Genomic DNA, 72089 nt, shown 5'->3' on the forward strand with positions numbered 1-72089 from the left:
CCTGCCAGCTAGACATGACACCTTACAATAATTCCATACATACACCAAATATAGCAGACCTTTTACATACAGTATAAGAAAAACAGACCAAAACACAAAAAGTACAACTATAACCACTGAACCATGAAAGGTCAAGGTCGGATGACACCTGCTAGTTGGAAATGTACACTTCACAGTCCTTCCATACACTGATTATACTAGACCTTTATTTCCTTATAGTATCTGAGATATGGACTTGACCACGAAAGTTTAACCTTGTTCACTGATCCATGAAATGAGGTCAAGGTCAAGTGAAAACTGTCAGAGGGGCATGAGAACCTTGCAAGGTATGCATATACCAAATATAGGAATATAGTAATCTCATTACTTGTAATAAGGATGAATTTAAAATTACAAAAAAAGTAGTCACTGAACCATGAAAATGAGGTTAAGGACATTGGACATGTGACTGACGGAAACCTCGTAACATGAGGCCTCTATATACAAAGTATGAAGCACCCAGGTTCTTCCTCTTCTAAAATATAAAACTTTAAGAAGTTATCTTAATTGCCACCTCCTCAGCAGCCACCTGATTGCTATCCCTATGTCACAGGCTGACTTGTATAAACCCTAAAACCAATTTTCAGAAATGAAAAATTCTTGTATTGTAGTTCCAGAGAAAAAAGTGGCGAAAATTTTCAACTTGGCTATCAGGTGTAAAATGATACATTTGTTTGAACGGTATAGCTGTCTATATAAACCCCGAAAACAAATTTCAGAAATCATTGTATTGTTATTAAGTTCCTGAAAAATGGGACGAAAAATATTCATGGGACGGACAGACTGATGAACTGATGGCTGGATTGACAGACAGAGGTAAAACAGTATTACCTAACACCCCCCCCCCCCCTTTTCAAAGTGGGGGTTTAATGAGTAGAAATTATCTTAATTTTTAATGAACTTTGAGAATTCAAGTTATAAAAACATGTATTATAGACATTAAGTAACTATAATTTATAAAGAATTGTATAACTGTATATATATGTTTGACTCAGATCGACGTCCAGCCTCTAATCGGCGTCCATACCTCAAATGGACGTCCAAATCTGACATCACATTCTCAAATTTACGTCCAATATTTTTAAAATACCCTAATTGACATCCAATCTGAATCCATGTATGGCCAAAAGGACGTCAAATTGATTGTAGTCTTCTCTAATCGAAAAAAAAAACTTGTGTCAGGCATATGTTGCATATGTTGCATTAGATTACAAGTGAATATATATTTTATAGAAAGCTCACAGAAATTAAAAAAACATACTTTTATATATGCCAGTGTAGAAAGTAGTAAACATTTCCTACTTTGCTGTCATATTAGTGTTCATATAAACTGTGTACATGTTGTTACATTAAAGTAGCAAATCGCTTTTTGTCTATTTTGGCGTCATCTTTATCTTGAATTTGTGGGATTACAGTCTGATACAAAAATTCTGCTGATTTTTTTACCATTTGAGTATCAGTCTTTTCCTTAACTTTTTTCTGTTGAGATTGAAAATAATTTTTATATACTTTTTGTAATAAAACTTAACCCGCAATCGAAAATATCAGCTAGTTTTATATTTAAATTCTTTCTAATCATTGAAATTAGAGTCCAACAAATGAACTTATACTTTTTTTTTATAGATAATTTCTATACGTCCTTTCAGTTTGTGTTTACCAAGGGTTTTGAAGTTGGATAAGTGATTGTACAGTAAACTTGCAAGCGCTTGTACAGTTAATATATACTAGTATTGAACATGCATTGAAATAAATGTATTTGAAGTTTTACAAGGACACTGGCTTTATAACTTTCAGACAGATACTACTGTATATAGAAAAGGAACATGTGAATTGTTTCTGGTAGCAATGATTGGGTTTTTAATGTCTTTTGACATCATTTTTTTATATCGCTGTTGTGTGACAGTTTTGATCCATTTACTCGGAGCTTAACCATTCCAAGGGAAACGTTTGGATGCATATATTGTTTTTTTATTATCTGATTGGTTAGTATCCACATATGGAATGTTTAGATACCAAACATGTAAGTAGAAACGTTAAAACATAGAAGCAATGGAGTTCATGAAACATCCATTAAGCAACTTGCATATTTTTCGAATGTCGGAGCCCCACTCCATAGTCTTCCCAATGATCAAATCATATTAAAAGAAAACACTATATTTTTTTAGAAAGATTTTATTTGTCACACATTTGAAAGACTTTATAAGATTTCAGCTGATATCAGTTTCAGTCATATTTTGTGTCCAAAAGAGACAATTTGTGAAGCAAAAAGTGGGACGTCGATTAGAGGAGCCAAAATTTGACGTGGTGGATTAGATACTAGGCATACAAAGTACCTTTGATTTGATGGTATTTTATTATACCGTTAGATTTGGCAATTTGAGACTGGACATCGATCTGAGCCTTACATGTATATTTCATATAAATTATGAGGGGGGATAGGACCATCGGGACTCCGGGATCGGGTATTTCTAAGCTCGGGATTTCGGGATTGACCCTTTCGGGATCTGGGAATCTTTTTTTCGGATTTCGGGACGTCGGGATTTAATTTATTTAAATTCGGGACCTCGGGATTTCATTTTTTTAAGTCCGGGATTTCGGGATCAGGACCCCTCCTATCCCCCCTCAATTATAAAATATATTTTATTCGAGTATAAATTTAAAACTGAAATGTTTGACTAATTTGTAATGATTTTTCAAGCTGTTTCTCTAACTAATTTGAAAACTATTTTTTATTATTTCACAAATTTTAACATAGTTACAAATACAATTGTAATGAGCAAGTACTTACCAGTACGTCATCATTATCTGGCAACTAAAATAAAACCGTCTTCCTTCGTCTAGGACTGAACTTTCATCTGGGCTCATCCATCTGTAATACAAAATAAAATTATTCTTATTCTTATATTTATATGAGACTACAGTTAGAAGATTTAAATAAAAATATACTTTAATCAAAGTAATATAAAGATATCCAAATTGACAATGGTTAGATAATTAAGAGATTTTTTAAAGAATAAACTTCCATAAGTCCTCAATGTTATAAATTTATAAAAAAAAAAGAAGAATTAAAGGAGGTTTAATTTAATAGGTAGAAACCAGTCACCAAATTTTCATGAAAACTGCTCAAAGCACTTGAGTTATTGTCTGAAAAACGGGAAAATCCCCAATTTTTTATGAATAACATCTCAAGACTTATAAAACACAAAATTTAAAATTTATAAAAATTGAAAGGGAGCTTGATTATGTCAATAGATTTTAAAAATAATTCATCAAATTTTAATGGAAATTGGTTAAAGCATTTTGGAGTTATTGTTGGACAAGGTATACCTTAATGCTTAATAATACTTAAACTGGCGTATAAAATAAAAAGATGGGGTATGATGAGACATCTCTCCACAAGAGACCAAGTGACACAGAAATTAACAACTATAAGACAGCCTGTGTAATGAAAATATGTATGAAAGATGTGGTATTTCAAATAAACCTTCTGGTCATCACAAGCCAATGAAATGAGTTCAGACCCTGCATGCAGCTAAGACATTAATAAATATGAGTAAACAATCCAATGAGAATTCAAATGATCTAAAATAAAAGTTTTGACATTCATGGCCCATAATTCACAATTTTCAGGGAGTATTATTACAATGAAAAATGACCTTGATATCACTCAGGTAATGATATGATGAGCTTAAGCCACAACAAATTAATTTCTAGTTCTTCTGACACTTATCAAAAAAAAAGGGTTACAAGAAAGCGAGAAAAAAAAAATTCTTCAAAATTACATTTCTTGGCAGGCAAAAGTATTTTTTACTAGTGACCCATATTATTTTTTAAATATGAAAAAAAATAATCTTTGAAAAAATTTTATGCCACCTACTAATCTCTTAAAGCAAGGGTTTTTAATCAGAGTTCTTAACTATTTACACAATGCATCATACTTAACATTCACATGTTTGAACCGCACAGTGATATGAATGTCACTCTCTGGCGAGGGTTTTACTTTCAGTTTGAGAAAGCCCTATGGTGATCGACCTGATAATTCTAGTCACCTGATGATGATAGCAGTCACCCAAAGGGGGGAGGGGAGAGAAAATAATTAGGGATCAGATCTTTATGTATATGGGATATATTGCTGTGTGTTGAAGGCCATACTGTGTGTGAACTGTATTGGATACAAACAACAACAAATTTGGTCTCTGGTGAAAGTTTGTCTCATGGCAATCATACAAATTATTTTAAAAGATATAGTAAATAATTGTTCAGTTGGATTGATGTGCTATTTCAATAACCATAAACACTTTCTCAAATTCTATGCTTTATATCTTTGTAATGATACTAAAAAATATAAATTAAAAGTTAAATTCAGTGGTTTTCGTTTGTTTATGTGTTTCATATTTGTTTTTCCTTCATTTTTTTACATAAATAAGGCCGTTAATGTTCTTGTTTGAATTGTCTTATCGGGACCTTTTATAATTGAATATGCGGTATGGGCTTTGCTCATTGTTGAAGGCTGTACGGTGAACTGTAGTTGTTAATGTTTGTGTCATTTTGGTCTTTTGTGGATAGTTGTCTCATTGGCAATCATACCACATCTTCTTTTTTATATGGAGGGAAAAAAACTTTTAAAAGATTAACAAGAGTGCACATGCTGAAATGTCTGGCCTTCTTAACTAATCATTGATAGTATGTTGATAGTCCTAAATATAAAAAGTAAAATCACAAAAATACTGAACTCAGAGGAAAATCAATTAGGAAAGTCCATAATACATGGCAAAATCAAATAACAAAACGCATCAAAAACGAATGGACAAGAACTGTCATATTCCTGACTTGGTACAGGCATTTTCAAATGTAGAAAATGGTGGATTAAACCTGGTTCTAACGCTTTATTAAAACTGTTTCATAAATTTAACATTAACCAAGAAAACTAAACATTGACCAATGAACCATGAAAATGAGGTCAAGGTCAGATGAACAATGCCAGACAGACATGTACATCTAACAATACAACAAATATAGCTGACTTATTGCTTATAGTTATAGACCAAAACACAAAAACTTAATGAGCAATGAACTGTGAACATGAGGTCAAGGTCAAATAAAACCTGCACAACTGACATATAGATCAGAAAATATTTCCATACACCAAATATAGAGGACCAATTGCATATACATGTCCATGTAGTATTAAGAAAAAAAAGACCAAAACTCTCAAACACTTAACCTTGACCACTGAACCACGAAAATAAGGTCAAGTTCAGTTGACACCTGCCAGCTAGACATGTACGCCTTACAATTATTTCATACACCAAATGTAGTAGACCTATTGGATACAGTATAAGAAAAAACAGACCAAAACACAAAATTTAACTATTACCACTGAACCATGAAAATGAGGTCAAGGTCAGATGACACCTGCCAGTTGGACATGTACACCTTACAGTCCTTTTATACACAGAATACATGTATGCAACACCTATTGCTTATAGTACCTGAGATATGGACTTTACCATCAAACTTCACCTTGTTCACTGATCCATGAAATGAGGTCAAGGTGAAGTGAAAACTGTCTGATGGGCATCAGAACCTTGCAAGGTACTCACATACCAAATATAGTAATCCTATTACTTTTAATAAGAGAGCAATTAACATTACAAAAATCTTAACTTATTATTCAAGAAGTCACTTAACCATAAACATTAGGTCAAGGACATTGAACATGTGAACAACATGAACTTCATAATATGAGGCATCCATATAAAAAGTATGAAGCAACCAAGTCTTTCACCTTCTAATATAATATGATTTTGTTGTGTTATTCATGTTTTTGCAGGACCTACACAAATGCATATACAGGTTTTTCTGAAATTTGAATTGATTGTCTTTTAAAAAACTCGTTTTTGACAGCCACCAAAATAAACTTGACATTCATTTTGTGCAACACTTCTATTTACTTTTCCATTAATTTGTTAACATGTTATCATTAAAGAAAGAATAAAATCTACCTTCTGCAAGAGACTTTCCAACCAAAGTGAATATTTATCCTATTAGTGGGCAGCCTGTTCCGTGTAACTAGTAATTCAAAATGAATTCCATGATAAAGTGTTCACAAATTAGAACAAAAGAACTAACCCGCCAAATCATAGTGCCCAATAAATAGCCGTGAGATATTTGTCTAATGAACCATGAAGCTAAATACAGTATTATGAAATCTGTTCAAGTTCAAAACACCGCTTTAACCTTTTCTAACGCCGTATCAAAAAGATACACCCATTTGCGGGTCCAAGGGGGGGGGGGGTCTGGCCCCCGGAATCCCCCTGTTTTTAGCCGATCAATGCATTTGAATGGGGACATATAGTTGGAACGTTAACTCACCCCACCCCCACCCCACCCCCTTTGTCCTGGGTTAGGACCTCCCTTTTTTAAATGGCTGGATCCGCCCCCTGACACCATCTTTTTTTTGGTACTTTAAGGTGCAAAGACACTAGAAAATAAGGATATATTTTTTTCATCAGTATCAATTAGTTTTCTGGGGATCATCATTCAGCTATGTTATTTTTTGTTAAAATAGGCTGGGGCGTTTGGGGTTACACAAGTCATGTTTTCGTCACAGGGAATCGGTTAGCAGATAAAAAAAAATTTAATCAATTTTTTTTATATATTTTTTAGTATTTCCCGTCTATTTGTACTACTTTATTAACGTTTTTGACGATGCCATCGATATTTCTTTGTTTTCTAGCAATATCCACTTTACTATCCAACATAAAAGTAATACTTTAAAAAAAAAATATAAAAAAACATTGATTAACAAAATTTTAATCTGCTAACCGAGTCCCTGTGGTTTTCGTAGGTAAATAATATTGCTGTGAAACTTTTTTTCATGAAAGTGTAATAAAGTACAACTTTCTGTCTCATGAAATTGTGAAACAGAAGTCTTTATACGTTCTTGCTGAATCCTGTGTCGCTTTGAAGATGCCGTGATTGTCATCCTCAAAGTATCGCGTTGTCTGACTGTAATTTAAATTCCAAAATGACTGAGTGACGTTTTTACGGCGAACTGGTCAAATATACCATAGCGAATCACATGAGTTTGACATAATCAGTAAATACCAGCAAAAAATGTCATATAAGTAAAGAAAATACACGGTAAATGACAAGTTCTCGAAGTATTGTCTGATTAATCATTTTAACTTGAAAAAATTCCAAGCAAAAAAAGGGGGGGGCATACGCCCTCTTCACCCCTCCGGATCCGCCACTGCTATTATACTATTAGTATAAAAGTCTTAGGTCCAAGTCACAATTTGTAAAAGTAAGGGAGCGACCATTTGATTTTTATGGGGGGGGGGGGGGGGGGGGCGTAATGAAAAACTTTGTCCTGCCTTTTTTTTAGTTGTAATCTCTGTCCTGCCTTTTTTTTTTTAGTTGTAATCTCTGTCCTGCCTTTTTATTTTTCACTCTATCCGGTCCTGCTTTTTTTTTAGTTTATCCTGACTTCTTTTACATAAATTGTCATCCTGACTTTTTTTTTGCAAGTGTCTCATCCTGCCTTTTTTTACTTAAAACTCACAGGCACTTGTCTCAGAAAAAAATTTCCTATATATGTTATTATAAGGTATATAGGATTTTTTTTTCTGAGACAAGTGCCTGTGTCAAAACTCCTGTCCTGCCTATTTTTTTCAAATTTCATCCTAGCCCCCCCCCCCCCCCCCCCCCCCATAAAAATCAAATGGTAGCTCCCTAAACCATTATAGGTCAAAGTACAGACTTCAACACGGAGCCTTGGCTCACACCGGAAATTACTAGTGTGAAACCATTCAAACGACAGGAAAACCAACGGTCTAAGGGACAAAAAAAAAACTTAATTCACATAGTTTGGAGGTGGGAGGGTCAACATTGCTGCAAGTTTTGTTAATCCAAAATCGATTTTACATATATATATTTAGGAAAATCAACTATTCCTAAATTAAGTTAAGAAAAAGGGGGGGGGGGTCAGTGAAAAAACTATGTGAATTAAGTTTTTTTTATCCTACATCGATCTTTTGATGTCCTCCCTAATCTATATTTTAAAAAAAAACCCGAGAAACACGTAGGAACCACATCAACAAACGACAACCGCTGAACATTCCTGACTTAAGACAGGTGCAAACAATATATCGGGTATAAACGGTTAATAGATACCAACGGCTTCACCCTAAAAAAAATACCTGAAACAATAGTGTAACATCACACTATAAAAAGACAAACTATGTAATATCAATTGAAAAGCTTCGAAATGGCTTTACGGGCCCGATCAAGAGACATATCAACAACAAGTGAATATACACGAATGAACGAATAAATTTGATTTATGACACATACAATGCCGGTAAATACAAAAATCAACAAAATAAGGGGTGAGACGATAACGATATCAGAAAGACAACTATCACCTTGGACAACATGCCATCAAATAAAATATAATATTGTTAACATAGAGTTTATAAGTTACTTCTTGTTGGTTGTTCTTGGCTTCAGGTATGAAGTAACTATAACCTTGGACAACATGCCACCAAGTAAAATATTGTTAATATAGAGTTTATGAGTTAGTTATTGTTGGTTGTTCTTGACTTCAGGTACAAAGTCACCTATAACCTTGGACAACATGCCAACGAATGAAATATTGTTTATATATATAGAGTTTATAAGTTACTTCTTGTTGGTTGTTCTTGGCTTCAGGTATGAAGTAACTATAACCTTGGACAACTTGCCACCGAATGAAATATTGTTTATATAGAGTTTATAAGTTACTTCTTGTTGGTTGTTCTTGACTTCAGGTATGAAGTAACTATAACCTTGGACAACATTCCACCAAATAAAATATTGTTAATATAGAGTTTATAAGTTACTTCTTGTTGGTTGTTCTTGACTTCAGGTATAAAGTCACCTATAACCTTGGACAACATGCCACCGAATGAAATATTGTTTATATAGAGTTTATAAGTTACTTCTTGTTGGTTGTTCTTGTCTTCAGGTATGAAGTAACTATAACCTTGGACAACATGCCACCAAATAAAATATTGTTAATATAGAGTTTATGAGTTACTTCTTGTTGGTTGTTCTTGGCTTCAGGTATGAAGTAACTATAACCTTGGACAACATGCCACCAAGTTAAATATTGTTAATATAGAGTTTATGAGTTACTTCTTGTTGGTTGTTCTTGACTTCAGGTAAAAAGAAACTATAACCTTGAAAACATGCCACCAAGCAAAATATTGTTTATATAGAGTTTATGAGTTACTTCTTGTTGGTTGTTCTTGACTTCAGGTAAAAAGAAACTATAACCTTGAAAACATGCCACCAAGCAAAATATTGTTTATATAGAGTTTATGAGTTACTTCTTGTTGGTTGTTCTTGACTTCAGGTAAAAAGAAACTATAACCTTGAAAACATGCCACCAAGCAAAATATTGCTTATATAGAGTTTATGAGTTACTTCTTGTTGGTTGTTCTTGGCTTCAAGTAAAAAGTATCTTTAACCTTAGACAACATGCCACCAAGTAAAATATTGTTCATATAGAGTTTATGAGTTACTTCTTGTTGGTTGTTCTTGACTTCAGGTATGAAGTATCTTTAACCTAAGACAACATGCCACCAAGTAAAATATTGTTTATGTAGAGTTTATGAGTTACTTCTTGTCAATTGTTATTGGCTTCAGGTATGAAGTAACTATAACCTTGGACAACATGCCACCAAATAAAATATTGTTTATATAGAGTTTATGAGTTACTTCTTGTTGGTTGTTCTTGACTTCAGGTATGAAGTATCTTTAACCTAAGACAACATGCCACCAAGTAAAATATTGTTTATGTAGAGTTTATGAGTTACTTCTTGTCAATTGTTATTGGCTTCAGGTAAAAAGTAATTATAACCGTAGACAACATGCCACCAAATAAAATATTGTTTATTTAGAGTTTAGAGCTAACTCAAACCACCAATACTATACACTGAATGTGAGCAGCATACGGTAACCATCAAACATGGCGTCACATTTTTTTTTAAATAAAAAAAACCCCGTTTAGGTCGATTTCATCTACCAAACTTTCATGACCCTCTTTCAAAACTTGATAACCCTCAACCATGCACCAATCAGCAATGCCGCTACGAATAATCATTTTTAAAATGAATATATAACAGTTAATATGATAAACCCCAACACAGGAATTAAAGAATGCGCAACATGTACTCCATCAAAAACAGTGCTTATGAAAGGAAAGCAGGTCTTTTTCCGCTAGTGGCACTCATCGAGATAATAATTAAAAAAAAATAAAGAGGGACGAAAGATACCAGAGGTACAATCAAACTCATAAATCGAAAAATAAACTGACAACGCCGTGGCTAAAAATAAAAAAGACGAACAGACAAACAATAGTACAAATGACACAACACAGAAAACTAAAGAATAAACAAAACGAACCCCACCAAAAACTAGGGGTGATCTCAGGTGCTCCGGAAGGGTAAGCAGATCCTGCTTCACATGTGGCATCCGTCGTGTTAACATGATTGTCTGAAACATGCATGAAACATGTGACACTGTACGTTAACATGATTGTCTGAAACATGCATGAAGCATTTGCCACTGTACGTTAATATAATTGTCTGTAAAATGCATGAAACATTTGCCACGGTACGTTAAGAACCAATAATAAATCAATAAATAACTGGACTGAAGCTTGTACAAACGGAAATGGCTGCATTTGACCACTGTGACGATGACATTTATAAACGTCATAAATATATCCGATGGTAACGTTATCGTCGACTTGTCGCCGATACAACAAAGCCGGATAAATTTTAGCGCATTCTAATCATCGTTTTATTTCGAGTTCATCGGTAAATCGAAGTAAAAAGAAGAAAGTGTGGTGAGTATATATGTTTTTGGTACCTATTTCCTCGCGTTCTCAGGATTTCTGTCCTTGAATAAGTACAATAGCCGGATATTTTTGGCTGCCGGGTTCCTTTTTATAATAATTTTAAATCTGTTTTCCAATACATTTTTTTTTCATTTTGTGTTGACCATTTTTTTTTAACTAGAACGTATTTATTGAAAAAACATTTCTAAAGATATATTATTTTTCATACAGATATGGACATGTCAGCAAACTTAAAGGACGACGAGCCGAAACAGCAGGCTGTTGTCAGGTTTTGTAGAGGCATAATAAGAGTAGCTCAGTTCGAGTTGGCACTTAAAAACAGGGAGCAGTTAGAGGAAGCTATACTGGTTGCAGAAGCCAGAGAAGCAGAACTGGCAAAGGAATTAGGTAATGATTTTATTTGAAAGTCACTTATTTGCGCATGACATTCAGTCCTGCATCTTGCTCTGTTGGTAGTGAAAACTTTAGCTTTTCTCTGACGTTTCAGTTTAATCATGTTAAACACATTATATACCATTTAACACAGCTTTTTTAGTGTATGTCCCTGGTACACTGCTTGTCTTTCATATCAATAACCAAAAATGTAAATTTAACTTTATGCCTCATGTGGGGAAAATTTTCAAATTCAATGATTCTTTTTCCTTTGCAAGCTAATTTTTTAAAGGCAATGAAAATAGTGGATAGATGTTTTAAACCAGACAATTTTGCGTTGTCATTTTGTATTTTTCGCATTCCGCTTACAGAATTGTTTGTTTGCTGTATGTACGCATTGTTTTTACAAAAGTTACTTTCTATTATACTTAAAGGAAGGTACAGATATGGGGACAGGTTTGATGAAAAAGAAATGTCAATTTTTAGCAGCGAGTTTTCTCCAGGGAAGCAAAGCGTTGCCGAATTCCAATTTACTCACAATGAGTTTGAATGCATTGAAAGGGAAATAAAGGAATCCGAAGAAAAAGATAGAAGAGAAATACTTGAAGAGTTAAAGACAGAAACCGAGAGACATTCCTCTGACACAACTGAAACATACAGTGATATTACAGGGACAAACTCAGATAAAATTGACACAGAGGCAGCCGAAATGATAGATTTAAGAGCATCAGTAGACCAGGATACATGCACTATATCACCAGGTATATTGACAACTACACGAAGCCAAACATTTTTTTCTCAAATGAATTCTTAAATCGGATTCTGTTAACTGTTAATTTCTATAATTTGCACTTCGTATTACTATTTCATTTTGCAAGTGTCGATCGTAAAGAAATTAGTGACAAAATCAACTAAGTCGGAAAAACTGGTATTCAATTTAAAAATTGACAGTATAACCTTATCAGTACCCGGTCACGTCCACTTGTATTTTTTGTCTATCTGATGAGTTAAGCCTTTTTCAACTGATTTTTATAGTTCGTTCTTATGTTCTACTGTTATACCACTGTCCCAGGTTAGGGGGAGGGTTGGTATCCCGCAAACATGCTTAACCCCTCCACATTATTTATGTATGTGTCTGTCCCAAGTCAGGAGCCTGTAATTCAGTGTTTGTCGTTTGTTTATGTGTTACATATTTGTTTTTACATAAATAAGGCCGTTAGTTTTCTCGTTTGAATTGTTTTACATTGTCTTATCGGGGCCTTTTATAGCTGACTATATGCGGTATGGGCTTTGCTCATTGTTGAAGGCCGTACGGTGACCTATAGTTGTTAATGTTTGTGTCATTTTGGTCTTTTGTGGATAGTTGTCTCATTGGCAAACATAACACATCTTCTTTTTTTTTTTATATATTAGACTGGTTCCTGTATCTTTTTGCGGATTCACGATCTGTTGTATATTTTCTATAAGTAAAGTATTACAGCCGATTTATTGAGCTATAGAGGTAATATCTTTGGTTAGCTTGCTTACTAGATAACCTAGTCCAACATACAGATACATTGGTTATATATCGGACTAGTCTATTCTAAACGAAAGTAGTTTACTTAACCCTGATAATGACTTCACGATTCAGCAAGCATTATAGATACACACTCAATGAAATCGGCTGTAATCGATATTCAAATATGACAGTTGTGTTGTAGCTTCAGTAGTAGTAGCAGTATTATTATAGTAGTAATAGAATTTTCGGGGTCTTTTTCCGAACATATATTTTAATTTACCCTTTAGACTACATTTAATAAACATTTATAATGAGTATTTATTTTTAAGGTTCGGTGATTCCAAAAAGGAGTGGTAAAATAGTTGCAGTAAACCCCTTCATTACGAGGAATTTCATCAATTTCAAATATCGGGTACGTAACACTAAACCTTAGTACACTCTAATAACAAATAACACTGAACAAGAATTTCGGCAAACTGACTAATTGAGTGTGTAGGTAAAGGTTTTATCGTTGGTTAGCTTGCTTGCTAGATGAACTGGGATTAGGTATACTGCCCTCCGTTTTTTAAGAGTAGACTAGTTCAACAAATAACAAATAATTATATCTGTCTGACGACAACTATCGGATACCTACCGCTGATCGAGAGCTAGGATTCTAGAAAGCACTTTTTGTATATCTCTCATATTGTACACCTATACTGACACAGACAAATAAATAGCAGGTTAAGATGTTAGAGATAGTATTCATGAATAAGGTTGGTGACAACACCGGCGATACTTTAAATCGCATTTGTTCGAATAATACACAAGAAACATTGGTCAATTTTCCCCATATAATCTAACTTTTTGAACATTCTAGTCAATGAAATCCATAAAAGTTAAGATAACAAAAGATTGATATTTCAGACGTAAGAATTTAGATTAATAAAGGTTCGCTGTACAATACAACGTGTTACTATAAAGGTTCGCTGTACAATACAACGTGTAACTTTTAACATTCTTTCATTTCAGGAAACAATTCAGCAGAGTATTTCACAAAAACAAAATGAGCAGATTGGAAAAGGAGAGAGACTTAACACCAGAACGGTAACTAAATTGGAGAAGAAAAGGATGAAGGAAGAAGAAATTATCTTTAAGAAGTATCTTAAGGGAGCCAATAGGAGGATGGAAAAATACAAAAAGGAAAGCAGGAAACAGCTGGAGAAAGAAGAGGAGGAAAACAAAAAGAAACTGAAAAGGGAACAAAAGGAACGAGCAAGACTTGAAAAGAAAGAAATGAAAGACAGAAAGAAATTACAGAAAGGTATTTACTGCAACCTTCTGATTATAATACTTGGGTTGTTTCCTGATATGATTATCCAAAATGTTAAATAGTTTCTTAGATAGATTTTTCTAGCTAGTTTTATCAAATTCTATACAGACATTTCATTCTTAGATTAGTACTATATAAGTACTAATTTAAGAATAAAATATCTATTTTTTATTACTTTATAGGTATACAAATTTTACACACTCCCTTAAATTGAGGTCTTCTTTAAATCTGTTTTCAACTTATTTAGAAATTATAAAGAAAGAAGAAACAGGAGAGAAAAACGATAATATTAACATGCCAGTAGTTATTGAAAATATGGACATTGCCATGAAGAACAGTGATGAAGATTTCAAAGATGATGGAAAAGGAAATCTTAACAACGAAGAAAAGAAAAACACTATAGGCAAAAGACTACAGGATTTTTTCAGATCTTTGATTTTTGCAAAGAAGTGATGTAGACATTTAAGAATTTGTTATTTTAAATTTTAGTTATCTGTTAGTTTCATCTCAATATAATATTCAATTATTTTTCTCTCTCCATATATAAACCTGGTTTATGTTGCATTAATTTTTTTTTCTAGATTTGTTCTTTTATTTTACTTTAGTAGTACATAACAAATATCTGCCTTTGATCTCAATATGATTTTTTTTTATTTATGAAGTTATTAAAAAAATATTTGTTTATTGCATTTGTTGTTACTTAATAAGTAACAAGTCGTGTACATTACACAAATTCAACAACACAATACAGCGCTGGTAAATTTAATCATGTGAAAACAATATCAAATCACTCCGTAAGAGAAACGATCAACATGGAGGTAGAGGTTTTTTTATGCAAGATATCAACACTTTCCTGAAATTTTCTCTGTAAAATGCATACCAACACTATATTTCCTAATTTGAAAAATGATGGTCTCTTCCAATAATTAAAGTTGAAAATGAAACTTTATTTTTGTTGTTGTAGTTTTCTTTCATGCTATAGTCGCCGTCAGCTGAAATTCGTAGCGGTTATCAATTAAAATAATCTAAACTATCAACCACGTTCACTGGAGATAGTTTTTCACATTCCATTCATAAATCGCAAAAAGAAAAACCACTACTGACCTACCTTTTAAATGATTGCACTGTGATAATCCTGACCTTCACATTTTCCAAAGACTATTTGAATGGTGGAATCCGCCATTGTTTTTTCCGGAAGTGTTCCCCTGGAGTTCAATTTCATAACATTTGCATAAAGCGCGGGAAACCGTATCACATCAATGAAAAGAACATTTCAGGAAACTGCGTAAATGACGAATTTCACATGTAAACAAATGATCCTCATAGAAACGAAGATGGCGGAATTACAATGGAAAACATTCTGGAAAATGTGAAGGTCAGGATTATTACAGTGCGATCACTTAAAAGGTAGGTCAGTAGTGGTTTTTCTGATTTATGAATGGAATGAGAAAAACTATATCTCGAGAGAACGCGGTTGATAGTTAAGATTATTTTTACCGATAACCGCTACGAATTTCAGCTGACGGCGACTAAAGAATAAATGTTATTCGTCTCCAATTATATGTTTGACACACATGTTATATAAGCGCATACTCCTATCAATAATGCTATATCTACCGAGTTCTGTTTTGATAAGAGAGGCGAAAGATACTAGAATAAAAATTCAAACACGTAAGTAGAAACTAAACATGACAAAGGCATGGCAAAGTGGAAACTAAACATGACAAAGCCATGGCAAAGTAGACAATAAACATGACAAAGCCATGGCAAAGTAGACACTAAACATGACAAAGCCATGGCAAAGTAGACACTCAACATGACAAAGCCATAGCAAAGTAGACACTAAACATGACAAAGCCATGGCAAAGTAGACACTAAACATGACAAAGCCATGGCAAAGTAGACACTCAACATGACAAAGCCATAGCAAAGTAGACACTCAACATGACAAAGCCATGGCAAAGTAGACACTAAACATGACAAAGCCATGGCAAAGTAGACACTCAACATGACAAAGCCATAGCAAAGTAGACACTAAACATGACAAAGCCATGGCAAAGTAGACACTAAACATGACAAAGCCATGGCAAAGTAGACACTCAACATGACAAAGCCATAGCAAAGTAGACACTCAACATGACAAAGCCATAGCAAAGTAGACACTAAACATTACAAAGCCATGGCAAAGTAGACACTAAACATGACAAAGCCATGGCAAAGAAGACACTAAACATGACAAAGCCATGGCAAAGTAGACACTAAACATGACAAAGCCATGATCGATTGGATAAATGCGTTCAACTTTTTGAATTATTTAGTGAGAGAACATGTTCTACATAGCGGAAAGTAGAGTTAAAGGATATTGCTAACTTCTTATCTTTCTTTTTTTTTCTTTTTTTTTATAAAGTAGGCTGTTAGGTTTTTTTTCGTTTTATTTCAAAATTGTTTTTGTCGGGGCCTTTTTCAACTGACTACACTGTATGAACTATTTTCAGTAGTGATGATCATATGGTGACCTAGACATGATAATATCAATTCATTTGAGTTAGTGCGGATAGTTGTCTCATCGGCAATCATACCACATCTATTAATGCATAATATATCTCTTCCGTGTTAATATATATTTTTTTTGAAATTCCCCTCTTATTACAATATCTTTTTGAAATTCCCCTCTAATTACAATATTTTTTAAGAAATCTTAATTTCAATCTCGATCAGTGAAGTTACGTAAAAAAGAAGAACAATCTAGTACATGAAAAGCATTTCACCTTTTAATAACATTGATATGTGTAAAAGAAATCCTTTTTACAAGCTTAACAATAATAAACTATCAAAGACTGTACTGCAAAATTTTCTGATAATAATTAAAAAAAAATATCATTTTACTGTTCTACTATTTAATTATAGTTTCTTTTTTTTCTTTAGAAATCTCAACCTCTTACCTTTTTCATTTAGATCAATGAAATTGCATGACGAACTATTGAAAACGTTACATAATAAGTTGTTTGTACCTTAACAACATAGTAATATATATCAGACATGCAAGTACAAACTAAACAGTTATATACTTTCAAGAACTGTTCGCAACTACTGAATATATTTATCAAAGGTACCAGGATTATAATTTAGTACGTCAGACGCGCGTTTCGTCTACATAAGACTCATCAGTGACGCTCATATCAAAATATTTATAAAGCCAAACAAGTACGAAGTTGAAGAGCATTGAGGATCCAAAATTCCTAAAAGTTGTGGCCAAACATGGATAAGGTAATCAATGCCTAGGATAAGAATATCCTTAGTTTTTCGAAAAATTCAAAAGGTTTGTAAACAGGAAATTTATAAAAATGACCACATTATTGATATTCATGTCAACACCGAAGTGTTGACTACTGGGCTGGTGATACCCTCGGGGACGAAACGTCCTACAGCAGCGGCATCGACCCAGTGGTGTAAATAGTTATCATAGGTACCAGGCATGCTTAATGTATGCAACCTACTGCAATGTATAAACTGTCTACTTTGATCTAATAGTTTTTGACAAGTGTACGAAGGAACTCCAATTCATATGAAACTTAGAAGAGGTCAATAAGGAGAGGCGAACGCTTCGTTTGAGCTTTAGATTCTTCCATTTGATAAAAACTTTTGTTTCCAATTTTTCTGGGAGTTCAGAAATTTTATTATTTTACTTGATCCTTATCATTGTACCTTAAAACATAAAAGTGGGTGTAATCTAATAGAAATAAAGTAATCGCTGCAAGTGGAATCATATTTGTGCAGTGAATCTCAATATTTGTTCTTCATTTTTAGCTCACCTGGCCCGAAGGGCCAAGTGAGCTTTTCTCATCACTTGGCGTCCGGCGTCCGTCGTCGTCGTCGTCGTCCGTCGTCCGTCGTCGTCCGTCGTCGTCCGTCGTCGTTAACTTTTACAAAAATCTTCTCCTCTGAAACTACTGGGCCAAATTGAACCAAACTTGGCCACAATCATCATTGGGGTATCTAGTTTAAAAAATGTGTGGCGTGACCCGGTCAACCAACCAAGATGGCCGCCACGGCTAAAAATAGAACATAGGGGTAAACTGCAGTTTTTGGCTAATAACTCAAAAACCAAAGCATTTAGAGGAAATCTGACATGGGGTAAAAATGTTTATCAGGTCAAGATCTATCTGCCCTGAAATTTTCAGATGAATCGGTCAACCCGTTGTTGGGTTGCTGCCCCTGAATTGGTAATTTTGTGGAAATTATGCAGTTTTTGGTTGTTATCTTGAATATTATTATAGATAGAGATAAACTGTAAACAGCAATAATGTTTAGTAAAGTAGGATTTACAAATAAGTCAACATGACCGAAATGGTCAGTTGACCCGTTTAGGAGTTATTGCCCTTTATAGTCAATTTTTAACCATTTTTCGTAAATCTTAGTTATCTTTTACAAAAATCTTCTCCTCTGAAACTACTGGGCCAAATTGAACCAAACTTGGCCACAATCATCATTGGGGTATCTAGTTTAAAAAATGTGTGGTGTGACCCGGTCAACCAACCAAGATGGCCACCACGGCTAAAAATAGAACATAGGGGTAAACTGCAGTTTTTGGCTTATAACTCAAAAACCAAAGCATTTAGAGGAAATCTGACATGGGGTAAAAATGTTTATCAGGTCAAGATCTATCTGCCCTGAAATTTTCAGATGAATCGGTCAACCCATTGTTGGGTTGCTGCCCCTGAATTGGTAATTTTGTGGAAATTTTGCAGTTTTTGGTTGTTATCTTGAATATTATTATAGATAGAGATAAACTGTAAACAGCAATAATGTTTAGTAAAGTAGGATTTACAAATAAGTCAACATGACCGAAATGGTCAGTTGACCCGTTTAGGAGTTATTGCCCTTTATAGTCAATTTTTAACCATTTTTCGTAAATCTTAGTTATCTTTTACAAAAATCTTCTCCTCTGAAACTACTGGGCCAAATTGAACCAAACTTGACCACAATCATCATTGGGGTATATAGTTTAAAAAATGTGTGGCGTGACCCAGTCATCAAACCAAGATGGCCGCCACGGCAAAAAATAGAACATAGGGGTAAACTGCAGTTTTTGGCTTATAACTCAAAAACCAAAGCATTTAGAGGAAATCTGACATGGGGTAAAAATGTTTATCAGGTCAAGATCTATCTGCCCTGAAATTTTCAGATGAATCGGTCAACCCGTTGTTGGGTTGCTGCCCCTGAATTGGTAATTTTGTGGAAATTTTGCAGTTTTTGGTTATTATCTTGAATATTATTATAGATAGAGATAAACTGTAAACAGCAATAATGTTTAGTAAAGTAGGATTTACAAATAAGTCAACATGACCGAAATGGTCAGTTGACCTGTTTAGGAGTTATTGCCCTTTATAGTCAATTTTTAACCATTTTTCGTAAATCTTAGTTATCTTTTACAAAAATCTTCTCCTCTGAAACTACTGGGCCAAATTAATCCAGACTTGGCAATCATCATCTTTGGGGTATCTTGTTTTAAAAATGTGTCCGGTGACCCGACTATCAAATCAAGATGGCCGCCACAGCTAAAAATAGAACATATGGGTAAAATGCAGTTTTTGGCTTATAACTCAAAAACCAAAGCATTTAGAGCAAATCCAACACGGGGTTAAATTATTAATCAGATCAAGATCTATCTGCCCTATAATTTTCAGATGAATCGGTCAACCCATTGTTGGGTTGCTGCCCCTGAATCGGTAATTTTAAGGAAATTTTGCTGTTTTTGGTTATTATCTTAAATTTTATTATAGATAGAGATAAACTGTAAACAGCAATTATGTTCAGCAAAGTAAGATTTACAAATAAGTCAACACGACGGAAATTGTCAATTGACCCCCTAAGGAGTTATTGTCCTTTATAGTCAATTTTTAACAATTTTCATAAAATTTGTAAATTTTTATTAACATTTTCCACTGAAACTACTGGGCCAAGTTCATTATAGATAGAGATAAATGTAAGCAGCAAGACTAGTAAAGTAAGATTTACAAACACATCACCATCACCAAAACACAATTTTGTCATGAATCCATCTGCTTCCTTTGTTTAATATTCACATAGACCAAGGTGAGCGACACAGGCTCTTTGGAGCCTCTAGTTTTTTTAACAATTGGCAATACATACTTATGTATTATATACTTAACCATATTTTACGAAATGGTACCAGTTAGCGAGCTGATTTAAAAAAAAAATAACTGCTTCGGCTATTGTAATGATATTGAACCTTTGGCTGATCCTACATCTAATATGAAAAATGTCATGTAATAATTTTATAATGTAGAAAGATATCATCGCTGTAAGTTTGATATGGTAATTCTAGGACTATGTATACAACATGAAAAAGGGGAAACAGCTTGTATTGATGTGTTAATTTTTCATTTGCTTACATATTTCAACTTGTTTTATTTTGTTTTGTTTATATTTATTTATAATCCATCCGTAGAAGTTCGACAATTCTGGTTTTATGTTCAACCTTTAACCACTAAAAAAAAGATAGGTTCATGTCAGAGGCACTAAAACATCGACAATATATAAAATAGAAAGCTATTACAGTCGAAAAAAATATCACCAAGGTGGTAAGTTACTTTCCTCATTGGTGATTTGCGTGTTTGCGCTCCCTGTTTTCCCTTGGACCAGAATTGGTTGTACATACTGTGAATTTGTCTTTCAATTGATCTCGAAACTGTTTTGACATCGCAATATATACCCATATATTCATCATGTATGAAATGCTTAGAGTCGTATTACAAAACAATATACCCATTGATGAATTGATCCATGCTCGCTGTGTTGGCAGGAAGCTGTAGTAAAACATCAACGCATTCGAAGGTAGCTCACCTAGTACAAATATAAGCATAACCAGAACCAGCATAACGGTTGTTCTGGCTTTGGTTTGTTGGTTAGAAGTTTGACTTGACACCATCTGTCTTCTGTTTATAGTCAACATGCAGATAACCATGGATATAGTTATTAAACATGCTGGTATGAGACCGAAAGTAACAAATCGTATAGTTGTGAACATCACAAAAAATTCTTTGAACCAAATTATGTTTTCAAAACTACAATACAAAGCTGATACGTTGTTGGTCGATAGCTTAATAATACCCTGAACGTCTCGGATTAAAATCAAAGGTATACAGAAAATCAGCATTGCTGTAACGGAAACACTAGCAAACATGACTGTCGTCTTAGTGCCACATAACCGTGGGCCTGTAAATGGGAATGCGCAAACAACAGCTCTCTGAATAGCAAGGAAAGTTGTCGAAAGGATGGACAAAGCATGAAAGAGTAAGGCTAATACAAATGATAGTGTATCTACGTAGCAAGCAGCAACCTGAGGCCAATTTCCGAAAATGTAGGACGAAATCAGTTGTACAAGCCCTGACATCATAGCAAGAGTGTCACAAATAGCTATATTGGAGAGTAAAACTGATATTGGTGTTCTGATGGTTCGGGATAGCCAAATAGTGACAACAAATATGTTTGTGATTAGAATTATCCCGAACAATCCTGTCGTGGCAGCGATGCTTTCTAGATTATGAACATATAATTTGTAATACATGCTACCAGCTTTTTGTACGTTGGCTGAAAGAAACAAAAATAAGTTCGGCTAAATATTCGAACTTACAAACAGAAAAAAATTATGCAAGTTGTTTTATTCTAGACCACGATAATAAAAAAAGTAAATTTGCCAATTGAACAATTTAGTATACGATGCATGCATACCAAAAAAATAACCTCTCAAATAAAAAAAATAGATGGTAAAAACAAGGATTATTATATATATTGAGTTTGAGTTTAACTAATCTTCAGTATTGAAAATTAAAAATCAGCAGTTCATATGATGTAACTGAATTTCATCAAATAATTGTCGCCTTCAAACGGTCTTTGACAATTTTTGAACGTATTTTTGGTCGAAAAGTAAACAAATGCTTTATAGGTCTTTCTCTATGTTCCTTCTAACGTGAATAAGTATTTGACTTCAACGACCATTCTATTGATATGTGCAGTACCATTTACTTTAATACACTTTGAATTGAAAGTCCAAGATGATCTCTATTTATATTCAAATTATTTTTGTTTATAATTATGAAGAGAATACTTGTCAGACGAGTTGTTTCCACGGCCATTTGTCTTTTTTGACATTTATTAAGACCATAACAAATATTAAGAACTTGAGCAACCATTCTAAAATTATTTCTTGGAGTTCTTTGACTACATAAATAAATATACATTGAGCATAATGTAATATATGATGTTTAATAACCTTTTTAATATTTATAGAACCCAATCTGATTTCACTTGTAAAATGCGTTTGACATGCATATCACGCGACAATGCCCAAGTTTTCACTTAATATTTTTTTTTATTATTCTATTTGTATCTACTTTTCTAGAATTTACCTCATAAATTTCTGTATTTCGAATTTTGAAATAACGTTTATACAATGTGAAATTACCATGGTAACACCACATGTGCTAAATAAATGCTATATAAGTACACATGTTAATTGCAAATTGCAACTACAATACAGACAAATACTAAATGGAATCTTGGCCGGTATGAGACACATTCTATTAAAATTTTCAAAGCGATGAAAAATTATCAATAATGACAATAACAAAAAATGAAATAATTAACTCTGCATTCATTATTAAATATCAAACTTACCAATGCAAATTTCGTGTAAAATGTCTTGTGTTTCCTCTGTTATGGTTATATGTTTTTCTGCGATGGCGCAAAGGTGCCGTTATATTACATTCAATAGTCTGGAAACAACACTATTGGTTGAGTATTGAAGCCAATGAATATTGCTTCCAAGCTTTCTTAAATTGAAAAGCATGTTATTCTATACCTAGCAAATCTCATATCATTTTTGTTTGATTAATTATTTTCCTGAAATAAAAGGGAACACTTTTTTCTTTTGTATAGTTTTTGACCATTTAAAATTGCAGAAACACAAGTAATGTGTTGAATGTTGTTTTTTTTTGTTAACCTTTTTGCCTATTCATTACTCATTCACTTCATCAACAAGTATGTGATTTTAATACATTCACTCATCCAGTAGGTAGGGTACTGTAGTCTTTTAACTCTTGGATTGTCCTTGATGAACCAAATATAAATTAGTTTTGGTACTTCATTTTAGCAAGTTTACCTTAACAGGTTTTAAGGGTTCCCTATTTTCACGCTTTTTTTGTGTGTTTTTAAACGTTTTATTTTTTGTGTGATGTTTTTTTATCATCAAATTTGTTGGATGAATGAGAATAAAAAAAAAACAGGTGCTAAGAGCAAGAAAATCGGAATCACTCGTTTTGCAGCTAGTATTGATTCTACAACTATCTTTGGTTCTACAACTTTTGAATATCTAATTTACGTGCAAACACGTATCAGATAGCCATCAATTTTTATAGCAACTAAAATTTATGTTTTCAGGAAGGTATTGTACGAGCATAACTTGATTTGATGATCTTGGAAACTATGTAGGCTTCTTTCAGAACTTGGTCGAGTAGCATCCATCAGCCTCACAAGTCATTTTAACACTGATTAACGGACATGTCACGCTGGGTACTAGGACTTTGCGGTAATTATATATCCGTGGTCATTAATTTTTTTTCAAGATGGCGACTTGCCGAGAATAGATAGTCGTTTTAAAAAATTGATTAACCCATTTATCCAGACGAATAAACCTTTAATATTTTGTGAATTTGCTTATTTATTTAGGGTGAACATAATATCATTTTTTTTTTGCGAATTTTTCCTTTAAACATAAGTTCGTAGCATGTATAAGTCGGAGCATAAATAATAGTCACGATTCAGATCTATCTTGATAAGAATTAAAATATATTGAAGTCCAATCACAGCTTTTTTGTTATTCTAAGCAGCATTTTTTTACAAACAAAATTCAACCGTGTACAGGAAATACATGTCTATCTTGTTATCGCTAGCAAATCAAACTTTTTATTTTTCTCTATGAATATGGAAATATGCAGTGATGATTTCAAAAGCACACGATGTCATAAAAAGATAGCACAGCACGATTCTTGCATAACAGTATAGAGAAAGAAATAATCAAAGGGATTAGTCAATTCATTACAATATTATAAATGAGAGAAACTATTCTATCCTGTTATGTCTATCATTTTACTATGGTTATTATTGTTACAGTAACATGATAGACAATATTTGACAAAAATGTCTTTAAAAAGTTTGTACTTGTGTATAGTTTAATATCCAGCCCAGTATAGTCAACACTTCGGTGCTGACATGAATATCAATAATGTGGTCATTTTTATAAATTTCCTGTTTACAAAACTTTGATGCTGAGTTCACACGTAATTTGAATTCAATTCGCACTAATTAATTCGAATTAGTTTAATTTGCATTCGAAACGTTGAACGTCCTAACGTCAACTATAATTCTAATTCGAATGCGCGTCAAATTCGCTTTACTGTCCAAACGGCGTTCACTTTTAATTCGGATTAACAAAAAGGTATTTCTAATGCGAATTAGTTATTTCGAATTAGCAAAATCAATTCGAATAAAAAGAAGAAGATTGTGTGAACGCGATTAGAGAATTCGATTCATATTCAATTCAAATTAAAGGTACGTGTGAACGAGGCATGAATTTATCGAAAACTAAGGATGTTCTTATCTCAGGCATAGATTACAAAAGCCGTATTTGGCACAACTTTTTGGGATTTTGGATCCTCAATGCTCTTCAACGTTGTACTTATTTGGCTTTATAAAATATTTTGATATGAGCGTCACTGAAGAGTCGTATGTAGACGAACATCGCGTCTGGCGTACTGAATTATAATTTTAATACTATTAACACATAATGAAATGTTTAGTTGTTTGAACACATTTAAATGTGTTACAACTGATATTGAACATTATGTATTGATATCTTAGACTTGCGTCGCTGGTGGTTATCTTTATAACCTTTAAAAAACACGTATATCAGGTATTTGTTAAACCAGGACAAAAAATATCATTACATAGAAAGAAAATATAAAGACGTTTTTACTCTTGAAAATCAGCTTATTGCCTTTAAAAAAACCAAGCTGAAACTTTTTCTAAATAACCAAACATTTTGTATGAACATGATAGAAAAGTAACAAAATATTGACCTACAAATCAAATTAATTTTCATGACATTACTAAGGTTGCATCTTTGTATAAATTGTTCCATAAGTACTATTTGTTTTGATTTGTTTATGATGAGGGTTGTATTAATTAGTAACTTCAATTCAATTATACAATTTATAAATACCTATAAAATGAATGAATATGACAAATAAGAGTTGGATACACTGACACCGCAATAGTATTTCACCGGAGTTCAGTATTTTAAGGATTTTACTTTTTTCATGACTGCACATCCCTTTCATTTAAGTGAACCGACATTATCCAGCAAATGATAAATATTTCTACTTCCTCTAAACTTTAAATAGGTTCTTCTTATGGTAAGCCGTTTTACTGTATATTCTACATTCAAGCTATCTTATATAGACACTAGACATTAGACATTTTTTTTGCCAATCATGATCCCCTGTCGGGCAAGATACATATATACACATCCTAATACAATTATTACTATAAAAACAAAGGTTTTAAGTGAAATACATAATACACAAAGTAAAAAGTAATAATATAATAATATGAGCAATGTATGATATTATTACAGTATGAAGCATTGAGTGTAATGAGGTTGGTTTTCGCAACAACAAAAAAATATCGTGATATAAAATTTATTAATAGGAAACAATAGAACCATATATATTTTTTCATTTTGTATTTGTATATTATATATAAATTAGCTCAGCTGTTTTCCGCATAATTGTTAGGAATTTTGGTCCTCAATGCTCTTCAATTTCGTACTTTATTTGGCCTTTTTAACTTTTTGGGGATATGAGCGTCACTGATGAGTCTCTTGTAGACGAAACGCGTGTCTGGCGTATATAATAAATTTAGTCCTGCTATCTATGATGAGTTTATTTCTCAGATATCTTATAATCTATAAACTACATAATATATCCTAATTAGATATCTTATAAACTACATATTAAGATATATTTTTTAGATATCTTATAAACTTGATAAAAATATCTTTTAAAATTTATAAGATATACAATTAACTATATAAAAAAGACTTAGAAGTGTATACTTTATACTTCATCTGTCTACAACGATTGCAGCAGCTGAATTAAAATCAAAAAAATTCAAACCATGTACCTTGTAGAATAATGCAAAATTCCTTCTTTTTCATTCCTCTCTGTCCTTTCTTTGGCATTTCCTTGAAAAGATGCCATGTGTATTTTTTTTTTATCTTTTGTGTGTTTTATTTTAATTAAGTATCAGAAATGTTGGGTTTTGTCATATAATACTCAGGGAGTGTTGTGTGTGTGTGTGTGGGGGGGGGGGGGGGGGGGGGGGGGTGCTATCACAATAGATTAATGAACCGTTCATCTATTGGTGTGGGCACTTTCAAAGTCATTGAATGGACTTTATCAACTTTAGGGGATTATCATGTTTCTATCACCTGTCCTAAGTCAGGAATCTGATGTACAGTAGTTGTCGTTTGTTTATGTAATTTATACGTGTTTCTCGTTTTTCTTTTTTTTTTTATATAGTAAAGACATTTGGTTTTTTCGTTTGAATGGTTTTAAACTAGTATTTTTGGAGCCCTTTATAGCTTGTTGTTCGGTGTGAGCCAAGGCCGTACATTGACCTATAATGGTTTACTTTTTAAAATTGTCATTTGGATGGAGAGTTGTCTCATTGGCACTCACACCACATCTGCCTTTATCTATTCGGATGATTTCTAAAAAATCACATTTACACCATACAGAGTTGTCATCATTTATTTGCAAGCATACATCCATTTGACCTATATTGATATTTATCGAATTTTTGTACAGAGTTGTCTTAATTTCCAATTATGTATAACAGTTCGTTCGATCCGAAAGCGAATTAGGCAAAACAAATTTGCGCGTCCTAACGCTAGGCACACTCATTTGCGTGTTTGAAAAAGATATAAGCATTACTTATTCAATTGTAAATTACATTCGATTCTCATAGTATTGATAAAGAAGAAAATTCATCATGCAACTGTTTATATGTTTGAATGTTGCATTGCATATGATATTCAGTATATCAACATTGATTTATTTATCTAAGGAGGTCAGTCATTGGGTAAAAATACTGATAATATATTAATGGCTCTTTTAACTTCCTTATGGTAGAAGCAGGTATATATCTATTTTATGGCAGTTATACGGGTATTTTCTAGAAGCGCAGGTTTACACTGATTCAGGACACTTTGAGAAATATAAGTGTATCATTTTTTTCAATTCCGAAAACAATTCACAGTCTGCACCCTATTGATATCAAGTGCCACCACCCCAATCTTCATCTACAAAAGACAGTAAGACGGTAAGGATTTCTCAAAATCGCAATGCATCCTCGTTTGTTTTCTTTACAATTCTGTTTTTGGTTGCAACATATTCCATACTGTGGTATAAAGATATATCGAAAGAGAATCGCTAAGATGGGATTACATAATCAAATATACTCGTTAACGAAAGAAACCATGCACAGCATTTAAAAACGTATCACCCGGTTATATATTCCATTATTCTTTTCTTTGCTTGAATTTCATATTAAAAGAAAACACACAGTTTCTTCTTTTAATTCAAAATTTATGCAAAAAAGTAATGTTTAAGGTTTAAACTAAATAGTTAGCCAGGATACAAAATTTTACTTTAAAAACACACGTACACACACACACATATGATTACACATATTTTGTGGTTTTTTTTGTACCTCTTCGTTCAAGATAGATCGCGTTTAACCAATCATATTCCTAGAAGTGTATATGAGGTAAGATTAAATATTATCCGAACACGGAGGAAGGCATATTAGGTCCAAGGGCACAGTTATCGTCCGATGAACATAGTCCTTAGTTTGAACTGTGAACAGTGTATTACTTGCATTTTTTGTTGTTAAACTTTCCCAATTTATTTCTCGATATTTAATGCATGACATATTAAGAAAGGGGATAAAATTATATGTTAACAAAGTTTGGTTGCTAAATATTTATGTTAAGTAGTGATTTTGTTCAGTTAAAAAAAGTTGAAAAATTAGAACGTTAAATTAAATCTGTCAAACTGAATTTTAGACCCCCTTTACACAGAAATGTCAATATTTTGAGTTAGAGATAATAGATGTTACTATAATTTTGATATTATTTGTCCCAATAGTGGTACACTACACTGAAAAAATATGTTTAAGATAGCCGGAGCAGGTGCGATTTTTTTTTAATTTGAATTTATTGTCTAAAAGAAATGTACTATAAACTAAAAGAGGGACGAAAGATACCAAAGGGACAGTCAAACTCGTAAATCTAAAACAAACTGACAACGCCTCGAGTCATTTATTTCAAACTAAAATAACTTCAAAAAAGATTTTTCCTGAACTACGCATGTTTGATATTTCCCCTAGGATTTGAGAGAATAAAAGAAATTAAAATATAAAAAAAAATGCTTTTGCTGAAATGTCTTCACGAATGACCTACAAATTTACAATTACCGTAAGATTATGTTTAATTGTTGTTGTTGTTACAGGTTATGGCATCATTAAATAGTACATTATGTGGTGTATGTGAATCCCAGCATGTGACGACAGACGCCACCTTCTGGTGTCCTGAATGTGATGAAGGTTTGTGTTCGACATGTCTTAAGTATCACAATGCTGTCAAATCGTCAAGAAATCATGAGGTCATACCTGTTGATAACTACAGGCAGCTACCGTCATTTGTAGCCAGCGTACAACAATACTGTTCCGACCACGACAAAAAATACCAACTTTACTGTTTACAACACGATAGTCCATGTTGTCCTCACTGTGTTACAACCACACACAAGACATGCAACTTAACAGCACTAGATGAAATTGTTAAAACTTCCAAAACGTCCGCATTATTTGACAATTTGGAACGGAGTCTGGAAGATTTAAAGAAAAATCTAAAAAGAATAATAGATGATCGAGAAAAGAATATATCAAAAATACAACAGAGTAGAGAGAAAATACAGTCTGAAATAAAGACAATGCGCGTCAAAATAAATGAACATCTCGACAGTATCGAGCAAAATATACTACAAGATTTGGGAGATATAGAAAAGAGAGTTAGCTCAGAGCTAAGATGTATTCAAACAAAACTTCTCGGTCGTACCAAAACCGTAGAAGAGCTACAGACCAATATTTCTGCAATTAAGAAATATGCATCTGAATTACAGATTTTTGTTGGAATGAAAAAAATTGAGAAGGATATAGACCATGAAGAAAAGTTGGTGGTGTCATTGTTAGAAGATGGTAGTCTACAACAAGTTGATATCGAATTTAAAGAGAATCGCAAAATGTGCGACGTATTAGCCATAGCAGAATATGGAAAAATATCCCGGATTGCTAGTTCTCCCACAGTTGCCATTAAGCTTGAGAAAAATAAACAAGCCCAATTCTTGGTCGCACCTTCTTTTGAAAAGAAAACTATTAATGATATTCATTTGTCTTCGCATAGAAAACTTAATATACCCGAATTTAATAAACAAAGTATGTTTACAGGATGTACAATCACACCTACAGGTAAGATAGTTCTTGTGGACTGGGAGTGTGACAATGTATTCGTCCTTAACGAGAACGAAACATTAGAATGTAAAATAAACGTATCAAGACGGCCTGTAGATGTCACTTGTATTGATGACAAAACTATAACAATTACCCATAACGATCCATATAGTATTTTTAAATTCGACACAATAAACATATCTTCTAAGCAAATAGAGAAAGAAATTGGTTATTTTAGTTGTTGTTGTGGAATAACAAATGATCCAGGAAGGCTAATATTTTGTTCTTCGGGAAGAGGTATTCCGTCTATAGATTTTGCTGGTAATAATTTTTCCACTATAGTTAAGATACCAAGGATGTCTGACTGGAATTATGTTACAGTTTCTGGTGGTAAACTTTATCATACAAACCATTCAACTGACACTGTCACATGTTACAGCACCATAGGAGAGAAGGTTTGGGAATACAACGATGAATCATTTCTGAAGAATATACGTGGTGTTACTACTGACAAGGATGCCAATGTTTATGTTGCATCCTATGGGAATAACAGTATCGTCGTTATATCACCCGATGGGAAACACGCCAGATGTCTTATAGGGAAAGATGAGGGTTTACATCAACCGCATGGTATTTACCTTGACAAAACCAGGAACAATCTGCTTATATCATGTTATAATGGAGACGTTCATATGCATAAGGTGTCATGAGAAAACTTTAAACACTTTCTAGTACTGAACATTAATTGTGTATTTTTGTGTCTTCTTTCTAGCTGCAAATTCCTTGTCTAGGTCATATTCAATGTATAAACTAAAGCCTCTATATTGCTAAAAAATTATTTTTAGTCATGTTTTACATTATAACCTGTAAGATAAGCAAGTTTTTTTTTTCTGAAGACGTACAACTGCACGACAAGCAAAGATGCATGTATATGAGGTTCAGAAAATTCATGACATAAAATAAACTCTAATCATTCTGTATTATTCAAATAGGCAAGAGTCCAATATACCATTAATTATGTTTAACGATACGAATTCTTAATGTGAATAAACTGAAAACATTATATATTTTACATATTTATTATTCATTTCAAAAACCAGTAAACATTTCTAATGTGTACGCGAGTTATAATGTTGAGACCCTTTACGAAAATATCATAGTTGTTGACAGCTGATAAAATGGCAAAGATGATCGTAACGATACCAGAGCTATTTTGATTGATTCCTAATTTTTCTCCCAGCTATTAAATTACGATGCCAAATATTTTGTTTATTTGATAGGAATGGGGAATTATAAATGCTAATTATTTCGGGTTGAATAGGTGAAATATTTCGTAGTAATAATATCACATGAAGTTTCCAATGATTATTATCCCTAAAACTACAAAGTCAGATTGTTTCATAGTTAAAATCCACGATTATGAAATGGGAAATCTATATAGATAACTTATTTTGTACTGATCAAGTGGCTTCCCCTAAATTATGAGATATCACATTTTTATCTTTTGTGTTTGACACTCTAAACTGTTTGAGTTTATGTTCCTGAAACATTTTTAGTATATTTTGCTGACAGCAACCAGGTTTCGTTGGCAAAATACAAACGTTTACTCATATTTTTAGACTGGCAAACTTGATTGAACGATAATAGTACAATCATACGTGTTGTTTGCATGGCAATCGTTTACTTTATTTCTTCTTCTTAGTTTTAAATGTTGTATTTTCACATTATAGGCAAAAGCTTGACCAACAAAGGGAAGTTGTGCAATTTTCAAATTCAATCATGGAAGAAAGTAAAACGAAATTGTGTTTATAAATTTTCGGAATGAAGATTAACTGATAATACGCATAATGTGATCGTCTGCAAACGTTTCGGTAGTGGTGAAATATATAATTTGCATTAATTGAACCTCATGGGAGTAACTCATTTTATTTAATTTTTCTGAGTACATCCGCAGTCAAATAAATAGACAGAAATCTCACAAGGAAAGTCGTGGAAAGAATTTTTTATTCTACAAAAAAGCGAACAGAGAGTTCATGAATTATGTCAGGACGTTCCAACACTTGTCGGGGTTAACTATATTTGTGTATGTCTCATTATTCCACATGCTTATCTTGATGGATGGAAACAGTATCTTAAACTACGTACATTATTAATTATAAACTCACTTTATTAAACACTGATTGCGTGTAGTATTTAACAAAACATATACTTTAGGAATTGTGTGAAACATGAAAACTCTTCGTTAACCCAGATACTAGTAAAACAAAAGTGTTGATTTTCGTCGATAATCAATAACAATCTGAGTATAGTTTTGAAAGTAGTAAACACATTAGAATGAAAATAGATTCATAAATAGATTCATACAAGTATCTTCGAATATGGCTGGACGAGCATCTAACATTTCGTAAGAACGATAGGGAAGTATCAAAATAAGTCAGTAAAGCATTAGATGCATTGTGTGGTAAAGTTGTGGCTTCTGGTGGAATGACCCTTGGCGTTTGAACGAAGCATTATTCAACAGTTGTGGAGCCGATACTTTTGTTTGGAAGCGGAATGTGGGGAACATCTGTTCAGAACCGTGCGTGTAAATACTTTCTAATCGTTGGGAGAAAAAAACACTTCAACTTTATCCTCTCGAGGGGATATGAGCGGGACATGTTGTGAACCCAAACAGAGAAAGTCCTGCACACATTTTTTTGTGCAAGTTATATAGACTGGACAAAACGAGAATTATAAGCAAAATTTGGAAATATTCGGCCCGTCGACGCAAAAGATGGACATTCATGGTAAACAAGGTGATAGATAAGATTGATTGTGACCTATTGATACACTACACCATCTACAAAATCGATGATGAAACTTGCAAATGAAAAACTATTAAGACGTGGACAATTAAGAGTGGTAAAAATATATATTCAATGACAGCCAACGAAATAAACGGCAATAAATGGCACACATACAGACTCTATGAAACAATGTATCTGAGGATCCATATTTTCAGGAAAATTTACCAAATTCGTAAAGAAGATTTATGGCTATGTTCCGTTCGGTTTCTTTGTCGTTATCGCTTAAAACAGGACGTTACTCCAGGCCGCCAGTTAAAGTTCAAAACAGACTTTGTAAAACATCTTATAAACTTTTAAGATAAGATATCTCATCTATCTCAAAACGCAGTGTAGAATAATGCAACATTCCTTCTTTTTCTTTCAAATCTTTTATTTATTTGCTTAACCAATGCCATGTGTATTTTTTGTTAATTTTATTGTTTTTCATATAATACTCATATAGGGGTTATCATGATGTATTTACGAACCTCTCAGAGCTGTGGGTACATTGAAAGTCATCGAACAGGCTTTATAAACTTTAGGGGGTTATCATGTTTTCGAATTATATCTGAAAAATCAAATTTACACTGTTTAGGAAATAATTTCTTGAGATTAACAGAAAAGCAAGTTATCTAGCTATAATGTCTGAAAAATTGGAAAGTTTTCATATTTTTTCAACATTGGTAGATTATTATGTTGAAATATGCTCACAGATTAGAGAACAAAGAAGACGGATTATCATATGATGCATACATACATTAATATATTTGTAATGAATTTACAATTGCAAAATATTACATAAGAGTCTTCAATCATTGTTATTTGTTTTAATTGAAGAACTGCTAGACATACCAATAAAGAAGCTTTGGCGGACTAAATTTGCTAGCATATCTGAATATCATATATTTACTTCAAACTGCTGATCGACAAGTCGCATAGACCAATTCCATATAATAGTTCGTTCGCTCCGAATGCAAATCAAGAAAATGATAGCTAGTGCGCTAAGGAGAATGTTAGGAAGAGACACAGCCACACATTTAATTATATATTGCATGTCTATTCTCATGATATTAATAAAGAACGACATTGATTATGCAACTGTTTTTTTATGTTGAAATGTTGCAGAACATATGATATTCAGTATACTAACCTAGATGTATTTATCGTAGGTCAGTGATTTGGTGAAAAATCACGTTGTAGAAGCAGGTAAATACGTGCATTATCGCATTTAACTGTTATTTATTTATTCAAATTGTTGTACATTTATTCGTTAAGCTTTGTGCAATACAATGAAATACAGTAAATTGTATCCATCTGAATTTTCACCTCGGAAAACCATTCTTGGTTTGCAAATAATATCAAGTTGTCGGCCATCGCCATTCTTTTTTGTACAAACAAACAGTTGTATAGGCAAGGAGTTCTCGACCTCGCAAATACATCATCGTTTGTTACTTAGATAATAAACAAAATATGTGTTTGGCTGCAACGTATTCCATACTGAGGTGATATATAGAGATTCTCTAGATTGGGATGAACAATTTGAATTGCGTACTCAAATATACTCGTAAACGAAAGATACAATGCACAGTATTAAAAAAAACACCCCGTATGATCCGTTTAATTATTCTGTTTGAATATCAGATTAAAAAAAAGGTTCTCGAAATTCAAAAATTTATTTACATACAGTAAACTTTTTTTTTAGGTTAACACTAAAATGAGTTAAATCGATATATAAACATTGCATGATAATATATAATTGCGATTTGGGGATTTTTTTTTAAACTCCCTTTTTCAAGATGACGTAATCGTATCTCTCAAAGGAAAGGCTATTTTCTGAGTCTGTCTGTCAGTCTGTCACTTTTTCTTTCGTGCTTGAAGATATTGATTGGATATCTGGTGTATTGGTATTGTTTAATCTGAATAAAAGAGGGACGAAAGATACCAAAGGGATAGTCAAACTCATAAGTCTAAAACAAACTGACAACGCCATGGCTAAAAATGAAAAAGACAAACAGAAAAACAATAGTACACATGACACAATATAGAAAACTAAAGAATAAACAAAACGAACCCCACCAAAAACTAGGGGTGATCTCAGGTGCTCCGAAAGGGTAAGCAGATCTTGCTCCACATGTGGCACCCGTCGTGTTGCTTGTGTGATTACAAATCCGGTAAATTGTCTAATTCGGTAGGTCACATTCATGAAAGGGAAGGGGATTTTATAGATAAGTTACAGATCAAGATCGAGCAATGGTCCTTAAACTTCACTTAAATAATCAGTGTTCCGTACCATTTTTTTTCTTGCTTGAATATTTTGATTTGATGAGTGCGATATGACTTTATCATGACAAGTTACAGATCAAGTTCGAATTTTGTTCCAGTCTAATGGTTTTGTGAAGAGTCTTATGATTTGGATTTAGAAAAACAATCACTCAAATAATCAGTTTTCCTCACTTTTTTTTCGTCATACTTGAAGCTATTGGTTTTGTTATTTGTTTATATGTTTGCGGCAATAAGTGAAAGAATGCATTAGGCTTAAATACTAGACAATAAGCTAACGCATAGGCATTAAGTTATTGCTTGTAATTTTCAGGAATTCAGCTTGTTTCCTGAAATCTGATGAACATAATTTTTGGCAATAAGTGAACTCTGGAATTTATGTATATTTGGTGATTTCTTCTTTTTGTAAAATAGTTTTTTAAATATGATATAAATATACATTCAGGCGACAGATCATCTAATTTTAGGTGTTTTTTTTATATTTAAAACAGAATTAACTCAGACGTTTTTGTGGTATTGCAAAAAAAGCGCTTTACAACAATGGATTGTATCAAATAAAATTGGGGAAGATTCTATGATATATTATTTTATTTTACATTTCACTACTCAAACTGGTTTAAATTGGTCAAAAGAAGACAAAATTAAAATATGAATTTTTGCTTACACCATTTTTCCGTTTATTTTCTTTGTTAAAAATTTCGTTTAATACCCCAGGCATTTTGGAATGAACAATTTGACTTGCATACTTAAAAATACTCGTTAACGAAAGATACAATGCCCAGTATTTAAAAAAAACACCGTTCGACGTTTAATTATACTGTTTGAATATCAGATTTAAAAAAGATTCTCGAATTTCAATAAAATAATTCATATACAGTAAACACTTTTTTTAAGGTTCAAACTAAAATGTGAGTTAAATCGATATTTAACTTTTAAACAGCATATTGAAGTATAAACTATATAATTGTGATTTGGGGATTTATTTTTTTATTAAGTCCCTTTTTTTCAAAATGACATAATCGTACCTCTACCTTTCCAGTCACTTTAAAGTATTACAACTTTAATTTAGACGCAACAAATAATTAGTAATAGGAAAGGTACTGCCATAATTTATATGTGTTATGCAGAAACAAATTAAATATATTTAAAATAAATGAAATGAGTTCAAAATGATACAGTGACTATCCATAAGTCAAATGACCAAAGAAGATTTGCACAATTACGAAATGCATATGCCTGGTTCGGGTTTACAAATGAATGACAGTTGAAACATAAGAAGCAAAATTAAACAGTAAATCGATTTGTATCATCGAAGTCGTCAAGAAATGAACTTTGTGATAATCTACATGTTCTCCAAACCTAAATGAATTCCATCGTCTGCTTTCAAAATGCTTTTTTTAATGAAGGTGACCGTCTTTAGCTTGAAATATATGCCATATTAACTATAGTAGGTTTATAAATGAAAACTTCGTCTTCCAAACAACTATTTACTTTGAGTTTGTGTTTATCGTTACGATCTGTCTTGGCCGGATCAGAACTCGACCAATACGGAAAGAAAAACTGTATTGGCCGAGTTATCCTGTATTGGCCGAGTTGGCACTTTATATTGCATAGGCAGTTTTTATCATATTAAGTCCAATAACAGTGTAGTGAATTAATGCCTTTTATTTAGTCGCATCTTTATTTTAGGCATAAAGTTTTTTAAATGCCTGCACATATTTTTCAGGATTTAAGACTAATAAAATTCACTCCAATAATATTTGTTTTCGTCATGCTATATCTATTATACTAGTATACTTAATTATATAGTTTACACCAGGATAAGTTATAGATCAAGTTATCATTTTCTTCCAATATTTTAAAATTTATCCGGCAGAGAACTATGTATTGCCAGGTAATACTCACAGAATGCTTGTTGTATTACACTTTCGTTTCATTTTCTTATTGTGGATGTTTCCATAACGTAAATTTCCCAAGCTAGGCATGTTTAATTTCCCCCCTATGATAAATTATTTGAAAATATTATAAAGAATCAAATATAATGCTTGTATTGATGCTTCTTATTTCGGCTGTTGCTAGAATGTCATCAACATTGCACAACATTACAGTAAGATGCTGTTTCATTATTATTTTGTTTTTATAGGTTATGGCATCATCAAGTGGTACATTATGTGGTGTTTGTGAATCACAGCACATTACTACAGACGCCAACTTCTGGTGTGCTGAATGTGATGAAGGTTTGTGTTCAACATGCTTAAGGTATCATAATGCTTCCAAATCGTCGAAAAGTCATGAAATCATATCTGTCGATAACTACAGACAGCTTCCGTCCTTTGTAGCCAATGTCCAACAGTTTTGTCCCGACCACGACAAGAAATACCAACTGTACTGTTTACAACACGAAAGTCTTTGTTGCCTTCTTTGTGTTACAACAAGCCACAAGATATGCGACTTAACGGAAATCGACGTAATTGTGAAAACTTCTAAAACCTCCGCCTCATTTGGTAATAATTTGGAACAAAGTATAAAAGACTTAAAAGAAAATCTGAAAAGATTAATAGAAAATAGAGAACAAAATTTATCAAAAGTACAACCACGAGTAAAGAAAATTCAGTCTGAAATACAGACAATGCGTGACAAAATCAATAAACATCTAGACAACATCGAGCAAACGATACTACAGAAATTGAAGGATACAGAAAAGGGAGTTAACTCAGAGATGCAGCGTATTCATACAAAACTTCTCAATCACACAAAAAGCGTAAACGAACTAGAGATAAATATAACTGCTATTAAAAAAAATGCTTCTTACCTACAATATTTTGTTGGAATGAAGAAAATTGAGAAGGATATAGAACATGCAGAAAAGTTTGTATTGTCTTTGTTGGAAAATGGTAGTCTACAACAAGTTGATATCGATTTTGAAATGGATCACAAGCTGTCCGATATATTGTCCATTCCAGAGTATGGAAAAATATCCCGCGTTACCAATTCCCATACAGTTGCCTTAAAGCTAGAGAAACATAAACAAGCACAATTCTTGGTCCCCCCTTCTATCTCATCGAAACAAATAACTGATATAAATTTTTCCTTGCATAGAAAGCTAACAATTCCTGAAATAAATAAACCCAGTCGATTTAGAGGGTGTACAATCACGCCTACAGGCAAGATTGTGCTTGTGGACTGGAATTACAACAACCTTTTTATCTTAAGCGAGAATGAGTCATTAGAGAGTAAAATAAATGTTTCAGAACGGCCTGTAGATGTCACTTGTATTGATGACAAAACTATTGCACTTTCGCATAGTTATCCAATGCAAATCAACATAATAAACATATCTTCTAAGCAAATAGAGAAAAAAATCAGAACTTCAACTTCGTGTTATGGAATAACAAATGAACAAGGAAGGCTAGTATATTGTGCTAATGGGATAGGTATTCAGTCGGTAGATTTTTCTGGTGACGATGTTTCCACTATAGTTAAGGAACCAAAGATGTCTGACTGGAATTATGTTACAGTTTCTGGTGGTAAACTTTATCATACAAACCGTTCAACTGACACCGTCACATGTTACAACACCATAGGAGAGAAAGCGTGGGAATACAACGATAAATCGTTTCTGAAGGATATACGTGGTGTTACTACTGACAAGGACGCCAATGTTTACATTGCATCCAATGGAAATAACAGTATCGTCGTTATATCACAAGATGGAAAACACGCTAGATGTCTTATTAGAGAAGAGGATGGTTTGTCTCAACCGTTCGGTATATACCTTGACAAAACCAGAAACAATCTGCTTATATCGTGTAATAATGGAGACGTTCATATGTATAAGGTGTCATGAGAAACGTTTCACTTTTTTAACATGAATGTGTACTTCCATGTCTGTTTGCTAGTTGCAAAAATGTTTTTTAAAAGATCTTATATTTTATTTGTTTTTATGGTTTTATATGCATTACCTGGAAGGCTAGACTTTTTAACATTTCCTTTTTCTTTGTTTAAGTTTTCAGATATTTTGAATTTTATATAAATTAATTCGTCCGTCCGAAACACATCAATACCAAAATATCAATTGACATGTAGCTTTAAAACTTGATAGGATTATTAGATCGTCATATTATCTTGGTGATGCTACATTGATATACATACACTTAGACGTGGTTACAAATCATCACTATCACACATACGATCATAAAGTTCTTAGGGTCAACTATAAATAACATATTTCCATATAATATAATAATTACATTAGATGTATATTTCATTGAAATACGTTATTCTGATTGGCTAACTGCACATCACGTGTTATTCCTCAAACATTTGCATTACACAATAAAACGTATCGTTCATGATGACACGAGGTCCCATAATAAAGTGCACAGGTAACCGTTGACCATGCGCACATTTTAAGAACGAAGCGCCTCCGAGCTTCAAACAAATGTTCTTCGGTCAACGCTTTTACACCACAATAAAGTTACAAAAAGAAACATTCAATTCTTAAATAAACTCTAAAATGCAGAGTAAAAATATACTGTAAAGAATAAAAAAAAACACCATATAATACAAAAATCTAAACTCTTCAAATAATCCAAGTATTGATAATATAGACACTATACCGAGATTAGACATGAAATGATCATCTTTCACTGACACTATTTCGTGGAATTCGTATTGTCCTAGCGTAATTTTTTACATTGATCTTCGTTGTCGGTCGCTCTTATGTTGTTCCCTTATTATTTGTTTTCTGATTTCACCCAAGTATGGTGTGTTTCTTATACCTCAATATCTACATATAATATAAAGGGGACGAACGATATCAAAGGGACGTTCAAACATATAAGTTCAAAAAAAAGACTGGCAATGTTGTTATATTGCACAGCAAAAGAAAGAGGAAAAAAGACCTAAATGCAAACAGCTTTACAAAACACATCATAGAAAAATAGACACTCAATATAAAGATGACATAATAGAAATTATGTAAATACAAATGACCTAATTGAAAGAGAAAAAAATCAATTAACATTCACTATGCCACATTGAGGCACTCACAGAAGAAAGCGTTAACGTACAAAATATTAGATTACATACTACAATCGAGGGGCGAGAGATGCCAGAGGGACATTTAAACTCATAGATGAAAAATAGACTGAAAAAAACATGACTTAAAAAGAAAATGACAAACAGACAAATTATAGTACACCTGAGTCAACATAGAAAACTAAAACTAAGCAACACCCAAAACTGGAGGTGATATCAGCTGATCATTAAAGGTAAGCAGATCCTGATCCACATGTGACAATCGTCATGTTGCTTTATTACAAAGCTGGTAAATAGTTTTATTCGGTACGTCGCATTTGTGAAAAGGGAACAGGATTGTACTTACGACATATCCGATAATCATCTGTGAAAAGGATATTCCGTAACGGTCAACCAACTCATGATAGCGTCCGTAAAATTTACGAATGTATGATTTCTACTTGTATGAAGACATGAGAGAGTGGTTAGGAATAAGCCGAATATCCATGTGCATTGGTCACTGGATGACCAGGTAAATAACCAAATAAATTCAAAACAATTGTATGGGGTAAGTTTTAAAAATTATGAATGAAGATCTTATATTTCTGCTATGAAGGTATATATTTAAAGGGCCACTAGCAACTAGATATGTAAAAAATATAGAATATGATTTTGTTTGGTTTAAGCCTTAATAAAATTGAAATAAAGAAATAATGATACGTTTTTGTTCAGTTCAGTTTTGTCTAAATAAGCAAGGAAATATCGCAAGTGAACTATTCATTTGCAAGTAATCAATTTGACCTCATTGAATCCGTATTCATGTGACCTCAATTTAACCAATTTGCTAGAGATTGGTTACGCATGCATATTTCGTGTTCAGCCATTTCAAGGAAAAGAATGTCAAATTTGAAGGTGAAACAAATGTGAACCATTATGTTGGTCTATTCAGTCCACAAAAAAATCATTCTTATACACAGTCTATGGAAGAAGCGTATCGATAAAAACTTTTCTTATATCAATGAGCGATATTGTCTAATATCAATTGTAAATATGCAGACATTCCATGCGGAAAATGTTGTTTTCGGCAATCAAATATTAAGAAAATACTAACTTTAAAACTTATTGTTCAAATATAAACAACAATTCAGTCTAAATATACATTCAGAAGTTAGTTAGAAGCTAAAGTTTATGTCCGAGTAAAATTTGAAGTGCTGTGTTTTTCTTATATACATAAATAAACAATGCGATACTTTTAAAATATCTATGCGATACTTTTAAAATATCAATGCGATACTTTTAAAATATCATAGCGGTGTTTTTGTAATATCGATATTAGTAATTATTAGTATTAATATTTGACTGCTGTATCCCTATTTTTTACAATTTTACCTACTAGTATTATGTTTGTTTTGTTCATGCATCGTTGTAAATATGACAGAACTTGATGATACTGTCATACACGTGACAGGTTTAGCGCATTATAACCAGGTTCAATCCACCATTTTCAAAATTTGAAAATGCCAGTACTTACTTACTTACTCATCGGCCCATTACGCCCATTGGCGTGTGGGGCAGCAACGAAGTTTCTCCACATCTGTCTGTTTTGTGCCATCTTCTTCAAGCTCCCCCAAGTATGTTAGAAATTTGCCATCTCAGACTCAACTGTGCGCCGCCATGTTATTTTAGGTCGTCCTCTGCGTCTCTTTCTCTCTGGGGTTCAGAACATTGCTGTGTTTGTCAGTTCTTCAGGGTTCTTACATAAAACATGGCCAATCCATCTCCATATTCTCCTGCTAATGAGTATGCTGATCTCTTCCTCTTTGCATTTAATGAGGAGGTCCTGGTTGGTGATTTTTTGTGGCCAAAATATCCTTAGGATTCTCCTCAGACTCTTGGTATGGAATGTAGAGAGCTTTTGTTGGTCTGCCTCAGTCATTCGCCAGCATTCAGAACCATACAACAGGATGGGTAGTATACAACTGTGGTATTGTTTTAGCTTTGTCCGGATGGTGTATTGACCGGATTTCCATACAGGTTATTAAATGCAGCTCTAGCTTTTTACAGTCTTTGTTTGATGTCAGTGCTGGCTCCACCATCTGTTCTTACAGTACTTCCTAGGTAACTGTAAGTGAAGGTATCGGTCTGTTGTAATGGTTTCCCGTTTATTATAATTGGTGCTGGGTTGTTAGTGTTTAAATCATTACTTCAGTTTTCTTCAGTACCGATGGGGTTTAATTAACAATGTCGTAATCAAATAGCTAAGTATCAAAATCATTGTTCACATATATATATAACATTTAGCAAATTTAGAATGAACGCATCGCAATAATACATATTAGATATGCTCTCAACGCATGCATGGAAGACTTTCTTGATTGAAAACAATGAAACTAACTTTTGACAAAGATGAATCATACTGTCCTCGTTCAGATTGATTCGACAAAATTTGGCCTGTGCATTTTTGAATCTCCTTTTTTTTATACAAATTAGTCTGTTGGTTTTCCTGTTTGAGTGGTTTAAAACAAGTAATTTTTTGGTTCCTATAATTAAAGCGTGGTGTTCGCTGAGAGTCAAGGCTCCGTGTTTAAGGCCCTAATTTGATCTATAATGGTTTACTTAAAACAAACTATTACTTTGATGGAAAGTTCTGTTATTCGAACTCATGCATCATCTTCTTAATATATCTATAAATTTTATATCAGATAAACCCCTTATAAATAACTGCTTTCCTGTCCTTCAAAACGTCATTTGGGTGCTGAATCTTTTGTTAAGTGCAATATGAACAAACACACTTCTAAAGCTTTAAAGGTACGACAGTTTTGGTGGTACAAGAACGATTACGTCAATAAACATACCAAATAAACAGCACTGAACCATCTAAATGTATAAATATAGAAAAAAAATATACACATTTCTAACGTCAACAGTCATTTACATCTTATTCATTTGTTTTCTAAACATTTTTTTTTAGTATTCATTGAAGAAATGAATTTATAACAAGCGATACGGATTGTTATTTATACGATCGATTACTAGTCAAAGACGCAAGTCAAATCTCTGTGGTAACAAAGCAACGGAATGCCCTCATGGTCATCACGATGTGAAAGAGCGTTCAGGCGGCGAGCTTATTATGTTCATTGCGATATCGATTTACCAACGGGAAAAGTCTTCGATATGAAAAAGAACTGTTTTCCTTCTCAATATTTTTTCTATATTAATAATAAATACATTTTCTGTTTGACAAGATTTTTGGTTTTCATTGTATCTGAAGTTGTTCAATTTATAGTCTGAGGCTACTCAGTTGGTATCTTCAAAGTTCGGGACATCAGCATTTGTACATTTTAATTTGTTTGGAATATTTATTTTACCATTTGAATATTTAGTGTTATTCTGCGCTGTATTGGATTGTACTGTTTGAAAGAATGTTTTTTTGCCAAATAGCTTTACCCTTGTTCGAAATTCCGTAATTCCGAAAATCCGAAATTCCGTTATTTCGAAATTCCGTCATTCTGAAATTCCGTAAGTTCGAAAATCCGTCATTCCGTAACAAACAATTATACGGATTTTTTTTAAAGCCTTCATATATTGGGCTGATTTTTTGTTATGTGAGTTAACCATGATGAGTTACAGATCAAGTTTTATTTTTGTTCTGCTTGGCTAATTCTTGCCGAAATTATGGGCTATGGACTTTGATAAATTGTTGAAAATCTCAGTTATACAGACTTTTTTTCTAAATGCTTTCAGATATTGTACTGATTTTTTTTGTATGTGAGCTAACTATGATGATTTGCAGATGAAATTTAAAATTGTTTTGCTCCGCTAATTTTGGCCAAAATTAAAGGTTAACAACTTCGAAAATTGTTGAAAATCACAGTTATACCGACTCTTTTTCTATACGCCTCTAGATTTTGAGCTGATTTTTGACATGTGAGACTACCATCATGTTTGTGTCCACATTTGTTATTGAAATTGCAGTTTTTTCAACATTTTAAGACGGGACAATTCGTGTTGCTTTGACATATCTAGTTTTTGTCTGTTTCGATATTACCCATGTGGATAGGCTATAGCAGTGTGACCTCAAGGGCAGATCCAGCCGTTTTCAAAAGGGGGTTCTAAACCTAGGATAAGGGGGTGGGGTCCAACCATATGTCCCAATTCGAATGCATTGGTCGGTCACTGGACCTATATTAGTGCTTGCATTTCCTATCATGATTTTCTTGATAGAGGGTTACTGCTCACAAATAAGCTATTAAACCAAGAGTTCCAAATGGTGAAGTTGAAATCATCCCTTCGTAAATTTTACGGACGCCATCACGAGTTGGTTGACCGTTATGGAAACCGTTTCACAAATGATATCGGTATGTTCCTTACGTCGTAACTACAATCCCCTTCCCTTTCATGAATGTGACCTACCGAATTAGACTATATACCGGATTTGTAATCACATAAGCAACACGACGGGTGCCACATGTGGAGCAGGATCTGCCTGCCCTTCCGGAGCACCTGAGAACACCCCCAGTTTTGGTGGGGTTCGTTTTTGGTTATACCACTGTCCCAGGTTAGGGGGAGTGTTGGGATCCCGCTAACATGTTTACCCCGCCACATTATTTATGTATGTGCCTGTCCCAAGTCAGAAGCCTGTAATTCAGTGGTTGTCGTTTGTTTATGTGTTACATATATGTTTTTCGTTCATTTTTAACATAAATGAGGCCGTTAGTTTTTTCGTTTGAATTATTTTACATTGTCTTATCGGGGTCTTTTTTGCTCATTGTTGAAGACCGTACGGTGACCTATAGTTGTTAATGTTTGTGTCATTTTTGTCTTTTGATGATAGTTGTCTCATTGGCAATCATACCATATCTTCTTTTTTATATTCGTGTTGTTTATTCTTTAGTTTTCTATGTTGTGTCATGTGTACTATTGTTTTTCTGTTTGTCTTTTTCATTTTTAGCCTTGGCGTTGTCAGTTTGTTTTAGATTTATGAGTTTGACTGTCCCTTTGGTATCTTTCGTCCGTCTTCTAGAATCTAATAGGTTGGTTGTCTATTTACAACCGCATTTAAATTCCACCATTGCATAATCACTTCACACAGAATAAGTCGGTTACACCATGTGATTGAAAACAATAGACTGAACAGGTTGTTAACACTTTCAAATATCAACAGGGTCAATCAACATTTTTAAAATGATAAGATCGAGTAAGCGTTAATTTTGTTACAGATACGAAATTTTAGTGATATTGATCCTCAAACATTAAGCCGTTCATGAACTAAGTTTGTGAATTGTGTTTGCGGTTCTTTTGACATGTATTGTGATGTGTCATCGTATTAATTTAATATTAGAAAACTATAGCAGTTATATTAGAAAAGTATCGAATTCATAAATTTTTGATATTAAAAAAAATCGCTATGATATAAGACAAACATCGCATTGATATTTTAAAATTTAGCAGTATCTTTGACTTATAGGCGATTTTGACTTATTCAACAATTGAATTCATCTCAATTGCATTCCACATAATTTGCTACATGACAATTTAATTGAATTTGTACATCTACAAATGATAAATCGTGCATTTATGTCTCATTTATTCCACAATTCAATTTTCTCGTTTAAATACACCTTGCTTGGTATAACTTAAAATAATTCATGGAAATTATACAGCAGACGTATGTCTTGTTAAATGTCAGCCTGTTTAAAGAAAAGAATCATTACTTTATACCGAGAAATCTTCGTTCTTTCATAAAAATGTAAACATTCGTCTGAGATTTCCCACAATGCAACTCGTTGATATAAGACAATATCGCTCATTGATATAAGAAAAGTTTTTATCGTATCGCACCTTCCATAGACTGATACAGGTAAAAACGTTAATTAACTTATTTTAACGTATAACATCGAATCAAACAGACCTTAAAAAATCTAATTGCGAGGTTATAATCTATTTATATGTTTGTTTATGTCTATATCGTATCATGTGATCATCCACAGTATTCGGAGGTAATCTCGATAGTTTATAAGGTGGCGTTAACTAAAATACACGCGAAATTCTGATACATATATATTATGGAGTACATTCTTGTTAACTGTAATTTCAGATTTATTAAAATTTGAATATAGGTTTTAGTATATTAAACATATTATAAATTTTGAGAATTTGATTCTAACCGGTGAACATTAATTTGACAGCTTGTGTCGATCTAAAGGTAATAAGGTGATTCGACATTGAGAATTTTACGAACAAGAGTTTGTTCAAATTGATCCAGTAGTCTTTTACCCGAATAGGACATGCATAATTAGTCATATCCCCGGGTTTGTACTTTTATATCTTTATTTTCAATAAACCAAATACATAGGCATAGGAAAGACATGCAATTATGTACAATATGTACAACAAGACAGAACAAACAAAATAGTTGCTAAGACAATATATGAAGTCCATTTTAGCCTGGAGCACATACACCTGTGTTAATAATCTTTATGAATTTACATAATTTAATCAATACTGATTTGTTTTTTGAAGACATAATCTTTTTGTATTTGTCAATATTTGCATTTTTTAAATAATAATGTGACAGACAATGTTTCCTGTTTTCTTCAAAGTATTTACATTCTAATATTTAATGCAATTCATCACCAATATCATTTGTATTACATAGAAGACAAATTCTATTGTTTCTTACTATATTGTTCCATCTAACCTGTTCAATAGGGAGCTTGTGATTTATGGTCCTAAATCTACACAAATCAATAGATAGTTTGTTCCAAAGAATTTCAAAATAATCTTCCTTTCCAAACAAATCTTTAAAAAGTTTGTAATTTAGTGCTTTTGGCGAGTTTTCAAGTAAAGAATGCCAGACTTGTACATACTGATCTTTAAGTCTAAGATTGATGAATGAAACTAACCACTTGCAATTTATAAAAGATTGCATTTCCCATACATTTGGGATACCACATTCGTTCAGAATAGTTTTTATTCTGTTTAACCATGAAAAATTCGCATTGTCATTAATAGACATGTGATAACACAATTTATATAAATTATATGATAGTTTTGTCTCTTTACCAGAGTTTAACTTTCCCCAAAATGAAATCAATCTAGTTTTTATGTCCAAGTCTATAGGATATCTCCCAAGCTCCCCATAAATCATATAAGAGGGTGTAGATGTTTTCAGACTTAATAACAATTTACAAAATTTTAGATGTACCCTTTCAATCATGTCGTTATTGCCAATACCCCATACTTCACAACCGTACAGTAGTATTGGCTTTACCATTTTATCAAATAAATCTAGCTGGCTATATATAGAAAGATTGTGTAGACGACCTAGTCTTTTAACACTTCGTAAAGACCCTTGGTAGCTTTTTCTACATTAAACGATTTTGTTTTATCAAAATTGCCGGTTCTTGTTAGGACTATTCCTAAGTAGTTAAATTCATCAACAATATCCAGTTTTTTGCCATTAAATAAAAATTGAAAATTACATGATGGTCGTCTCCTTGAAAAAAACACGACCTTTGTTTTGTCAACATTAACTTTAAGCTTCCATACATCTGTGTAATCTTGGAAACAATCTAAAAGTTTTTGAAGTTCAGTTTCTGATTCGGCCATCAAAACAGTATCATCAGCGTACAGAATGATAAAAAGTTTTAACAAAATTTCAAGTTTTTCCTCGAGCTCTTTTGACACCGATGTTAGGCCCTCAAGGTTACAGTGTTGCAAAAAAGAATCAAGATCATTTAAAAATAAAGAAAAAGAAAAGGCGATAAATTTTCGCCTTGTCTAACCCCGTTACTACATGGGAAGAAATCAGATAAGGCATTGGTATATGAAATACATGACTTTGTACCTTGATACATATTTACAATTACATTATACATACACCCATTCATATTATTCAAAAGCATTTTGTACCACAGTGCATCTCGCCATATCGTGTCAAAAGCCTTTTTCGAAATCGACAAATGCACAAAATAGTTTGTTTTTTTTAACTTATAAATTTCGAACAATGTATGAATCACAAATAAATTATCGGTTGTTGAATAACCCTTTCTAAAACCACACTGGTTTTCGTTTAAAATCATGAATTCTTCAGAGAAAATATTTAGTCGCTCGCATAAAATTGCGGTAAAAAGTTTCCCCATACAACTCAAAATGGTAATTGGTCTAAAAATGTTGGGGTCCAACTTGCTACCTTTATTTCTATAAACAGGCTTAATGTTACCAATTAGTCAACTGTCTGGTATAATACCAGTGCGAAATATAACGTTAAATAATTTTTTGAATAATTCAATGAATAAACTAACTGTAGACTTGATATATTCGTTTATTATACGGTCATTCACAAATGCTTTGTCATTTTTCAGGTTTTTGATGCCCATAAGAATTTCGTCTTTAGAAATTCCTCTATTTAAATTTTCATTAAGCCTATCATTCGGGTTTAGAGTTGGAATATTTGTATAACCTCAATTTCTGGGGCGGCGTTCAGATTTTTGAAAAAATCGAATAATTTGTTGATAGGGATATCAGGTACTTACATAAACAATAGCTTCCGCTTATTGAGCTAAATCTCCTTATCTTTCCGGCACACCTAGCTGAGATCAACTTAGTTTTGGGTGGGGTTAGTGTTGCTTATAGTCTTTGTAGTTATATTGTGTTTTGTGTACAGTTGTTTGTTTGTCTTTTTCTTTTTTTAGAAATGGTGTTGGTTTTTTTATTTTCGACTTATGAATTTTAATGTCCCTTTGGTGATTTGCGTCTTTTTTCAAAACATTTGCTGAAATGGTACAACAAAAAAGAAATTCAAAGCATTCAAAGTATATTGGGTTTTTTTTGTAAGCATATTTATGCTTAGTGACTGTATCAAGTACATATGTACATTGGACGACGTTTCAGTTATTTTCAAGGCGATATATACCATCCAATTGAAAATGTGATGTATTGAACTTACTGTTCATACTATTGTCGACAAGCTTTGTCTTATTATAACAGTTATCTAAAGTACCAGGATTAAAATTTAGTACGCCAGACGCGCGTTTCGTCTACATAAGACTCACCAGTGACGCTCACATAAAAATATTTATAAAGCCAAACAAGTACAAAGTTGAAGAGCATTTAGGATCCAAAATTCTGAAAATGTGTGCCAAATACGACTAAGGTGATCACATTATTGATATTCATACTCTAGTGTTGACTACTGGGCTGGTGAAACCAACGGGGAAGAAACGTCCACCATCAGTGACGCCGACCCAGCTAGTGGTGTTAACAGTTATTAAAGGTACCAGGATTATACTTTAGTGTGCCAGCGTATAAATGTCGCAACATATTTGATGTTCAGTATATCAACCTAAATTAATACACATATTGTAGAAGGTCAACAATTGGATATATATACTGATAATGTCAAATAGTTTTTTTTAACTTCCTTGTGGTAGAAGCAGGTAAATACATTCTTTACAGTTATACTTATACTGTTGTTTCTCTATATTCATTGTTTGTATTCTAGTTATTTGGGATACTCGCCCAAAAAATGTGGACTTTTTTCAGTTCATAAAAACCATTCACAGCCTGTAAACAATTATATTGCATGCTTTTACGTTACAAACAAAGACATGTGTGAAATTTCTCGACATCGTGAGACATACTCATCAAAAATCATCAAAAGGACATTAAGAGCTACGTTTTCGCAGCTAGATATAATCAAGTGCTATAGTGAGGGAATAAAACATTATTAAAATCAAATCTGAAAACTCTGTAACTCAGATATCGGTTTTACAGAATACTTCATAAATACCACTATTTGGCAATGATAACAATACAGAGAAAACTGGTAATGACAAAAAGGAAAAAAATATATCTATCGATGATGATTTTATTACCGGTATTTCTGCGCAAGTGTCCTGGATAAAGCAGGTTTATTTGCATTATCTGATAAAGTTTTTGCCACTAATTTATGTGCTGAAATTTCTTGAAAGCTCTTTCTTCCCCTTGACCGGTCTAAATAATCCAAGAATTCCATGGATATTGCTTGATAGTTTTTGTTATTTTGTTCCAAATATAAAAAAAAGATGTGGTATGATTGCCAATGAGACAACTGTCCACAAAATGACACACAAAGCATCTTTCAGTTAATTAGATTTTCTGTAGTTTCTTTGGAATCTTCTTAAGATTATGTTCATCAATTGTTAACTGATTCTTCTTAAATCTTTGGTGAAGCCATAAAAATTTGATCATATTGTTATTTGATCCGTTCGATCATCTGCCGTATACAAGTGTTTTGTAATAGTTCCTGTTCCGTACCTATGTTTAGGGCCCATTTATCGTTCTGATTTTCTTGATCCATAGTGACCGTTGTAGTAATGTTTAACGCGAAGTCGATAGTTGCTTTAATCTTTAAAGACGAAAAACATAATTTTTCCAAGAAGTAAAACATCTGTGGGGGATATAAATTTGCAGAGAAAATTTGTCCATGAAAATAAGTTACATGATTCTGACTTTTTTTGTAAAGATCATCTTTTCCACGATTACTTATTCAAGGGAAGTAATTTTACCTTCACTTTCAGAAAACTACTAAAAGAGAGAGAACTCTAACATAAAAATGGTTCCATTACAGTCCTACTATTAGGCAGAAGTATAGATAAACAGGAGAACGTCCTTTACATATTTCTTTCTTTTTAAAAATACATAAGTTTGGTCTACGGTGGATAGTTGTTTCATGGGATACATATTAGGTGTCTTTATTTTTTTACAAGCATATATTCGTTTGACCTCTGGTGGATGGCTGTTTCATTGGCAACATATTATTCTTTTTTTATATAGAGTTGGGTTTTTTCTGTTTGAAAACATAGGTTCGGGAGGTGTCTGGTGAATAATTGTCTCATTTAACAACAAATTGGTCATTTTTTTGTGTACCGGTTCTTCCCAGTTGAGTATAATAAACTAGTTCGTTCGATCAAAATGCGAATTAAGCAACGCTTGTGTGTCATTTAACCAAGCACACTCAAGTGTGTGTGTGTTAGAAAAAGTGATATATGCATTACTCATTCAACTTCACACTACATTCGATTCTCATAGTATTGATAAAGAACAAAATTCATAATTGAACTGTTTTAAGTTTTAATGTTGCATTACATACGATATTCAGTATATCACATTAATTCATTTATCTGAGAAGGTCAGTGATTGGGTAAAAAATACTGATCATATATATGGTTCTTTTAACTTCCTTGTGGTAGAAGCAGGTAAATACCTGGTTATGGCAGCTATACAATTGTTTTTTTTTCTGGACTCGTAGGTTTACACTGATTCAAGACACTATGAGAAATACAAGTGTATCTTTTTAAATTCAGTAACACGGTCTGCAACCAATTGATATCACGCATACAGCCTATACCAAGCATACATAAACAGTTGTACAGGTAAGGATTTATCAAAATCGCCAAACACCCTCGTTTGTTTTCTTAACAATTTTGTTTTTGGTTACAACATATTCCATACTGTAGTGGTATATATACAGATTCGCTAAGATGGGATATACAACTGCAGTTGTAATCATAATCAAATATACTCGTAAACGAAAGAAACAATGTACAGCATTTGAAAACGTAACATCCGATTAAATATTCCAATCTTCTGGTCTTTCCTAGAATTTCATATTAAAAAAACCCTCAATTTCTACTTTAAATTCAAAATGTATGTACAAAAGCAATGTTTAAGGTTAAAAATAAATGGTTAGCCAGAATACAAATTTTACTTTAAAACACACACACACACAATAAAGGGTTAAACATATTTTGTGATTTGTGTACTTCTTCGTTCAAGATAGATCGCTTTTAACCAATCATATTCCTAGAAGTGTTTATGAGGTCAGATTAACTGTTATCTCACCTCCTCCGAACTCGGAGGAAGGCATATTTGGTCCAAGGACAGTTATCGTCCTACGAATATAGTCCTCACTGTGAACAGTGTATTACTTGCATTTTGTTGTTGTTACACTTTCTCAATTTTTTTCTTGATATTAAATGCATGACATATTAAGTTAGGGTATGAAATTACATGTTAAAAAAGTTTGGATGCTAGACATGTATGTTAAGTAGTGATTTGGTCCAGTTAAAAAAAAAGTGAAAATTTATTACGCCTGAATCTATCAAACTGAATTTTAGACCCCCTTAACATTTTGAGTTACAGGTGCTATTTTACAGAATTGTCAATATTTTGAGTTATGGGTGCTATTTTTTTTATTTTAATTTAGTGTCTTAAAGAAAAGCACTACGAAATAGCTGTGTTCTCGGGCCATTTATTTCAAACAAGAATAATTTCAAAAATCATTTTTCCTAAACTATGCAGGTTTAATATTTCCAAAGGAAAAAGCATTTAATCGAAGTACTCGAGACAATGAAGAAATTAATATATAAAAAAATATTGCTTTATAGCACTTCACGAATGACCTACTAGTTTACACTTACCGTAAATAAACTCATCATAGATACCAGGAGTAAATTTTGTATATACGCCAGACGCGCGTTTGATCTAAAAAAAGACTCATCAGTGACTCTCGAAACCAAAAAAGTTAAAAAGGCCAAATAAAGTACGAAGTTGATGAGCATTGAGGACCAAATTTCATAAAAGATTTGCCAAATACAGCTTAGGTAATCTATGCCTGAGGTAGAACAGCCTTAGTATTTCAAAAACTCAAATCTTTGTAAACTGTTAAATTTATGTTTAATTGTTTTTGTTTTTGTACAGAATATGGAATCATTAAATAGTACATTATGTGGTGTATGTGAATCCCAACATGTGACGACAGACGCCACCTTCTGGTGTCCTGAATGTGATGAAGGTTTGTGTTCGACATGCCTTAAGTATCACAATGCTTCCAAATCGTTGAGAGATCATGAGGTCATCCCTGTTGATAACTACAGACAGCTACCGTCATTTGTAGCCAGCGTACACCAATATTGTTCCGACCACGACAAGAAATACCAGCTTTACTGTTTACTTCACGAAAGTCCATGTTGCCTTCTTTGTGTTTCAACCACCCACAAAAAATGTGACTTAACGGCACTCGATGAAGTTGTTAAAACTTCCAAAACGTCCGCATTATTTGACAATTTGGAACAAAATCTGGAAGATTTAAAGAAAAATCTAAAAAGAATAACAGATGATCGAGAAAAGAATTTATCAAAAGTACAACATAGTAGAGAGAAAATACAGTCTGAAATAAAGACAATGCGCGACAAAATTAATAAACATCTCGATAGAATCGAGCAAAAAATACTACAGGATTTTGGGGATGTAGAAAAGGGAGTTAACTCAGAGCTACGATGTATTCAAACAAAACTTCTCGATCATACCAAAACCGTAAAAGAGCTACAGACCAATGTTTCTGTAATTAAGAAATATGCATCTGAATTACAGACTTTTGTTGGAATGAAGAGAATTGAGAAGGATATAGACCATGAAGAAAAGTTCGTGGTGTCCTTGTTAGAAGATGGTAGTCTACAACAAGTTGATATCGAATTTAAAGAGAATCGCAAAATGTGCGACTTGTTATCCATAGCAGAATATGGAAAAATATCCCGGATTGCTAGTTCTCCTACAGTTGCCATAAAGCTTGAGAAAAATAAACAAGCCCAATTCTTGGTCGCACCTTCTTTCGAAAAGAAAACAATTAATGATATTCATCTGTCTTCGCATAGGAAACTTAAAATACCAGACCTTAATCTTAATAGTCCAAGTATGTTTACAGGATGTACAATCACTCCTTCAGGTAAGATAGTTCTTGTGGACTGGAATTTTAACAATGTGTTTATTCTCAGCAAGAACGAGTCATTAGAATGTAAAATAAATGTATCAAGTCAGCCTATAGATGTCACTTGTATTGATGACAAAATTATAGCAATTACCCATAACCATCCAGATGGTCCTTTAAAAATTGAAACAATAAACATATGTTCTAAGAAAAAAGAGAAAGACATTGATATTTCAGGTTGTTGTTATGGAATAACAAATATTCATGGAAGGATAATATATTGTTCTTTAAGCAAAGGTATTCAGGCAGTACATTTTTCTGGTAATGATCATTCCACTATAGTTGAGCAACCAATGATGTTTGAATGGAAATATGTTACAGCGTCTGAAGATAAACTTTATCATACCAATCGTATAACTGACATAGTCACGTGTTACAACACCACAGGAGAGAAAGTGTGGGAATACAACGATAAATCATTTCTGAAGAACATTCGTGGTGTTACTACTGACAACGACGCCAATGTTTACGTTGCATCCTTTGGCAATCACAGTATCGTCGTTATATCAGCAGATGGAAAACATGCTAGACGTCTCATTCGAGGAGAGGATGGTTTATCTCAGCCGTGTGGTATTTACCTTGACAAAACCAGAAACAATCTGCTGATATCGTGTAATAATGGAGACGTTCATATGTATAAGGTGTCATGAAAAACCTTTCACTTTTTTAACATTAATTTGTACTTCCATGTCTGTTTGCTAGATCTTGTATTTTATTTGTTTTAATGATTTTGTATATGTTATATTGTGAAAAATTTCCATTTTAGAATTTTAAGATCTTCATATTTGATTTTTATCCTATATAATTTACAGGATTTTGCTCATCAATTTTCGATTGCTTATGCTCCTAAGTGCTTGTTTAGATTTTCAAATATTTTTGCTTGAAGTAGTGACACAGAACTTTTTTTAAATACGCATTGCTTCATCAAATATGCTACATATCTGTTATCTGCTCATTGGTCGGGTTGTTGTCTCATTGAAACATCCCCATTTTCCATTCTCAATTTTCCATTAATCAATATATTTATTACTTCCACTTGTTCAATATTTCTGATGGTGTATTGTTAGTCACATACAGTAACTTCAACCAAGCTACTCAAGTTGCTTTGGTGCTTTTATAAAAATACAATTTAGTTTATATATTTTTATAAAATCAAGATAGACCTTGAAAATTCTTTTGAATTTAAGAATACTATCTTTTATATGTAGATCCAATACATTGGTATGTAACCTGGTAGGCTTTTAACATTTCCTTTTTCTTTTTTTAAGTTTTCAGATATTTTGGAATTTAATATAAATAAATCCGTCCGTCCGAAACACATCAATATCAAAAATTGATTGTAGCTTTAAACTTGATAAGATAATTTAACTATGACACGAATGAACCAAACCATGACACAGATATTTCAGTAATTTTGAATTGATTGCAAAAGTAGGTATTTTTCAAAATAATTAACCGCAGTGTTATATCACGAAGAATAGACTGTAAGAAAATAACTTTTTTTATGCACGATAAAGCAATTAGCAAGTTATAAATTTTGACATACGCAAGCTTTTTTCTGTGTTGAATCATTAACCATATGATACAACTTATGATGTATTAACATATTTACTTTATACAAAGGTACTTACCAGCTTGAATTAATGATCAGAAGTTCCTTTTACAAAATATCCCAAAGTTTACATTTTTGCATTGATTGTCATAAAAGAAGACATAACACCGTCATGTCAAACTTATCCAAACTATGACAAAATCCCTGTACCAAACGCTCCTCGATATGACGACCTCTCCTCCCGTGAGACTTCTAGGGTCAACTATAAATAACTTATTTCCATATAATATAATAACTCTAAAATGCACAGATTAAAAAAAAACTGTAAAGAATAAAAAAAAAAAAAAAAAGACGTATAATACAAAACACTTGCATCAACACTAACTAAACTCTTCAAATAATCCAAATATTGATGACATAAACAAAATACCGAGATTAAAAAGGAAATGATCATCCTTCATTGACACTCTGCCCAGCTTTGCGAAGAGTTTGTATTACCCTTACGTTACTTTTGACATTGATCTTCGTTTTTGGTCGCTCGTTTGTTGTTCTCTAATTATTTGTTGTCTGATTTCACTTAAGTATGGTGTGTTTGTAATACCTCAATATCTATGATATGAAGGGGACGAACGACATCAAATGGACATTCAAACATATAAGTTCAAAACGAACAGACGATTTTCATTTGTACACTACTAATTAATATTTATTATGCCACATTGAGGCATTCACATACAGCCCGTAACAGAGTAGTGATCGAATTCGCGTTTCTTTACCGTCAGAATAAGTTAAGTTATCGACAAACTTATTTCAGAAGTGACATAATTTAATTTTTTTCATCGACAAAATATTTCATGTCCAACGTGTAAGTTTTCATTGTTTAAGTCGAAGTTTTTTTAACACAGTAAAACATTTTTATAATCAACCTCTGTCATTGGCATTTTCATTTTAACGGTAAAGTATCAAATACGGGATCTCCTAAATTTCTATCATTTGCTACGAGGAAATCGTTATTCAATGGAACATATGTCTTTGTTCATGACACATATTATGAAATACAAAGGAGTTAAAATGATCAAATACTTCCGAACTGACGGAAACAAAAATACATACATATAAAAAAAGTTTTTACCACGAACAAAATCTTAGATCACATACTACAAAAGATGGGCGAGAGATGCCAGAGGGACATTCAAACTCATAGCTAAAAAATTCAATTAAAAACAAACATGGCTAAAAAAGAAAAAGACAAACAGAAAAATAATAGTACACCAGAGGACAACATAGAATACTAAAAACAAGTAACACACACTCCAACAAAACTTGGGGTGATCTCTGTTAATCATTAAAGGTAAGCAGATTCTGCTCAACATGTGACAATCGTTATGCTGCTGTGTTATTACAAACCCTTCAAATAGTCTAATTTCGGTATGTCACATTTGTGAAAAAGGAACAGAATTGTATTTACGACATAAGGAACATATCCAATATCATCTGTGAAACGGATTTTCCATAACGGGCAACCATTTTAAACGATTGTATGTAGAAAAGGTAAACATATTCTAACTATACACACACATTAATAAAAACATGAGATACTAGTAGTGGTTACGAATATTCTATTTCACAGTATTTAAGACTAATTTGCTGATGCTTTTTAAATAAAATCTGTATAAGGCCTAAAAAAACTAAAAACAAACATGGCTAAAAAGAAAAAGACAAACAGAAAAATTATAGGACACCAGAGGACAACACAGAAACCCAAAGACAAGTAACACGCACTCCAACAAAATTGGGGTGATCTCTGGTGATCATTAAAGGTAAGCAGATTCTGCTCAACATGTGACAATCGTTATGCTGCTGTGTTATTACAAACCCTTCAAATAGTCTAATTTCGGTATGTCACATTTGTGAAAAGGGAACAGAATTGTATTTACGACATAAGGAACATATCCGATATCATCTGTGAAACGGATATTCCATAACGGGCAACCATTTTAAACGATTGTATGTAGAAAAGGTAAACATATTCTAACTATACACACACATAAATAAAAACATGAGATAGTGGTTACGAATATTCTATTTCATAGTATTAAAGACAAATTTGTTGATGCTTTTTAAATAAAATCTGTATTAGGCCTAAAAAACTTATTAATGGCAGAAGATCACTCTGTTATATTTATTGCATACTTCTTTGCTGTTACAACCACCAGCTTTAAGCCGAATATCCACGTGCAGGGGTCACTGGATGATCAAGTAAATTACCCAGTAAATTCATAACAGTTGTATGTGGTAAGTTTTAATTTTTTTTAATTAAAATCTTATATTTCTGCTATGTAGGTATACTTAGGCATTATAATTCTTTAAGGGGCACTGTCAAAAAAATATAGAATTAATTTTGTTTGGTTTAATCATTAATAAAATTGAAATTAAGAAATAGTAATACGTTTTAGCAGGCAGTTTGGTTCTGTTTCGTCAAAACAAGCAAAGAAAAATCGCAGATGTACTTCATTTGCATGTGATTCATTTGACCTCATTGACTCCTTATTCATGTGACCTTCAATTTAACCAATTTGCTAGAGATTGGTTACGCATGCATATTTCGTGTTCATCCATTTAAGGTTTATGTACCCTTCTGTAGCCATTTTTGTACTAATTTTTCAAACCTCAATTGTATCAAAACTACAGATATAATGAATAATAGAGATAGGCCATTTAGTACATATTCCAAGGGGAAACTTGATGCAAAGCATTTTTTTTAAATGTTTCATTGCATTTGATAGAAAAAGAGAACTTTGTGGCAAATAAATCAAGATTTTTATAGAAAATCCACAGCCTTTAATACAGAGATTTTTGTTATAAAATTTGAAACATAAATTACTCACTTGATTTTCTATGATGTGCTAGTGTTTATTTTTTACAAAAAGTTCTAAGCAACCTGTAAATTCCAAAACACCTCGTGCTGAATCACTTAAGTCGAGCGCACCCTAAAAGGTTTACTTGATTTTGGCCATATTTATATTTGTTTTAACCAATAACTACATTTATAAACTTGTTTTAAGGAAATCAATGCTAGCACTGCATGCAATAATTCTATTTCTATCAGTCATCAAATTGCAAAATATGAGAGTACAAGGATAAAGGCTGTGGATTTTCTATAAAAATCTTGATCTATTTGCCACAAAGTCCTCTTTTTCTATTAAATGCAATGGAACAGTAAAAAATAATGCTTTGCATCAAGTTTCCCCTTGGAATATGTACACAATGGTCTATCTCTATTATTCATTATATCTGTAGTTATGATACAATTGAAGTTTAAAAAGTTCGTACACAAATGGCTACAGAAGGGTACATAAACCTTAAAGGAAAAGAATGTCAAATTTGAAAGTGAAAAAAAATGTTAACCATTCTATTGGCTGATACGATACGGTCCACAAAAAATCATTCTTATACCAGTTAAAACGCTAAGAAACTTATTTTAACGTATAACATGAAATCAAACAGACCTTTAAAAACTAAAATTGCGAGGTCACAATCTATTTTAAAAATGTTTGTATATGTCTATATGATAATCGTATCATGTGATCATCGGTAGTATTCGAAGGTAATCTCGATAGTTTATAAGATGGCGTTTACTAAAATACACGCGAAATTCTGATACATATATATGATGGAGTACATTATTATTTGTAATTTCAGATTTATTATAGGTTTTAGTATATTAAAAATATTATAAATTTTGAGCATTGATTCAAACCGGTGAACATCAATTTGACAGCGTGTGCCGATCTAAAGGTATTTAGGTGATTCGACATTGAGAATTTTACGAACAAGAGTTTGTTCAAATTGATCCCGTAGTCTTTTCCCCGAATAGAACATACATAATTATTCTTATCCCCGGGTTTGTGCCTACATAAACAACATATTCCGGTCGTTGAGCTGTATCTCCTTACCCTTTCAGCACACCTGAGATCAACTCAGTTTTTGATGGGGTTAGTGTTGCTTAGTCTTTGTAGTTCAATATTGTGCTTTGTTTACTGTTGTTTGTTTGTCTTTTTTTAGATTTTTGTTTCCATATTTTTCGACTTATGAATTTCAATGTCCTTTTGGTATTTTGCGTCTCTTTTTTAAAACATTTACAGAAATGGTACAACAAAAAAGAAATTCAAAGCATTCAAAATATATTGTTTTTGTTTTGATACGCCTTTTTAAACTGAGTGACTGTATCAAGTATATATACATTGGACGACGTTTCAGTTATATTCAAGACAATATATATCATTCAATAGTCCATTTGAGGGACATTAATTTTTTTTATTTACAATGGAGAACTAGCAGAAAGAGCAAATTTACCTGTGCCTAATGTGAGGTTTTGAAATCTTTTAATTACATTTATTTGTTGTTTAGCTAAATACTTACGACATCAGAAATTATTTTTCCTGAAAAATTAGTAAAACCGGCGATACATCATTTTTAATTCATCATACTTTGCATTGGCAAAAGCCAATATTGTCCGGTATAGAACCAGTCTAAGATTGACAAAGGGAAGTAATTTGTTTAAAAGGTGTGCAATAACAGAATCAAATCGGTAATTGGCAAATGGACTATTGAAAATGTGATATATTGAACTTACTGTTTATACTATTGTCGACAAGCTTTGACAGACAATAAATGTCGCAATGTATTTGATGCTCAGTATATCAACCTAAATACACATATATCGTAGAAGGTCAACAAGTGGATATATACCTAAAATGTCAAATAGTTCATTTAACTACGCAGGTAAATATATTCTTCACAGTTATACCGTTGTTTCTCTATATTATTTTTTTGTATGCCTTTGACCACACAATAAACTGTTTTTGGTAAGGGACTTCTTTCAAGGTAAATTATGTCAAATAAAAAATCATAAATATTTGCTATTTTGCATCATAGGCTCATTGCAGCAGAATCATGTGACAACTACTTTGAATATATTAAATTATGTAAATAAGTCATGAAATCAAGAAAAATATGATTTAGAATAAATAAAATATCAGTCCTTTTTAAAATCTTTCATATTTCTGTCCCTGTAAGTAAAAGACGCACAAGGGAAATTGTCCTTACCTCTTTATGACTACTTATTTTAAATGATAAAATTAACGAGTACCAATATCACTTCACCAGATGTGCATTTCGACATTAGATGTATCTTCAGTAATGTTCGAAGACATTTTAAGTATTTGAAAAAAGAAAAAACACTTCTACAAATTTTAAAGAGCTGATCAAACCAAATAGGACAAATAACCAATGTGTTGCATATAATATTAATTCTTCTCCATTTTTCCTCCTCTTTCAACATATGAACTCGAATTGGATTTGGAAATCGAATGCAAATGAATTACACTTTAATCAGTCGCCCGTTTATGGTGGGTTTTCGTGTTACGCAGTCTTAAGTTTTCCAGGTTATGCTTTGAATACTGCTGTTTGTCTATGTTCCGGACCATATGAGTATTTGGACCATACGCGTATGGTCATGACCATATTGGTATATACTCATATGGTCCGACCATACGCGTATGGTCCGACCGTACGCGTATGGTCGGGTTGATTAACACAATAAGCAATTTTATACTGATGGTCATTACCGATGGTAATTACCGCTTTGTTATTACGAGTAAATGGCAATACGTCAACTTAACAAAGTGAATTCCAAAACCTTCTTTATGAACTGTTACACAAGAAGTCACAGGAAAATAACAAAGTGTATTCATGTTATCTTGTGAATATGGTGTCTTGCAGTCATTTTACGATATTTGAAATCTTGAGATTCTTAAAAACACCGTAGACATATCGGATTGGCCCAAGACCTCGATATCACTGTACGCACCTGCCAAGATGCTAGCTTTTCACTCGCAAAACAAGGTGAAAATGAAAAGGATCGTGCACATCCAAAACTTGAAAGTGTAAATAAGCTATGATACCGTGTGGAAGTAAATGTCGCCCCAAGCCTGCACGCAAGAATGTAATTAGCGATGAAAACTAACTATGGCATCAATTAATATTTATTTTTTACGTAGTCTTAGAATAGACCACTTTCGAGTTCATCCGTCACCGGAAAAAACTCGTCAATTATACGCGCCTTTATCATCGTCATTTGTGCGTTTAGGGGCGTCGTCACTTCCCTTCCAATGTTGAGCGAGTGGTTGGAAAACTATAATTCTATATTGTACGAATTATTCGGCAAATTGAATTCTCAAAATTGACAATCAACACTGCTGTCATTAGTGAATTGTCAGTAAGTACCTACAGAGCAACCATTATTTCTAGTTTATCCTGCACAAAGACGATCACTAAGACGCTTGATGAACGTAAATAGTGTAGGGATACAGGCGAGCCCCTCTATCTGGTAAATGACGTCATAAAGGCGTGTATAATTGACGAGTTTTTGCCGGTGACGGATGAACTCGAAAGTGGTCTTGATATTTTGTCATGTAACCATCATTGTTTTTTATAGATATGTTTTTGTATTATTGAAACGTTTATAATGTTATTTGAAAAAAATACTCATACGGTCCAAATACTCTTATCGGACCACAGATAAATTATCACGTTGTGATTGGTTAAACGCCGTCACGTGGTGACCCCCTATGAGACCGTATGGGGTTAGTAAGATCCATAGGGGGTTCATGACGCGTTAATGGTGACGTCATCTATTAACGTTGTTGTGTTTCTTTGTTTATTTTTCAACAAAATGCAGCAGAAAAAGTCCAGCGTCCGATAAATTCGTTATACGGTTAACTACTGACCCCTTACGGATCCATAGAGGGTGAATAAAATTCATAGGCCCGTTAATAACCAAACGAGTATTATACTTATATGGTCCGACCATACGCGACCATACGCGTATGGTCGGACCATATGAGTATACGCATATGGTCATGACCATACGCGTATGGTCCAAATACTTATATGGTCCGGCACATCTACAAGGGTTATTTTCAATCTTGTTTTGTCATTTCGTTGTGATTTTTTTTTTACTTCGGAGTTTGAATGTCACTTCGGTTTTTCAACTCTTTCTTTTATGAACTATACTCGGTGTGTCGTTTTGATTTTGATTTTTTTTGTCTTTGTTACATATCAAAAAGATAGCGAGAACAAATTTACTTTTAATACAGTTAATGGATGATAACCAAGAGAACACAACGAGAAGGATTAGGGTAACTTAATCTCGGGGTGCAAAATCCACACCAAGTTATCAGGTTATATCGTAATATAAATCAAGTGCTATAGTGAGGGTGAAAAACATTTTTAAAATCAAGACTGAAACTCTGTAACTCAGATATCAATATTACAGAATACTACATTAATACAACTATTTGGCAATGATAACAATACAGAGAAAACTGTTAATGACAAAAAGGAAAAAATATATGTATCGATGATGATTTTATTACCGGTATTTCTGCGCAATTGTCCTGGATAAAGCAGGTTTATTTGATTAATAGGTTCAGGCATTTGAAGGACAAACACGAGACAATGTTCACTGAAAGTTCTTATTAAAAGAAATAAAAGTATCGTTGTTATATCAGCAGATGGAAAACACGCAAAACGTCTTGTGGGAAAATATGATCATCGTTGACATCAACCGCGCGGTATTTAACTTGACAAAGTCAAGAACAAGCTGCTTATATGCTGTTATAATGGAGACGTTCATATGTATAAGATGTCATGAGATAACTTAATGCATACACTTCAGAGTTTTCAGCATTAATGTTGTACTGTCGTGTCTTCTTTAATACTAGTTGTTAATTCCATAATTATATATATACCAAAAGCCTTTATTGATAATACAAATTTGAGAAATTCTTTTTAGAATTTAAAATTATTTTAGTCATGTTTTACATTATAACCAGTAAGATAATCAACTTTAGTCTTCTGAAGACGTTTAACGTCACACACGCTGTTCCAACAACCCCTATGATTTAAAACAGAATCTTCGAATGTTAATTGAGAAAGTAAAATGCTCCTTTTTCATAAATAGTGTTGCAAGTATTGTTGCGGCATTCAGATTAGCATTGTTGTTAAGGTCTATAGTTGCATCATGCCTAGTTTCATTATTACTCTGACATATGACAAGAGAATGGTTGAAGATTCTTTTTAAAAATAAATACGTTTGGTCTACGGTGGAAAGGTGTCTCATGAACACATATTAATTTTATTTCTATACAAAGGTGTCTTTATTCATTTACAAGCATATATTAATTTGACCGCTGGTGAATAGCTGTTTCATTGGTAACATATTACTCTTTTTAGCCACAAATTAGTCATTTTTTTGTACAGAGTCTCTTCCCCATTGAAGTTCGTTCGATCCAAATGCGAATTAAGCAACCGTCTTGTGCGTCATTCAGCCAAGCACACTGCGTGTTAAAAAGGGAGATATATGCATTACTGATTTAATTTTACATTACATTCGATTCTCATAGTATTGATAAAAAATTCATCTACTGTTTTATGTTTTAATGTTGCATTACATACGATATTCAGTATAAAACATTAATTCATTTATCTAAGAAGGTCAGTGATTGGGTAAAAAATACTGATAATATATATGGTTCTTTTAACTTCCTTGTGGTAGAAGCAGGTAAATCCCGGGTTATGGCAGCTATACAAGTGTTTTTTTTTTTCTAGACTCGTAGGTTTACACTGATTCAAGACACTATGAGAAATACAAGTGTATCTTTTTAAATTCAGTAACACGGTCTGCAACCAATTGTTATCACGCATACAGCCTATACCAAGCATATACAAACAGTTGTACGGGTAAGGATTTATCAAAATCGCTTAACAACCTCGTTTGTTTTCTTAACAATTTTGTTTTTGGTTGCAACAGAGACATATAATACAATTGTATTATATGTCTCTGGTTGCAACATATTCCATACTGTAGTGATATATATACAGATTCGCTAAGATGGGATATATACAACTGCAGTTGTAAACATAATTAAAGACGTCATTAAATATACTCGTTCACGAAAGAAACAATGCACAGCATTTGAAAAAGTATCACCCGATTAAATATTCCAATCTTCTGGTCTTTGCTAGAATTTCATATTAAAAAAAAACTCAATTTCTTCTTTAAATTCAAAATGTATGTACAAAAGCAATGTTTAAGGTTAAAAATAAATGGTTAGACGTTGCGCACGATATTGGTGTCACTTTGGAAATATGGGTTAGATAGCGGGTTATTCAAATTCACGCTCTTATCCTATACAATAAATAGATATGTTATGCATATCATTCGAAAGGAAATAAACCATAGAAATCAATAACATAGATGAAATTGTGCTTTGTCTATTTTTTTACAGAAAAAAATGCTCATTTCGATGCCTATAACGTCATTTTAAGGGTGTCCCGCTGTTACAATTTTGTTTAATGTGCGTCTTTGAAATTCCAGTGCGGATTCATTAGTAAGTAGAATGGTTTAAAATTTTACCACTATATTGTATACATTTAACGTTAAATGAAGTAATAGACGTTTTTAACTATAAGTGTAGGAAGAACGTCAGAAAAGTTTAAATAAAAAAGAGAAAAAATGTCCCAATTTGCTGCTTAACCCGTAAAAAAACTTTCTGTCTTCAATTAAATAATATATCACATACGAAAATGGATTTTAATAATATCAGAAAAATTATACATGTTCCGAGGAAGCTATCTGAAGTCATCATTATGTAACTGCGGTCTTATTTTAAAAACATCGTAATTTTCCCCGTGTCCAATAAAATGTCCCGATGGACAAAATAACACAAAGAATAATTCAGAGGCTTTTTATCAAACGAAATTCTACTATATCTCAAATTTTTATGACCTGTTAACTGATATGAATGGAAAATACATTTAATTTCCTTTAAAATGATATGATATGCACTTTTGTTTGAGGTGCAGGCAGAAAATCCGAAACGATCTAAGATGTCCAATGAAATGTCCCCGTAATCGTAATTTGACGTTTGCAATTATAATATTATAACGTTAAACTGTTTACGATTTTTCTTGCATATTTGGCATAACATAATTTCAAGAAATGGTCTGATCTATATAAAATAAAGTTCTCATTTAATATGTATCAAATTGTAGATCTTCATTGTTTCAAGGATATAAGATGTCGAAATATTTAACTTGGATACTCTGGGATCCATAAAGACAAGGCCCCGGAGCTATAACAAAGAGAAAACTTACTAATGACCACACCCCCACTTTATAAAAGCAAGATACATTGAAAAGGGAAATGCAAACAAAGACCTCCTTAATTATCCTCCTCAGCCAAGAAAATTAGGCAGTAAGTTTTCTCGTCTTAATTGTTTTACGTTGTCATTTTGGGGCCTTTTATAGCAGACTATGCGGTATGGGCTTTGCTTTTGAAGGTCATACAGTGACCTATAGTTGTTAATTTCTGTGTCATTTTGGTCTCTTATCGAGAGTTGTCTCCTTGGCAATCATACCACATTTTTTTTTTTTTTTTATTTTTTTTTATATATTTCAATCATTTAACAAAACATCAAAATGTTATTTTGTGTTATTGTTGCATCTTTAATACTTCGTAAAAATTTAAAATTGTTCATGAAATAATTTTTTTTGGTTCAAATTCAATGAAATTTTGTATTTGCACCGGCTTGAAAAAATAAAACCATATAAAGAACAGCTTCGAAAATCTCTGTACTTTAAGCGGCATTTCACATGAGTAGACTATGAGGTAAACGTTTGAAACACGCCATGGACTGACAACGTCAAAATCGTCGTTTTGTTAGGAACGTCGTGTAACGCTAAGTGGCACCAATACCGTGCGTAACGTCTTAGCCAGAATACAAATTTTACTTTAAAACACACACACACACACAATAACACTGGTATTAAAGAGATAATGGTAACTGCAATTACGATTATCCCAATATGGCGACGGTAGATATAAGTAAAATCTTTACACTCGTTTTTCTTACATGTAGCATGCTTTTGTCAATAGTTACTCAGCTGCAAGGTTTATCTATTCCATTACATCATATTTGAATCGTAACGGTGCACTGGAATTGTCTAAGCGCTGTGAAAATAGCCGTTGAAAAATTCGGGATGATAATCGTAACTCTATGGTATTTTTCTTCTTTGATAATCGTAATTTTCTTTATCGGATAATAGGGTTTATTCCCGATTGTCCCACTTTTTAAAATTTTAGAGTTCTGGGTGGTGTTCTCGAAGGTATCCTAAGATTCGTCCTAAGTCATAGATAAGACCGATTTTAGGATGGACTTAGGATCGACTTTGGACACTCTTAAGTTGTGTCTCGAAGCTCTCTCAGACGAATCTTATGTTAGGACGTCCTAAACTTTTCCTAAGTCGAAATTTTAAATCTTCAAAGTAATTTTTTGACAAAACATTTATTAATGTCGAAATTATTTAACAAAATTGTTTACGAATTTTATAATAACATGTACAGAATTAAATGCATAATTACCAATGTAATTATATCAAAAAGGATTGTTATTCAAACTTGAAAACAATTTGTTTTGAAATGAGAATAAAATTTGTTGTGTAATCGTATCGTGAAACACGAAGTTCAAAGTTTAAAATCATGCACAATTTCTTTATATACGAGTTAATGACCGATGGTGCGTTTCATTTCATGTTCATTTTCACGTAAAATAATGAGCAAAAAGCGAAATCCAAACATTATTACACTATGATGAAGATAGGATGCTCTTAAGACACCTTATTGGGTGTCCTAAAGTTAGGACGAAAAATGAGATATATCATAAGTTAAGAGAGCTTCGAGAACACGACTTAGGACAAAGACTTGTCACAAAGATAGACTTAGGACACGTCCTAATCCTAAGATAGCTTCGAGAACACCACCCCTGGGGTGGTGTTCTCGAAGGTATCCTAAGATTCGTCCTAAGTCATAGATAAGACCGATTTTAGGATGGACTTAGGATCGACTTTGGACACTCTTAAGTTGTGTCTCGAAGCTCTCTCAGACGAATCTTATGTTAGGACGTCCTAAACTTTTCCTAAGTCGAAATTTTAAATCTTCAAAGTAATTTTTTGACAAAACATTTATTAATGTCGAAATTATTTAACAAAATTGTTTACGAATTTTATAATAACATGTACAGAATTAAATGCATAATTACCAATGTAATTATATCAAAAAGGATTGTTATTCAAACTTGAAAACAATTTGTTTTGAAATGAGAATAAAATTTGTTGTGTAATCGTATCGTGAAACACGAAGTTCAAAGTTTAAAATCATGCACAATTTCTTTATATACGAGTTAATGACCGATGGTGCGTTTCATTTCATGTTCATTTTCACGTAAAATAATGAGCAAAAAGCGAAATCCAAACATTATTACACTATGATGAAGATAGGATGCTCTTAAGACACCTTATTGGGTGTCCTAAAGTTAGGACGAAAAATGAGATATATCATAAGTTAAGAGAGCTTCGAGAACACGACTTAGGACAAAGACTTGTCATAAGATAGACTTAGGACACGTCCTAATCCTAAGATAGCTTCGAGAACACCACCCCTGGGGTGGTGTTCTCGAAGGTATCCTAAGATTCGTCCTAAGTCATAGATAAGACCGATTTTAGGATGGACTTAGGATCGACTTTGGACACTCTTAAGTTGTGTCTCGAAGCTCTCTCAGACGAATCTTATGTTAGGACGTCCTAAACTTTTCCTAAGTCGAAATTTTAAATCTTCAAAGTAATTTTTTGACAAAACATTTATTAATGTCGAAATTATTTAACAAAATTGTTTACGAATTTTATAATAACATGTACAGAATTAAATGCATAATTACCAATGTAATTATATCAAAAAGGATTGTTATTCAAACTTGAAAACAATTTGTTTTGAAATGAGAATAAAATTTGTTGTGTAATCGTATCGTGAAACACGAAGTTCAAAGTTTAAAATCATGCACAATTTCTTTATATACGAGTTAATGACCGATGGTGCGTTTCATTTCATGTTCATTTTCACGTAAAATAATGAGCAAAAAGCGAAATCCAAACATTATTACACTATGATGAAGATAGGATGCTCTTAAGACACCTTATTGGGTGTCCTAAAGTTAGGACGAAAAATGAGATATATCAAAAGTTAAGAGAGCTTCGAGAACACGACTTAGGACAAAGACTTGTCATAAGATAGACTTAGGACACGTCCTAATCCTAAGATAGCTTCGAGAACACCACCCCTGATTGTCCCACATTATTTTATGTAGATAAACAAGGCAACTGTTGTTTGTTTTGCTAAATAAACAAGAATTAATTATTGCACATTTAATATTAATCTTATAAAAGTATAAAAAAAAAAAGAAGGTTTTTAAACATTCGATTGATACACTTTTGATTAAAAAAAATAATATCTGATTTATGAAATACATCTTTTAAGGTCTTGAATTAACTTTTGTCTTAACCTGATTTTTGTGTTTATATATGACTCTAGAAAAATAAATGGTGACGAAAAAATCTTATGGTGGTGAACTTATTTTTGCTACGGCCATTTGAATGTACCCAATTCTGATGATTTTCCCAGTTAAGTTCATCAAATTTTATCCATTTTTTGGGCTAGTATCATGAAAAAAAATCACAGTTTCACAATTAAAATTTTTTTCCCCATACTTTCAATAAAGATAGAGTGGACCAATCTGAATAGAGTAAGACCTAACTTTAAAAAAAAAAGAAGTAGGTGTAAATATAAGAAAGTTTTATAAAATTTTATTCCTTTTTTGTGTCAAATTGACCATTCTGTGGGTTACACTAATGTCCTGACAATGTCCTGACAATGACCTGACAATGTCCTGACAGAAATGAAAATGCTTAATACTTTTTTACTATTGGAAGGATGTACTTGAAATTTGGATCAAGCAAGATTAGAACTTATATTTAATAAATAAAATTTAAAAAAAATTAAAAAATATTTTTAAGAGTTAGAAAACTTGACCTGACCAACTTGACTTTGAAACTACTTATGTCCTGACCGATATGAAACGACTAAAAAATGTTTTATTATTGACAAGATAGACTACAAATTCGATACCAAGGAAGATAAATACTCTTGATACAAAAATATAAGAAAAAATAAGAAAAAAAATATTTTCAAGAGTTAGAAAACTTGACCTGACCAACTTCAAGAGTTAGAAAACTTGACCTGACCAACTACGAACTCCCGTGACTAATGTCCTGGCCGATGTAAAATGCTAATAACTTTTTTGTTATTTGAAGGTTCGACTTCAAATTTAATGCCAAGGAAGATTCTAACATTGAATACAGAGATATAAGAAAAAATATTTAAAAAAATAATTTTAAGTGTTAGAAAACTTGACCTGACCAACTACGTCTTTCCCATGACTAATGTCCTGACCAATGCAGAAAATGCCTAAAACTTTTTCCTTCTTTAATGTATGGATTTCAAATTTAATGTCAAGGTAGATTATAATGCTTAATATATTGATGCAAGAAAAAGATTAAAAAAGATAATTTAAAGAGTTAAAAAAGTTGACCTGACCAAAGTTGACTCTGCTCTGACTAATGTCCTGACCGATGCAGAAAACTTTTTATTATTAAAAAAAATGACCCAAGTTCCTTACCAAGGAAGATGATAGCAATAAATATAGGAATTGATGAGAGAGAAAAAAAACGCTGATTTTTTTTTTTTTTTTTTTTGAAATGTTAGAAAACTTGACCTAACTTGATATTTGCCATGATGAATGTCCCAACCGTTATAAAGATATCAATAACCTTTTTGTTATTTATTGGGATAGTACCAAGTTAGGTATCAGGGAAGAATCACAACACTTACTATAAGCATGTAAAAAAATATTTTAAACTTGACCTCACCAATGTTTATCTTGTCTTGCAATGTTCTGACTGATGAAGAAAAGACAAATATTACAAAAACTTTTTTTTTCTCTATCTAAAGACAGAATACACTTAATTCTTTAAATTATATTGATATTTTTTTTAATTCAAACATAGCAAAGAAAGAACTTGGATGCACTATTTATTATTCGTAATATATGTGTATAAGAAAGGCAAAAGACAGTGACATAATAAAAATATATTTCTGTGTGATTCTAACATAATTTTACTTTGAATGCTTGTAAAAACAATATATCGACATCAAAAGAAGTCCATTTCCTGTCCTTATTTATCATGTTTATGTTATTTGACATGTTTAATCCCTCATTAACTAAACAACAAAAAAAATGAGTGAAATAAATAAGAAAAATATAGTTAAGTAAACACTCCAATTTGTGTTAATTTTAATTAATGTATGTGTGAATAAAGTTAAATTATTCATGTCACTGTCAAGTTTTCTTACATTTAAAAAAAATAACAAACATTTTTTTCATAAACTTTTATTATGAATATTATAATTTCCCTTGGAAAGGATCTATAATTAAGTCAATTCTTTCAATAACAAAAGAGCAATTAATTAACATTTTCTACATCGATCAGGACATAAGTCAGTGCAGAGTCGAAGTTGATCAGGTCAAGTTTTCTAACACTTAAAATTAGTTTTTTTTAATATTTTTTCTTACGTCAATTTTGAAATTTTCTCTTTTTTTTAAAACACAAATCTTATTACATTTTGTATTTCAACTTCTTCAAACCTTATTATTTCAACTTCTTTGGTATAAATGATTGAAAAAAATACATATTTGAGAAATTTGAAAGAAAAAAACAAATATATGGGACGCACATGCTTCTGGTACAATCATTTCTTCTACCCTCTACTATTTTCTCTAAATTTGCTGCTGTCTAGAATTTTTCCAGATCAGCCTTTCAAAGAATCACTATTAAAGGTTGTTTTCCCAATTTTCCCATTGTTTTTGCAGTCAACAGGACTCTTCACCAATAATAAAGAAGAGCCAGGCTTGCATAAGATATAAACAGATGTGGTATGATTGCCAATGAACAAATCCCATACCACATAGCTACGAAGGCCCCAAAATTAATGTAAAACAATTCAAACGAAAAAAACTTATGGCATAATTTATGTACAAAATAATGAATGAAAAACAAATATGTTACACGGCAACTGGCAAACGACAAACGACAAACACTGACTTACAGGCTCCTGGCTTGGGACATCACCACAACAAAGACACAAAGACCGTGACTAAGTACAGATCTGAGAGTACTTGCAGTACTGACCGCTAGTTCAAAGTCAATAAAAAATAATTTGAAAAAAATATGCATCTTAAACTATTTTTTTTTAATTTGTGAAAAGACTTCATATCATATTATATGATACTTCAATTGTACCTTCTATGAGCAAAATGAAATATGTAAATATTTTTATTTGTTTTATTTTGTTCATATTTTGTAAGTTACATTGATTAATAACCTTTGATCATGTTGATTAACTGCAACACGCTATAAAAAAATTAATCACTAAAAAAAACAGTTCCCAATTGTCCCACATTTAAACTTCCCAATTGTCCCACAAACATATTCCCGATTGTCCCACAAAATTTCATTACCTTTTTACCTGTAATTTTAAAAAGTGGGACAATCGGGAAGACACCGATAATAGTTACTGAAACATAATAAATGTGTCTTTCAGCATTTCAATGGTATTTTGTGTGTTAAAAATGGAAATGCCCAGTTTAACGATGTCATTAACGCATATAAAAATAAATGAAGAAACTTACAAGTTAATATCAAGGATACATTTACCTATATATCTCTATTTGATCAGAAAAAGGATGGATAAGCTATATCCCATATTCCAAAAGTGCAATCCTTTCAATTCATTTCTCAAAATGAA

General features: G+C 32.5%; 5 protein-coding genes across 6 annotated transcripts in view; all 5 read left to right on the plus strand.

Annotated features, from left to right (window-relative positions):
- Window positions 1-8311: 8311 nt before the first annotated feature.
- Window positions 8312-14655, plus strand: LOC134716766 (uncharacterized). Its single transcript, XM_063579773.1, has 6 exons — window positions 8312-8351; window positions 11159-11335; window positions 11755-12081; window positions 13148-13230; window positions 13830-14121; window positions 14378-14655. Exons 1-6 carry the CDS (start codon window positions 8312-8314, stop codon window positions 14581-14583), a joined length of 1125 nt encoding a protein of 374 aa, XP_063435843.1. The 3' UTR covers window positions 14584-14655.
- A 14612-nt stretch (window positions 14656-29267) lies between these two features.
- Window positions 29268-30494, plus strand: LOC134716767 (uncharacterized). Its single transcript, XM_063579774.1, has one exon. The coding sequence runs from the start codon at window positions 29268-29270 to the stop codon at window positions 30492-30494; it is 1227 nt and encodes a 408-aa protein (XP_063435844.1).
- Window positions 30495-33758: 3264 nt separating this feature from the next.
- Window positions 33759-38786, plus strand: LOC134714133 (uncharacterized). The gene is made up of 2 exons (XM_063575377.1): window positions 33759-33815; window positions 37033-38786. The coding sequence occupies exon 2, from the start codon at window positions 37036-37038 to the stop codon at window positions 38734-38736; it is 1701 nt and encodes a 566-aa protein (XP_063431447.1). The 5' UTR covers window positions 33759-33815; window positions 37033-37035; the 3' UTR covers window positions 38737-38786.
- Window positions 38787-41673: 2887 nt separating this feature from the next.
- Window positions 41674-54368, plus strand: LOC134716768 (uncharacterized). The gene is made up of 2 exons (XM_063579775.1): window positions 41674-41751; window positions 52653-54368. The coding sequence occupies exons 1-2, from the start codon at window positions 41674-41676 to the stop codon at window positions 54366-54368; spliced, it is 1794 nt and encodes a 597-aa protein (XP_063435845.1).
- A 9476-nt stretch (window positions 54369-63844) lies between these two features.
- LOC134714135 (uncharacterized) overlaps window positions 63845-72089 on the plus strand; it is a 23096-nt gene continuing 14851 nt past the window's right edge. The window contains exon 1 of one of the 2 annotated variants that reach the window (XM_063575380.1): window positions 63845-63896. The gene's annotated coding sequence lies outside the window, so the exon portion shown is untranslated. The other variant, XM_063575379.1, reaches the window with a different exon arrangement.

This window comes from Mytilus trossulus, chromosome 4, assembly GCF_036588685.1.
Source record: "Mytilus trossulus isolate FHL-02 chromosome 4, PNRI_Mtr1.1.1.hap1, whole genome shotgun sequence".
Classification (NCBI taxonomy): domain Eukaryota; kingdom Metazoa; phylum Mollusca; class Bivalvia; order Mytilida; family Mytilidae; genus Mytilus; species Mytilus trossulus.

What these genes read in the sequence shown, in the direction of transcription:
- LOC134716766 (XM_063579773.1), top strand. Translation starts at nt 8,312, where the DNA reads ATGGCTTTACGGGCCCGATCAAGAGACATATCAACAACAA. An exon ending in AGAACTGGCAAAGGAATTAG is followed by an intron (nt 11,336 to 11,754) that starts GTAATGATTTTA and finishes TTATACTTAAAG; the next exon opens with GAAGGTACAGATATGGGGAC. An exon ending in TCATCAATTTCAAATATCGG is followed by an intron (nt 13,231 to 13,829) that starts GTACGTAACACT and finishes CTTTCATTTCAG; the next exon opens with GAAACAATTCAGCAGAGTAT.
- LOC134716767 (XM_063579774.1), top strand. Translation starts at nt 29,268, where the DNA reads ATGCGCGTCAAAATAAATGAACATCTCGACAGTATCGAGCAAAATATA.
- LOC134714133 (XM_063575377.1), top strand. Translation starts at nt 37,036, where the DNA reads ATGGCATCATCAAGTGGTACATTATGTGGTGTTTGTGAATCACAGCAC.
- LOC134716768 (XM_063579775.1), top strand. Translation starts at nt 41,674, where the DNA reads ATGGCCAATCCATCTCCATATTCTCCTGCTAATGAGTATGCTGATCTC. An exon ending in CATTTAATGAGGAGGTCCTG is followed by an intron (nt 41,752 to 52,652) that starts GTTGGTGATTTT and finishes GTTTTTGTACAG; the next exon opens with AATATGGAATCATTAAATAG.